Genomic DNA, 72,089 nt, shown 5'->3' on the forward strand with positions numbered 1-72,089 from the left:
ATAAAGGGGTCAATTCTCTAAGAAGACATAAAAATCCTTATTCTGTATGTGCCTAACAGAGTATCAAAATACATGAGGCAAATGCTGATAGAATTGCAAGGAGAAATAGACAAATCCACTGTTACATTTGGGGACTTCAATACCACTCTGTCAGTAATTGATAGATCTAGCTGCAGAAAATCAGTAAGAATACAGTTGAACTGAACAGCCCCATAAATCAATTTGATCTAATTGACATCTATAGACTACTGCATCCAGTAATGACAGAATATATATTCTTCTCAAGTTCATATGGAACATTCACCAAGATAGACCACATTCTGGTGTGTAAAACATGCCTTCAAAATTAAAAGAATAAAAATAAAAGTATTTTCACAGACCACAATGAAATTAAATTAGAAATTTCTTTTAAAAAAACAGAAATATAGATCGAAAATCCCCCCAAATATTTAGAGATTAAACAACACACTTCTAAATAAAACCTGTGTCAAAGGAGACATTTCAAGATATATTTAAAATATTTTGAACTAAAGGAAAAAAATAAAACTTATCAAAATTTATGAGATGTAGCAAAAGCAGTGGTGAAAGGGAGACATATACCAGCAATGAATGATGGGAATTTGAAATTAAAAGCACAATGCCATTTACATCAGCCCCGAAAAGCAAAACATTTAGGTATAAGTCTGACAAAATATATATGGGTCCTATATGAGGAAAAGTATAAAACCTTGATGAAAAAAAATTAAAGATCTAAACAAATGGAGAGATCTTCCATGTTCATGGATATAAAGACTGAATATTGTTAAGATGTCACTTCTTCCTAACTTGATCTATAGATTCAGTTCTATTCCAATCAAAATACCAGCAAGTTATTTAGTGAACATTGACAAACTGACTGTAAAGTTTATATGGAAAAACAAAAACCCCAGAATAGCCAACACAATATTGAAGAACAAAGTTGGAAGACAGACACTATCTGACTTGAAGACTTATTATAAAGCTACAATAGTCAAGACAGTGTGGTATTGATGAAAGAAGAGACAAATACACTTGTCACTCAGTATCCACAGAGGATTGATTCCAGCACCCCCACCCTGCCAAAGAAACCAAAATCCGAAGGGGCTCAAGTCCCTTATATAAAGTGGCATCATATTTGCATATACCTTAAGCACACCCTACTGTATGCTTTAGATCATCTCTAGATCACTATAGTAATTATATCTAATACTATATAGTTTGTTTTTTTTTTTTTTTTTTCCGATACAGAGTCTCGCTTAGTTCCCCGGGCTAGAGTGAGTGCTGTGGCATCAGCCTAGCTCACAGCAACCTCAAACTCCTGGGCTCAAGCGATCCTACTGCCTCAGCCTCCCGAGTAGCTGGGACTACAGGCATGCGCCACCATGCCCGGCTAATTTTTTCTATGTATATTTTAGTTGACCAGATAATTTCTTTCTCGCTCTTGCTCTGGCTGGTCTCGAACTCCTGACCTTGAACAAATCCACCCGCCTCGGCCTCCCAGAGTGCTAGGATTACAGGCGTGAGCCACCGTGCCCGGCCTACTATATAAATAGTTATACTGTATTTTTATTTTTTATTCTATTGTTATTGTTGTGTTGTTGTTTGGGAGTTGGGTTTTTCTTTTCTTTTTTTTTTTTTAGAATGCTTTTGGGTGGAGGGGGGCGAGAAAAAAAAATAGAATGCTTTTGATCTGAGGTTGTTTGAGCCTGCAGATCTGGAACCCATGAATACAGAGGGCTGACTGTAGAGCAATGGAACAAAAGAGAGGCCAGAATTAGACCCATACAAATACAGGGAACTGATCATTGACAAAGGAGCAAAGACAATTCAATGGAGAAATGTCTTTTCAGCAAATAATGCTGTGATAACTTAATGTCCATATGCAAAAAATTTAGACACGTACCTTATATCTTTCATAAAAATTTTCTCGAAATAGATCCTAGACCTAAATGTAAAACACAAAACTATAAAACTTCTGGAAGATAACAGGAGAAAATCCAGCTAACTTGGGTTTTGTGGTGGCTTTTTGGATACAATGCTGAAAGCATGATACATGAAAGAAAAAATTAGTAAGTTGAAATTTTTTGTAAATTAAAAAAATTCTCCTCTGTGAAAGACATTGTTAAATACATGAAAAGACAAACCATAGACTGGGAGAAAATATTTGCAAAACACGTATCTGATAAAGGGATGGTATCTAAAACACACAAAGAACTCAAAACTCATCAATAATAAAGCAATCCTATTTAAATATGGGCAAAAGATCTGAACAGACACCTTATCAAAGAAGACATACAGATGGCAAATAAGCATATAAAAAGACATCCAACATAATATGTCATTAGGGAATTACAAATTAAAACAATGAGATTCTACTACACACCTATTAGAATAGCCAAAATTCAAAACACTGGCAATATCAAACACTGGCAAGGATGTGGAGCAACAGGAACTCTCATTCATTGCTGGTGAAATGCAAAATAGTATAGCCACTTTGGAATACAATTTGTCTGTTTCTTACAAAGCCAAACATAGTGTTACCATATTATCCAGAAATTGTGCCCCTTGATATTTACCCAGGTGAGTTTAAAACATGTCCTCACAAAAACCTGCACAAGAAACTTTACAATAGCTTTACTTGTAATTAAAAAAAAACCTGGAAACAACCAAGATGACTTTCAACAGGTAAATGAATAGACAGTGGTATATCCATAAAATAGAATAGTATTCCATGATAAAAAGAAAAAGGCCATCAAGCCATGAAAAGACATACAGGAATCTTGAATGCACATTGCTAAGTGAAAAAAAGAACAGTATGAAAAGACTACATACTATATGATTCCAACTATACAACATTCTGGAAAAGGCAAAACTATACAGATGATAAAAAGGTCAGTGACTGCCAATGGTTGGGGGTAAAGCAGATGAATAGGTGGAACATAGGGAATTTTTAGTGCAATGTAAATACTTTGTATCACACTGCAATGGTAGATACATTATGCATTTGTTGAAACCCACAGAACTGTACAACACAAAAAGTGATCCTTAATGTAAACCATAGACTTTAGTTAATAATATGTCAGTTGTAATAAAGGTACCATATTAATGCAAGATGTTAATAATAGGGAAAACTGCAGGGGGGAGGGGAGGTTAGAGGAATATATGGGAACTCTATCCACCATATGCTTAATATTTCCATAAATCTAAAACTGTTCTAAGAAATAAAGTCTTTTAACTAAATTTTTTTCTTTCTATTTTTTTATTTTTATTAAAAATTCTATTTCTATTACAGGTATGTATGTATAATTTTTTTTTCTAATAAAAAAGGTGAGGTCAAGGTGAGGTGAAATTAGAAGAAAAAATATTATGAAAGAAGTGAGACTTTTGCTGGGTCCTGAAAGGTACATAGGATTTCTAGAGTTGGAAAGGGCAGAAGACGTTCGAGATTGAGACACGAAAAAGACTCAGAAGGCTCAAATTGCGAAGGAGCAGGAAATGACACAGAATAAATCAATGCAAAGACAACAGGCAGTAATTGAATGGAAGCCAGGGGCCAAGGCAGGGCTAGAAAGACTGAAACATTATTTTAATATCAGATAAACATAGGCATGGGAGCCAACTTGACCTCAGCCGGGTCCTCAACATGTATTCATTCATTCATTTACTCAATATTTAGTAAACATCTACTATGTTCCAGACAATAGGGTAAGCTCTGGGAATGAGAAGTGAATAAAACAAATGAAAATCTCTGTTCTCACTGTGCTTACATTTTAGTAAGGGGACACTGACAGAACCTGCCTGGTATTTTCAAGAAACATCAAAAAACAAAAAAAAGAAAAAACAGAAAACATTATGGCTGGAATTGAGTGAAGGGGGTAGGTAGAAGGTGAGATAGAGAAGATAACAAAAGCCAGAGTTATAGGGCCCTGGGGCCAGAAAAAATAAGGACTCTGGCTTTTACTCTCAGAGGTTTAGGTTTTGAGTGGCAGAGTAACTTAAGTGACACCTGAACAGGGTCATTCTGTCTTCTGTGCTGGGGGTTGGCAGAGAGGACAAGAGTGGCTCCAGGGAAACCAGTGAAGAAGTTGTTGCCATAATCCAGGCAAGAGAGGATGGTAGCTTGGAACATGGTTTTAGCAGCGTAAGTTGTAAGATATAGATTCTGGACTCAGCTGATGGATTAGATGTGTGAGAGAAATACAGAGTCAAAATGACTCAGTTTTAGTCCTGAGCAACTAACTTGAAGGTAAGGGTTTCCAGTAACAGAGAGAGAGAGAGAAAAATATAGCAAGAGCAGGCTTTTGAGCAGGACTGAGCTCAGTGTCTGATTTCAGGTAAGGTATCTTGAAAGAGAGAGATGAGAGTGAGGCTGAAATGCAAAGTCAGGCAGGCAAGATTAAGTGACAGTATGTACCAGTAGTGAGGATAAGCACTTATTCATTCATTAAACAAATCTTGAAATCAACCTTTTTAATGTTATAGGGACACAAAGAAAAATAAGACATCCTCCCTGTCTGAAAGGAACTAAGAGTCCAATGGGGGAAACAGAAATATAAATAATTAATTCTAGTACATTAAGCATCATATTTGAAGTATTTAACATTTATTGAGTCCCTGCTATATTCCAAGCAGTGAGAAGAGGAAGTAAGAGGTATTCATGAAGTTCTATAGGAGCACAAGAGAAATTCTTGCAAAGGCTGGTAAAGACATTCTCAAGGGTTTTTACCACAGTATGACATCAGGGAGTTGGCAGTAACCTAGATTCCCCATCACTAGGGATATGTGTCATTAAAATCTATGAAATATTCAGCAGCAGCTAGAAACAACAAACTAGATGTATACACAACATTGTGGAAATAGCTCAAAAACATAGTATTGAGTAAAATAGCGGGAAACAGATTTACAGTCCAGTACGATCTCTGTAAATGTAAAATGCATACAAAAAACACTACCTGTCTTAAATTGTCAAGGATCTATATCAAACATATTGTAGTTTGTGTCCAGAAGAAAGAGAGGGGGGATTGATAAAGATGAGAAAAACTAATATAAACAATATAAAATAAGACAAACAAGAGAAGGGCCTTATAGGGACTGATGATGAAAATGTGCTGAGAATTGAGGAGCAAAGTTAACTCAACTCTCTGCACCTGAGGTAAAATAACTAGCTAATAGGAATCCGGCTGATAACCCTAAGGGGAAGGGCATCTCTGGCGCCCAAGAAGCACGTGCAGAGACATGAAGGCATGAAAGTGCATCATTTGGTTCAAGGAACAGTACCAGGTTGAAAGTGGTTTGTAATAAAAGTGGTTGTGAAGAGTTGACATACTTGAAAGTCCTGGGTAAATTGCACAACACCTTACACGTGGAAGGTATAATCATTCTAATCAATATGACCCCTTTTACTACATTGGGGTTAAAGATGATGCTCTGCTCCCATTCAGCCTATGGTGGAAAGACCCTATTAGGGTCTTTGCCTCTTGTGACTACTCCAAAGACCCTAGTCCAATGGGTCACTCCTGTTTACTATGACCTCAAGGAATGTGACCCTTGTAAAGCTGGAATTCCACCAGCTGCAACGTTGCTTCTCTGCCTGGGAGTGGGGTGGGCAGGGAATTGGAAGCCCAACAATGCGTCTCATTCAGGGGTACCTGCTGTGAGCAGTTCACTCCACCTTTGCCAACTCAGTGCTGCCAGTTAACGCTCACCTGTCACCTTCCAGTTGGAATCATTTCCCCTTGTCTGACTACTCCTCCTCCACCCCAGATTGGGTCATGTTCCACTATCATATGTATCTATTCTTCACAGTTAGCACAGTTGCAACTCCACATTTACTTTTCTAATAATTTATGCCCATCTACTCACATAGGTTCCAAGTTCAGTGCTGGTAGTCTTTTCTTTTTTGCTTACCAATGTCTGACTAGCACTTAGCACAGTGCCTGGCAGATGGTAGGTGCTTGAGAAACTTCTCAGTTGGATACAAGCATTCCAGGTAATGGGAACATGGATCCAGGTGGATACAAACACGGTGCAAAGGCAGGAGTAAGAAAGGTAGGATTTGTTCTACAAGAGACGGTAACAAATTGCAAGGTGCACAGGTCCCAGACACAGGTTGTGTGAGTGCTACACGTCTGCCCCACCCTCTGGTACAGGGTGGGCATAAAAGTAGGGGCAGAAATGCACTTTAAAGAAATTAGCAAGTGCTTAACACATTCCTCTTTAACGGATGTCAAGTATGAAACTGAATTGAGGAAAAGGGAGTATGTGGGTCCGTGCTGGGTCTGAGGAACGGCTAACATTTCCAGAGGTCCTGACGCAATGCATTGACCCTGAAAGGGCACTGGATGTCTACACAGAACACCCCAAAAATCCCTTGGTGGGGAGGGCGTGACTTTCTGCCCACTGCCTCTAAGGGTCACACAAGCCTGGGTCACCGTGGTTGCCACCGTTACTAACTCAAAGTCTTCTCCAATCTAATTCTTCACCGTCCTCCACTCCACCTCCAGCTCAACCATGCTCTATGCTACTTTGAAAAAACCAAACCAAATATCCCCCTCCAATCCTAGCAAGGTTGAACCCACATAACCGGATGACGTTGATCTCCAAGGGAGGCGCTTTCCCACACCTCCACTTGCACCTCAACGTAAATGTGCATTCTGGCCCTCGCCAGGCGACGCGAGACAGTGGAACCGGTCGCCTCCCTTCTCGCCTTCCCGCTCTTCGCGGAGCCCGCGCACGCCCACCCCGGGCGCCTTACGTCGGGCCGGCACTCTGGTCGGCTCCCAGCAGCGCGCACGCGCGTGCGCCCGGTCCGCTAGGAAAGAGAGGGCGGGGCCGAGGGGCCGGGCCCACGGGGGGAGGGACGGCGTCGGTCACATGACACGGTTTGACTGTTTACACGCGCAGCGGGCCGAGCGTTCGGCCTCAGTCAGGCGCTCGGCTCCGTTTCTGTTTCACTTCCGGTGAAGGGCCGCCTCTGAGCGGGCGGCGGGCAGACGGCGAGCGCGGGCGGCGGCGGTGACGGCGGCGCCGCTGCCAGGGGGCGTGCGGCAGCGCGGCGGCGGCGGCGGCGGCGGCGGCGGCGGCTGGGCCTCGAGCGCCTGCAGCCCACCTCTCGGAGGCGGGCTCCCGGCTGGAGCAGGGCTGTCGAGAAGATGGAGGAGCTGGTGGTGGAAGTGCGGGGCTCCAATGGCGCTTTCTACAAGGTACTTGACTCCAGGGCAGGCCCCATCCTCGCCCTCCCTGCCCTCCCTTTTCTTTTCAGCGTCGGCGGGAGACAGGCCTGGGGCCCTGTTTCCGAGTGCCGTTCCTGGGTGCTGGGGCGCGTTCGCCGGGATGTTGTTTGGGAGGGAAGGACCGGACTTGGGGCCTGTAGGAAGCCCCTGGAGCCACGCTCGGTCTCCGACGAGAGGCCCCAGCGCCTATGGGAATGAGAAACGGGCGAGAAGAGGAGGGCGCCGTTTCCAGGCCAAGCCCAGCCAGGGAGAACTGCGGATGGGCGAGGGCGGGCGGCAGGTAAAAGATCCCGGCGGGAAGGGCCAGAATCGGCTCCAAGTGATGGCTTAGTCGTCCTTTCCTAAATATCCTCTCCCAGTGAGATCCGGGCCTGACGTGTGGGTAGTTGTGGAGGAGCCGGGGGCGCTTCAGTCGGGCCGCCTCCGGCCGCGCCAAGAGGATTTAAGGTCTCCGTTGGCTTTGCTTTTCTGGTCCAGCCTTGGGACTTCGGAGAGCTCCTCAGTTCTGGGCGAGGGGTGTGGAGAAAGAGTAGTAACAGTAGTTAGCACCAAACCACAATGGCAGCTGATTTTCAGCAGCTTCTCTTTGTGGATTTCAGAGGAGATTTTAGACCCAAAAGTTTCAGGAAGACCCCAACATATCCGAGCAGTTCATTAAAGAAGTTGGTCATCATGAATATTCGTTGCACCCCTCTTTATAAATAGGGGTAAATTCAGGAATACAGATATTAGGGTGTTTAAAAACGTTATCAGCTCTGCCACTTAAAAATTTTCTGTGTGTGTCTGAGTCTCCGAAGACCTGAATATTTGCCACGAAACTTCAGAAATTAACTGAAAGTATATTATAAATCGGAATTTTAAAACCTGAGTATTTGGAAATATTTGCTTTGTGCTCTTAAGAACTTGACAATATTCCCTTTGACTTTGTAGTGTTGCAGTGGAATGGATTGTTGCGGTTTTAAATAGGCACTCATGGTTTCCTTGTGCTTTTTAAAGTTACACTGTTGCAGAGGAACTAATATCTTACATTTTTAAAAGGAACATTAAAAAACATTTTAATGCTGCAGTGCGTTGCTTGGTAGGTACCTACTGTAGAACTAGTAATCTATAAATTCTTGTTTCCTCTTGAATGTCTGTAACTTCTGTAATATCCCCCCCTTCAGTATTTTGTCAATAGAAGGTGCACGTGGAAGGAAGCATGGGAAATAGTTATTACCATTGTCCACAATTGTTAAATTTGTTATAGGATTACTTGAATGTTTCAAATGGGACATATTTGGCTGTAGGAAAATAAACAGTTGACTTTATTTGACATACATGTTTACCAATTTTGTGGAGACATTTGGAGATTAATACATTTCATAAATGAGTAAAGTATGTAAACTGTTTCATACTTGTAGCAGAAAGATAAAACCTTTTTCCGTAAAAGGAAGCAAAAAGTAACCCAGCATTTGTGTTCATAATAGTCTTACCAATGTCAAACTGTTTTAGTCAGCTCTGCAGTCAAAATTTCAGCTGCATTTATTTCATTGATCCATAATTTCTACTGGTTAGTTTGTGTAGAATAGTTTTGGGTCAGGATTGGTAGTTTTGGTCACTAGATTGGTGGTGCTAACTATAACATGTATATGAGTAGGGCCCAAAGGTTAGGCAGTATTCGAATTGATCTGTGATGTCAGCTTAGAGTGGACACCACTGAAGTTTGCTTCCTGGTGTGGAAGGATTTATTGTTCTCTTCTAGCAACCTATGATTTGCTCCTGTGATTTTGCTTGCAAACTGACTGGAATATAAGAAATGCCCTCTATTGCTGTTAATCCCCCCTTTTTGGTTTTGTTTTTTTAAAAAAGTTGCTTAATTTGAAGGTGAATAAAAAAGAACAGGTTGTCCTTTAGTTCTGTAAAGAGAGTGATACTTGAACAAATGTGTGCAGAGAAATTATCGTTATCTTTGTTTAAGGTGGATTTCTAAGAAAAACTCAAATGATCTGTATTGACGGAAAAACAGTTTCTATAATGAAAACGGTTGAAATTTTTACGTGACTTGTAATATTGATCTGAGTTATAAAAGTAAAGCAAAAGTAAACTGAGTTGCTTGTCCAATGGGATGGACAGGAAAGACAGGAAATAAAGACCAGTGAAAAATAAACTACTGTGGAGAAGTTTTACATTTATGGAAGAAGAAATAGGAACCTTGTTCATCAAATTGATAGAAAAGCTTTAAAAACTAAACAAATCAAATGACTTTAGTATAATCAAATTCAGACTTTGATTTGCTTAACTGAGCCACCATATTCCTTTTTTTTGTCTTTTTTTCCTTTTTTGTTTTTTATATTGCTTCTCAAAACTGTTGCATAAACCACCATATTCCTAAGGACAATTCTCCATTGTCTGAGCATGTTGTCCAAGTTTGCAGTATAAACTGGATAGATTATATGCTGGGAACTGTTCAATTCTTTCTTTTAAAAAAATAGCTCAGGCTCAGGATTCAGAATTAACAAAACCATGAAACCTAAACCCTAAGATTGTAACAACTCTCCTCTACTTTTTTCCCGCTGGTGTTTATTCTTAAAAACCTAAAAGATTTAATAATCACCAGCACCACTACTTTCATGCTTAGGTATTCTTTGACTTAGAAAAAGTTGGTCACGTGTACCACTTCTAGAGCCCTTATTTTTTAAACTGTGAAGCTATTTTTCATAAAATCTCTACAAACATCTTCTAGATGAATAATGTCAAAATAAGGTCTACATTCTAGGGGCATCTGCTCCAAATAATGCAGTTTTCTTTGGTCTAGGAGTTATAATGTGTTGAGAATGGTAATGAATTAACTCCATTTTAGATATAGAATGCCTATCATTCCAGTACAAATGCATTAATAAATCCTAAGATTTGTAGGCTTTATGTGCTAGCATGAAAATTACTAAAGAAGGATAAATCATATGTTGGAGATGTAAGATAAAAACCTTTTTGTTTTCTGAAAATACAGTGGCTCATAGCAGATTCATTATTGTGATAGTGTGTAATTATGCTAAATGGCAATTTTATTGTTAGATTATAATTTAATCTTATTAAGTTTAGTATCTGAAGACAGACATTCATTTGATGACTATTCTTATGGCAGCTAAAAGCTAAATATGATAAAATGTACAAACAAGAGGAATTTTTTTTTAAATGAAGACATTATTAGTGGCCTAACATGCCATTTAAGCAACATAGCCTGCTAGAAATTACAGTTTTACTACAAATAAGCTTGCACAGGGTTTGTAAATGTATAAGTTTATAAATAAACTTTCATAAAATGCAAATAAACTTGCATTCATGTTTTCTCTGAAGTCTCTTGAGCTAACTTTGCATAAAGGTGTTATTCTGTACTTCCAGGAAGTGAATTATTCAGGTCAGCCACATTTTTTTCTTCCCAGAGTCTAAATACCCTTTTTAGTGTTTAATATCTTTGTGGATGCATCCTTTTTTCCCCCTTTTGTCTTTTTTTAACTTTTTTCCTTTTTCTTTCTCCACATATTCTTTTTTTTATTATTTTTATATGGAACGCTTCACGGATTTGCATGTCATCCTTGTGCAAGGGCCATGCTAATCTTCTCTGTATCATTCCAATTTTAGTATATGTGCTGCCGAAGCGAGCACATCTCCACATGTTCTAAATCCCCTTTTTAACAGTGCATTTTCCAACTCCATACTCAAGTATTCTCGTAACCTCCAAATGATTAATTGAATGCAAAATTCAGTGGTATAGTACTTGGGTTTCTGATTCTTGCCCACTGTAGGAATGTGCTTCTTGCAATGATTAGAATCATGATTATGGTAATAGCTAACAGGTGCTGAGTGCTTTCTAGGTGCCAGGCACTGTTCTGGGTGCTTTATCTCTGTTATTTAATCCTCCTCCACAAATTTGAGATACCGTTATTCCCATTTTTTTTAGATGAGGATGTAGATATACAGAGAGATTATGGCAACTGTCTTACTACTAAGAGGCAGAGCTATTAAGGGTGGGATCTAGGATTACAAATCAGGCATCTCACTTCTGAAGTGATGAAATTTAGCTTGAAGAAATTAATTTGATTTCCTGCTCAATTTTCAATTTCATTGTGGTCTTTGATTGTGTATTTGTTGCTCCAACACTGCCTTAGCATCCTCTAACTATAATTGAAAGGTTATGTTAACCAATTTTTGCTGTTGATACAAAGATGTCATTAAATATTCAGTTTGTGTATGAGCTTTCTTTTTTATTAACTCTTGCATCTTGACATATATCGCTGTAATTCTTCATGTGGATGCCTATTAAGGAAAGATAAAGTTAGAAATCTTTGATTCTGCTAATAAGCTTGTTTTTGTTACATTGGGAGTATTTCAGAAATACTGAAATTAGAATACATACACACGAGGAAAATTAATAACTCATTAATATTGTTTGCTCTCTACATGTCTGTGTTGTCTTTTGGTCAGGATGAGCCAGAAAGAATTGTATTTCTTTATGATTTGTAGTAAATACCTTTATGAAATGAAGTGTTCCGGACATATGCTATGGTTGGAAGGACTGTTGATGAGGTTTATTGTTTCTGTTTGTTCATTCCCTTACATTGTCAGTGCCCATATACAAGGGGGACAAAGTGATAACTCACTTTATGTATGAAGCCTTGGATTTCAGTCGAATTTTATCACATTTCATATGTCCCTATCCTCTCCTGCAGGTTTTCCTTAGAGAAGAATATTTTACAGTGTTGTAAGTTTTTTCTAATGAAAATTATTGTAGCACTACATGTTCTGTCTTCAGTAAGTGGTAGAAGCCTACTGATACTGTAGTATTTGTATTCAGTGGTGTTGGGGGCTTACACTGAAACTTCTACACTGGGTAACTTTTCCTCTCACCAATGTCTTCTGTTTGTAGGGTAGCTTAATAAGCTCTAAGGGGTGTAAGGCGTAGTAGAGGAATAAGAGTTTACCCAAATAGGGATGGACTTTCTTTATTTCATTAGTCCTGGTAATGTAATGTTTGATTTGTATTGCTCTAGTCATTACATACTTTGGTTAAGTATGATTTTTGTGATTGTCTCTTTGGCCCAGTAGCCAGTAAATTGGGGATTTTTAAAAATTTAGTATTTATTTCCCCCAATGGAGAACCTATATCTGTCTTTAACTGTACTTTGTTTTTCACCTTTCTCAAGTCCTAAATAGTTTTCATCACATTTTTTATTCCCAGTGTCTAAGTAACCTTTTAGTATTTAATATCTTTGTGGCAGCATCTTTTTCTTTCTTATCACAATTTTTAAAGCTTTTAAGTGTGCTTCTTGTTGGGATCTAACTCTTCCAAATGCAAGAGGATTTATGGTTCTGCATCTTTTATAAAATATGTTCTCTACTTTATCTCTCATTTATGTAGTGCCAGCTATGTGTGTAATTTTATTACAACCACCTTAGGAGGCTGATCCAGTTCCTTATATGCAGACAAAGAGTCTGAGGTCCAGAGATCACTTCTTGGAGAGTCCCACAGCTGTTATGTGGTAGAGCCAAGATTTTGAACCTAGGTCTGATTCACAACTCTTAACCACTAAGCTCACTGACTCCAATAAGAGCCCTAGCTCTCATCTCGTACAGTGTAGTTCCTTTTGTGCATTCATTTAAATTCATTCAATTTACTGTCCTTGGAAACCTCTCAGGAATCTCCTCAACCTATTTTCTCCACAAACAGCCAACTTTGCTTGATAGATAGGGATCACAACAAAAGGTAGTTTTCCAAGTTGGTGATGGGTGGGGTGATAGTGCTCTGGAAGTAGCCAGAGAAGCAGGGTATGGGGGCGGGGGGTAAGGGAAGGGTCAAAAGGAGGGTTACTGGAGAAAGTTTGATGAGAAACAGAAAAAGGAACCCTTGTTGGAGTGAAGGTTTAATAAAAGGCCTTAGAAGTCACAGGAGGAGGTGTTTGTCCTTGGTGTGAGTGCAGACCAGAGGCAACGTATGAGTTTCTTTTATTCTACTTATTAAAGCAGCAACCAGAAGGTATCACATGCCTTCTGCCTTCACTTAATATGCAAACAAGGTGACTAAAAATGACTGATTTTGAAACAATCATGCAAACATTCATATTCGGAAAGCAGTGGCCCTGTTAGGCTATGATGATTACTCCAACAGTTTCTGATACTACATCCGGAATTGCATTCAGAGCCTGCAAAATCTTCTAATTTCTTTTTGAATAGTCACAACACTTGCAGATCTTCCTCTTTTGGGGGAATGTTTGATTTTAGGAAATAAGCAAATGTGGCGAATAACTATGATTAAACTGGGCAGTAATTTTTAGGCAAATAGAAAAAAATAAAAATATAGCAATGTAGTAATAAGGCTGACGTTAGAGTGCTTTTATGATGGGTCTGAAAACACTGCCCAACATTTGTAAATGTTTTACGTCAACGCTGTCTGCTGTTAAGCCGTATGTGGCTTCTGAGTACTTGAAATGTGTCAAGAGTGAATGGGAGACTGATTTTAATTTTATTTAATTTTAATTAATTTAAATGTAAATTTACAGCCACACATGACCAGTAGCTTACCATGGTGGACAGCATGGGTTGGAAAGATGTTTGATTTACTGAGAACAGTTCTTCACCTAGCTGTAATAAGGTTCTGTTAGCTGACTAAAGTACTTAACATTTTTAGCATATAATATACAGTGGGGAACTAATGTTAGTTACTCCCAAGACCGGTAAACATTATAAAACTTTAGATAAGGATGAAGACAGAAGCAATGGCCCTTCTTTGTAAATAAGGAATCGATCAATCACCTCCTAATAAGAGTCTTGATTTTAATTCATAATATAATACCACCCCAAAAAGCAGATTGTTAATTTGTTATTAGCCATCATGTAAAGACAAAGGAGAAATGGGGGCCAGGGAAGTTCCCATTCTCCATAGTTTTTATGATTTAGATTATAAAACTAAGAGCCTAACAGTGACCAGTTCCTGCCAGTTTAACTCAAAATCTGGCTTCTCTGTTGCTGAAGTAATAGTGTGAGGCAAGCAGCCTGGTAGAGCACTGGGGGCATGCACCGTTTTGAAATCTAGTATATTCTAAAATCATGGTCAATATTAAAGTAGAGTTCTCAAAATATGCTGTAGAAATAATAATTTAGCCACTTTGTGTATAATAGAACACGTGGGTGCGCCATTATAGTCCACATTGATCTTACAAGGGAACTTTAATCTTTTAGCATAGCTTTACTTTTAGTCATTTAAGCTTTATTTCAGAAATTTGGTATCTCTAAGTTGCTTCCATGTCAGTGTTTTCCAGGGCCCTGCCTCAGCTTCCATAGTTTTTCTTAGGAGCAACTAATTAATATTTGACTCCATATGCTTTAATTTGATATTTTGGGAAGTTCTGTTTTTTTAAAAGCATCCTTTTATGTCAGGCCTTTGAAGACATATTTGCTTACCAAGACGTTTGCATTGAATCATATGTTTAAAATATTTATTGGGCACCCATTATATGCCACAAATTGTACCAGTTACTGAGGACACAGAAGTTAAAAAATGGTCTTAATCTGAACTAGTTACCTTCTCAATATCCAATATGGATATCAATATCCAAAGTCACAAGGATTTACTACAATGTTTTCTCCCAAGAATTTTATAGTTTTAGCTCTTACAATTAGGTTACTGATGCATTTTCATTGATTTTTGTATATGGTAGGAGGTAAAGGTCAAAATTTAAAATATATTCTTTTTGTATGTGGATGTCCAATTGTCCCAGGTCCATTCGTTGAAAGCACTATTTTTCGCCATTGAATTGTCTTGACTTCTTTGTTGACAAAGGATTTATTTCTGTCATACGCAAGCTGTTTCTCAATGTCTAAGCCTTTGTGCCTGCTGCCCCTTAGACCTAGTGAAATGCCTCTCCATCTTCCACTCCCTTTTGTTTGGTTAATTCTTCCTTATCCTTTAAGGTTCAGTAGGAACCTCAGCATCTTCAGTATGTCTTCCCTTATCAACCTACTGCTACCACCCACGCACATACCTTTTCTCCAAGTCTGAGAGAGGAACCTCTTAGGCAATGATCCATTTAACATTAATAGCTATTCATTGTGTTCATACTAGGCACATTGAAATACAACTGAATAAGACCTGATATTACCCTCAGGAAGCTTATTGCTAGTGAGAAAATGGGCTATAATAACAGAATGGGGTAAGTTTATAGTAGGGATAGTCATAGGTTGCTATGAGACTGCAAAGAACAGGAATTTAACCTACTCTTTAACCTACTCTTCTGGGTTTTCCCATTGAAGGTGACCTCCGAATTGAAACATAGATGACTGATAGGAGATACCTAAGTAAAAAGAGGGGAAGGACAATAGGAAAGAAAGAAGAGAGAGGCCCAGAAACTTCAAAGTATGGCACAAGTAGTTTAGCATTGCTGGATCACAAACTCAAAGGATGTGAAAGATGAAGCTTGAGGGGTAGGGGCAGATCATGACAGCAAGCCTTTTACAGCCAGAGGAGTTTGGCCATGATCCTACAGGCAGGGAGAAACCACTGAAAGAAATATATACAGAACAAATCTGGGTAAGAAGCTTAAATCTCTCCAAGCCATTTAAAAATGAATTGATATAAAGCCCTTTGCATTTCTTTATGCTTTATCCTATTCTTCTAATTGTCAAAAAACAAACAAACCCAAACCCTCCTTTTCTGTACCTACTAAAAACTTCATATTATAGAATTACAGCAGCATGCTGGTTAAAGAATTCTTGATAATTAGTTAGCTGTTACTTTAGTTCTGTCTGTCTGCAGATTGCTAGCCATTGTGTCATCAGATATAAAAGATTTAAAGCTCTGGATTTTATATTTTTCTCCAAGCCCTGTGAGACTGATAATTTAATTAAACTGTCTGTAGCAATTGGACTTTTTTTAGTGGCGTTTGCAGCATATGGTTGTTATATTTAATCATTTACTGTTGTATTCTAAAATTTTATTAAGGAGAAAAAGATAGGTTACAACAGGTCTATACTGCCTAACATATGGCTCTGGAACAATTTTCTTAGTTTTCAATAATTCTAGCCTAAAGTGTATGTCGAGCTTTGCACTCACCACCACATTGTAGTTTTCAGTATGTTTGTCTCTCTTCTGAGATGCGGAACTCTTTGGAGCAATGTTTTTTTTTTTTAATTTAGTATTTTAACTAGCACATAGTAGGTGGCAGTATAGATGTGATTAATGAATGGTCCTCAAAAACTGACCCTCATTTGAAGCTCCATTTTATTCTTAAAAACATAAAAAACAAAAGTGATTTTTAAACTTAAATTAACTGGTGTTTTTCTTACAGGCATTTGTAAAGGATGTTCATGAAGATTCAATAACAGTTGCCTTTGAAAACAAGTAAGTCTCTTGATACAGAATTTTAATGTTCAGGTGCTTTAATATTTTATGCTAATTCCTTTTATACTCTTCATTTTTTAAATTCAAGTTTAGTTTGAGTGTTTTTCAGGAATGGATCATTATGTTACTGACCAAGATCTTTCTGAACAACCTAATATTAAACCAGTGGAATGGTCCTTAGCAGTCGTTCCTGCTAATGACCTCAGAGGTCCCTAATTGTATAATATTGATCCTTACATCTCAGTTCCCTTGAATGTGAAGAAAGAAACCAGATTCTTCTATATTAGTAACTGAGAGCTTGGATAGGATTATTTGTGATTTTTAAAAGATGGAGATGAAGGGATTCATGAGTATTGGTTTAAAAAAAAAAACTCCATGTGAGTTTGGTAACATAACATCTAAAGCTGATAGCTTTAGTTATCTAGTATATTTTTAGAAAATTTTTCCTCACAACACATAAGGAGCAACAGTCTAGTATGTTTTATCAGAAACAATCATTTACCCAGTAACTTATTTTTTGTTTCATATGTTTATAATCAGTAATAGCAGTAGCTAATCTTTTCTGCTTCCTTTTACTCAATGAGAAAATCAAAATACTTATATGCCTAGGAATGTTAGCTGTGTGAAACCATCAATAGTGTAGGTGTTAATATTTTACTGGGGGAGACAAGCCTCTTGACTAAATTGTTTGAATGGTAATCAAAGCTATTTTTCATGGTAGTGGGCAAGATTCTAAAGTACATATAATCTACTTAACCAAAGTGTAGATACGGGCCATGATCTTGGGATTTTACTGAACTCTGATGAATACTAGACAGTTATGACATTTTGGCTTTTATGTACTGAGAGAATTAATGGTATATCAAAATGAGACCACAAATCTATGGAGACAGAAAGTAGATTAATGGTTGCTTAGTGCTTTGCTGGGGCGGGGTGGGGAGTGGGGATGATGAGGGAGAAAGCCATAGCTAAAGAGTACAGGATTTCTTTTTGAGATGATGAAAATGTTCTAAAATGGACTGTTAATGATTTCACATATCTGTGAGTATGCTAAAAACCATTGAATTGTACATTTAAGTTGATGAATTATATGGTATGTGAGTTGTATCCCAATAAATCTGCTAAAATGTAATATGTGATCCAGACATGTTAAGCAATAAATAAAAAGCATCTTCTGAAATAATGTAAAAGCAGGCCTGCATTTCAGCATCTAGAAAATAAATTTTGTAATTAGACTGTTTGCAGATTGTTTTGGCTAGCAACAGGACAAAGTAGAATCTTTAGATGCCTGATACACATTTAGGGGGCCAGAGAAAATGATTTAGAGTGTCCAACCCTGTTTGTACCTCTAGACTAATAATCTCAGTTCAAAACATAAGTTTGAATAATGGAATAACTTTCTTTAAATACATAAAGCCAAAAGTTTCAGAATTTGCCTCTTTGCTGTTTCATTAACCCGTGGTTATATAATAGACGACAGCTTCACACCTCTAATGGAGGAATCTTTGATTACCGGGAGAGTAATGTCTTTCTTGTAATTATACTCTTTATCTACTTAACTTACTCCCATCACTAGGAAAACACTCTTTCCTATAAATGGATTGTTATCTTTATTTGCCACTCTTAGTTTCTCCTGTAGGCTATAATCTGATATGTTAAGCAAACACTAATTTCCTCTATGCATTTAAGAATTTGTCTAGTTTATACATTGATTTATCAGATTTAGTTCTTTTTGGTTTTCAATCAGATTTTTACCATAAGCTTAAAATTATTCCATCTTTGGATCTTCTAATTATTTATCTCCTGTACTGTGTCTGCATTAAAGCTTCTCTTCAAGCCCTTTGGCATCCGGGGAATTTGAAATAGATTATCTGTTTTTTGTTTTTCCCTGTGTTCATGAACTATGTTTAAAATACAAAACTGAGTTTGAGGCCATCATGAGGGTTTAATAGATCCCTACCAAAGTAGTCTTTTACCCCTTGTGTGTTTCCTTTTTGTTTTTCTGTTAAAAACAGAATAACAAAGTGTTTTATAGAACTTCAGATTATATTTACCTTTTCTTTCAATCATGAAGAAACTCTTGTTACTATGATAACAGGTTATTTCAGGTGCTTGGTTTTTATTAATAGGTGCTTCCTAAAGATTTCATAAAGCATAAAGGTGTTTCTATAAACATTTTTGAATAACGAATTTAAATTTTTATCTTTATACACTTAAGACTTAAAATCTTCCTTCTTTGAAACCAAGAAAATTATACATATTGTATGATTTACAAGTAAAATTGAGCAATGAATTAGCATTATAATATGTTGAGTCACTAACTTTCAATAAGTATAAAAAGCCTTTTCTGAAGTAAAGACAATTTTTTTTTAAGTTTTATAGTTTTCAAAACAGTTTCCTCTGTATAATAATTCAGGGGAAAGGTTCAGTCTAAATTAGGCCCTAATCACATTTTCACAAATTCTAACTTAATTATTTACTCTCTTATATAATAGCTCTTTTTAAAAAAATAAAAACAGCACTTTTGTCAATAGAATTTCACTAAGAAAGCCCTTTAGCAAAACATTGACGTAATACATAGAACAGATCTCAGTATTTGCTAATGAAATACCCCAAATAGAATCCAGAAGTGACTACTCCAGCAGTTGAATTTTCAGTGTTGTTGCAAAGTCTGCCTTTTAATATTTTATATCGTGGGGATAAAAGAATAATTTGGTATCTTTCAAAATTGTTCCATATCATTTTAAATTTAAAAAACATAGGCAACTTAATCGAACTCCTATAGGCTGTCTCCATCGGGTTTCTATGGTTTAGGAGACCCCACCATCCCAGTGCATGCTGATAACATCATGCTGATCAGCACCCATGACAAGGATTGACCACCTCGTGGGATCTAAAATTTAAAGGGGGACAAGTGAGTTGCGAATTGCTAACGTGCTGACTGTCCCAGTTTGCTTGGAAATTAGCAGGCAGTTACTATGGTCTTTGGAATGTGGTTAAATTCCTTTGCAAGTGAAAGTATGTTGATATTACTAACAATTAATGATACTAACATTTCATTTAAATATCAAAGGAAATTTCTGTTGTGGTGTTTTAAAATTCTGAGAAGTTGAAGTTACTGGAAAAAAGACTTGAAAATCATGGTGGTGTTCTATTACGTTTAGAGAAATATTCCAAATAGAAGTACAAGGCTGCTGTGCTGCATGTAGACTTTGTTGAAATGTTCCTATGTTGCCATTACACTGCACTCAACAAAAACTGACCCATTTTAAAGCATTTGCTTCTTTAAACTAGAAAAAGACGGTCACGGTTACCCAAAAGTTGATGGCAGAGTGGTCATTGTTTTCAGTTAAACATGAAAAGCATGCTAAATAATTGTATGTTTGCTTATTTGCAGTTGGCAGCCAGAGAGGCAGATTCCATTCCATGATGTCAGATTTCCACCTCCTGTAGGTTATAATAAAGATATAAATGAAAGTGATGAAGTTGAGGTGAGTTCCCCTGCTGTAGAGAGTTATTAAGCACTGAAGGAGTTGGGATATTTAATTCGCCTGTGCTTTTTTTTTATACCTTGTCTTTAACACTATTTAAATTACTTTGAAAATTATAGCTGAGATGGACATGTGCTTTTGACTAACCCATCTTAATAATGATTTGAAATGATATGTGGTGCTTAAATTTGGCTATATGAGCAGCAGTCAATACATACATTTGAAAGTCATTACCCAAAGTTCCTTTGCCCACTAGTACTTCTTTTCCCCTTTTCCTCAATCTTGGAATCTTTGTTTGAATGATGTATTGTTCATTTATAACTGTGTCCCCATTTTAAGCAAAATGCATTAGGAAATTAATTTTACAAAGGAAAGAAATCGTGCTTTATTATAGAGCAGTTTCCTAAAATTTCTGTACATAGCAGTGAATCTTCCTGGTATGTATTTTTAAAACAACCTGTAAGCTTTAATTTATACGTGTAGGCAAAACCTCATTTTTGCAGGGCATACTGTGAACCACCTCATCTGCCATCGAGCTCTTTGACTGAAAGGTGCTATTAGAGATCTAACACATGAGCAAAAACATTGTGATTTCTCTCTCCATTGGAAATTGGTTTTGCATTTAAGGCACTTACAGTATTTTGTATACCTTTTGTAGTATTCTCCCTTCTTCCTACCCTTTCACACACATTTTGAGCTGCTTCTCTTCTTTCTCCACAAAATTAAACATAATGCCTGTTAATAGTTGAAACTTCATGAATATTTGCAATATGAAGAAGGAAGCAGCTAAGTAGACATTTGTATAGGTAAGGCAAAATGGTTCTAGGTCTTTGAGTTCTTTTTTGCTGCACTAGGCGCTAAAGGTGCAATGAAACAGGACAGAGGTCTGTACCGTTTATTTATTGATTGATTGATTGTCTTTTTTTTTTCTGGATATCATTTATTTGACAGAGTCCTTGGCCTTTGAGGTCACATTCCAGTGAGGATAACTAATATGACAGGTGTGAGTAAGTCATATGAAGAAAAGAGCAAGAGAGTGGAAGGTGATATAGGGGCAAGAGTGCTATTTTTGAAAGTGGTCAGGGGAGATCTCTGATTGTCCAGGCCTGTGTTCTTCTCTCGACAGTTTTAAAGTGGAAATAGGTAAAGTGTTATTTATTTACCAAAAGGTACTGAATACCTAGTACATGTAGGCAACTGGGTGTAGTTTTGTAACAGATCCTAGTAGGGAACAGAAACACTGTCTGTACTTAGCTGCCTACTTCCTCAGTAGAGTTCAAGCTCTCTGAAGGCAAGGACTAGGTCTTTTGGGCTGTCTGTATCCGGAGTACTCATAGTAGTGTTTGATGGAGGAACAAAAGGGACTTTTCCCCAATTTAGTCACATGACAAGTGGGGACCAATGAGACACTTGCTAGGATGACCTCACTGTATTACATAACAGTTAGTTTAGGTTATTTCTCTGGCTAGAGCAGAGTTGAGAAAGTGATGGAGGCAAGTGGGAAAGGTAGGTTAAATTGTATTTAGTTATTATATTGTATGACCATTAACTTCACTTGTAAAGGGAGACAAGAGTTTGAGCCTTGACTTGCTTGTCAGCCTTAGACTCTGTACTTCTCTCTACTGTTGGGCCTCTCCTCTCCAACCTCTTTGTCCTCTCTGCTTCTGAGTAATTCTGCCTGCCTCTCCATGTATACTGTATTGTCTCTTTTCCTATTAACCTTGATTTGCTAGTGTCTTCACAAAAGGTTCCATGCTGCACATCGTAAGTAAACTTTGAAATGGTCACCAGAGAGATTGGTTAGAAGAACTGATCCACAGTGTGCGAGGGAGCAGGAAGGTGATATCGGAGGATTGCCAGTGTGGAGTTGTCCTGTATAGTGGAGAGGAAGTAGGAGACCAGAGAATGACCTAGGATCTGTCCATTTAGTTAGTCCCCAGGAGACATGAATGCCAGCATGGTATACTTAGTGGGCTGAGTGGTCAGTAGTCTTACTCATATAGTGACCAGGCAGTAGGCCAGGGTAAGTAACTCCCAGTTTTTGCTTATCAGAATAAAACAAAAGTAAGTTTTAGATACATTAAAGTAATTTTTAGGTACATTTTTATAGCTAACTATCCAATGAAAGTATGCCTATGTTTATGAATGGTCAGCTTTTCTTTAGCATCTATGTTCAAAGTACTAATTATTATTGAAGTAGAACAGAGAAATAGGAAGATTGTTTTTTACAGGGAGCTCCCAGGCAATCTCAGGTCATTTCTGATTATGTATCTCTGGCTAGTTCAGGGTACATAAGGGTACAATTTGGTTGAAGGTATATGGCATATGATTTGAAGATACCTAGGGGCATTTTAAGAAAATTTCCTCGATGTCTAATTATGTATGGATTTGAAAATTATGTTAATCATGAAATATTCTGTGTTGTGATTTTTGTATAGGTTTATTCCAGAGCAAATGAAAAAGAGCCTTGCTGTTGGTGGTTAGCTAAAGTGAGGATGATAAAGGGTGAGGTAGGAAAATGTTTATTTAAGTTTCTTTTCTTATACTATTTCCCTTTTCTAAACCCAGATTCTGCATTTCAGTCTGGATTTCTATTCTGAAATAATATCTCATTTTGAGTCATTTTATTAAAATATTTTCACTATGTGATATGTTTCATGTGTTTCGGTTGATTAAATTTTTCCCCCTCTAGAAAATTTATTTTAAAATAACTGAATTAGGGATAGCTTGTTGCTCTTACTATAAAAACTGTGACTGGGAATGACTTGTATTTATTTCTCTCAGTTTTATGTGATAGAATATGCAGCATGTGATGCTACATACAATGAGATTGTCACAATTGAACGTCTAAGATCAGTTAATCCCAACAAACCTGCCACAAAAGATACTTTCCATAAGATCAAACTGGACGTGCCAGAAGACTTACGACAAATGTAAGTTGGTACACATGAAATGGTGAGAATTTACAGGTAATGTGTAATTAATTTAAGAAAATATACATTTAAAAATAGTAGAAATTGAATTTTAAATTTAGTGAACTTTGGCAAAAATGGTTTGGCTTGCAAAAGTAGTGGGAAAAAATTTATTTAGCTTTTCCTAGTTATATAATCAAGCCAGCCTTGTACTTGTTTAAACTTACTTGGCTAGGTACATGGCTGATGTACACTATGTATATTTGTTTTCTAGGGTTTAATTAGCTTTGTTTACAAATTTTAAGATTTTGAAATGAATAAAACAGATGCAATTATTCTGTCATACATAAGTCACAAATCAAATTCTAGGCTATAAAGATTTTGCCAGGTCTTTTTCCTTTTAGCTAAAATGTCTTCAGATAAATATGTAATTAGTAGAGCTAAGAAGCTTCAAAAGATCATCTCAGTCTTACAATCCTTGATCTGAAATAATGTTAAAGACTTTAGATAAGAGATTCCTTGTTGAAGATTTCATCAAGAGGATGTGGTGAGTTTGATTTGGATGTGTTATGCCTCAGATGATAAACATTAAATTGCAGTTCAGAATACATAGAAATCCTTTTTGATTCTAGAGATTGTGTATGTGTATAAATATTTGTGCCTTCTCATTTTTATACATTTCCTTCTCTCAAATTGGTCAGCAGTTTTTCTTTGAAAAAGAAACAACAAAACAGAATCAGATAGCTTGTAGCTATCCCCAAAAGCTTTCTAACAGCTGGCACAAGAAAACTACTGACTTACATGTATTTGAAATCAGGAAACCTGCAGAGTAGAGTGGTTCTTTAAATATGTCTCCTTGGTGATCTAAGTCCACCAGTAATCCCTTAAGAGCATAACTTCTTTTTTTTTTTCCTTTTTCTATATCAAATGCTTGGATTGGCTGAGTATTTCAGAGATGTACAGCAAGGGAACTAAACTTTTAAATGGATATAGCATATTTTACATAAATCAAATTTAATATGAATCCATGATTTGTCTTTATTTTTATTATGTTTTTAAATTTTAGAATATTGTGGGAGTACAAATGTTTTGTTTACATGAATTGGTTTTGTACAGTTTGAATCCAAGTTTTAAGTGTGTTGTCCATCACCCTGATAGTGTACATTCTACCCATTAGGTGTGAATTTACCCATCCCCTCCTCCCCTCTCCCACCTTCATTTACTTGAATTTTACTACCATATGTGCACATGAGTGTGGATCTATTAGTTCCAATTTAGTAGTGAATACATGTGGCGTTTGTTCTTCCATTCTTGCAGTACTTCACTTAAAAGGATGGTCTCCACTTCCTTCCATCCAGGTTGTTACACAAGGTATTAGTTCACCATTTTTTTATGGCTGAGTAGTGCTCCATGGTATACCTATATACCCCATTGTATTAATCCACTCATGAATTGATGGGCAAATGGGTTGTTTCCACATCTTTGCAATTATGAATTGTGCTGCTATAAACATTCAAGTGCAAGTGTCTTTTTAATAAAATGTCTTTTTTTCCTTTGGGTAAATACCAGTAGTGGGATTGCCGGATCAAATGATAGGTCTACTTTTAGTTCTTGGAGGCATCTCTACACTACTTTCCATAGAGGTTGAACTAGTTTGCAGTCCCACCAACAGTGTACAAAGTGTTCCTTTCTCTCTGCAGCCATGCCAGTGTCTGTTGTTTTGGGACTTGCCGGTATCTGGAAGAGTTTTTCCAACCTCTTCTAGAATTCCTATAATTTCATGCCTTAGGTTTAAGTCTGTTATCCTTCGTGAATTAATTTTTGTGAGTGGTGAGAGGTGCGGATCCTCTTTAAATCATCTACATGTGGCTATCCAATTTTCTCAGCACCATTTATTGAACAGGGATTGTTTTCCCCAGTGTATGTTTTAGTCAGCGTTGTCAAAGGTCAGATGGCAATATGAGGATGGTTTATATCTGGATTCTCTGTTCTGAGCCATTGGTCTATGTCTCTGTTCTTGTGCCAGTACCAGGCTGTTTTGGTTATTATACCCTTCCTCATAGTATAGCTTGAAGCCCGGTAAATTGATGCCTCCCGAATTGTTCATTTTGCTTAAAGTTGTTTTGGCTATTTGGGGTCTTTTCTGGTTCCATATGAAGCATAGAATTATTTTTTCTAGATCTGTGAAAAATGACATTGGTATTTTAATGGAGATTGAATCTGTAAGTCACTTTGGGTAGTATAGACATTTTAATGATGTTGATTCTGCAAACCCACGAGCACTATGTTTTTCCATTTGTTTACATCTTCTGCAATTTCTTTCCTCAGTGTTTCTTAGTTCTCCCTGTGGAGGCCTTTCACCTCCTTGGTTAAATATATTCCTAGGTATTTTATTTTCTTTGTTGCTATTGTGAAAGGTATTAAGTCTTAGATTTGATTCTTACCTTCACTGTTGTTGGTGTAGAGGAATGCTACTGATTGATATGCATTGATTTTGTAACCGAGACTTTGCTGAATTTATTTATCGGTTCCAGGAGTCTCTTGGCAGAATATTTGGGCTTTTCTAGATATAATAGCATATCATCAGCAAAGAGTGATAGTTGGACCTCTTCTTTCCTGATTTGGATACCCTTGATTTCCTTCTCTTGTCTGATTGCTCTGGCTAGGACTTCTAGTACTATGTTTAACAGAAGTGGCGACAGTGGGCAGCCTTGTCTGGTTCCAGTTCTGAGTGGGAATGCTTTCAGTTTTTCCCCATTCAGTATGATGGTGGCTGTGGGTTTGTCATATATGGCTTTTATCATATTGAGGTATGCTCCATCTATGCCTATTTGGTTAAGAGTTCTTATAAAAAGGTGCTGAATTTTGTTAAATGCTTTTTCTATGTCTGTTGAGAGGATCATGTGGTCTTTGTTTTTGCTTCTGTTTATGTGGTGAATCACATTTATAGATATATGTATGTTGAGCCATCCTTGCATCTTTTGGATGAAGCCCACTTGATCATGGCAGATTATTTTTTTGATATACAGCTGAATTTGGTTTGCTAGGATTTAATTGAGAATTTTTCCACTATATTCACCAGAGATATTGGTCTGTAGTTTTTGTTGTTGTTGTATCCTTTCCTGGCTTTGGTATCAAGGTGATTTTGGCTTTGTATTAGAATGAGTTGGGTTGGGGAGGATTCCTTCCTTCTTTATGCTCTGAAATGATTTCTGCACTATAGCTACTAGTTCTTTGTAGGTCTGGTAAAATTCGGCTGTGAAACCATCTGGTACAGGCCTTTTGTTGTTGTTGTTGTTGGGACATTTTTTATTGCTGCTTCAGTTTTGTTAACTTGATATTGGTCTGTTCAGGAGTTATATTTCTTCCTGATTAAGCTTAGGGAGGTTGTGTGTTTCTGAGAATTTATCCATTTCCTCCACATTTTGAAGTTTATGTCCATAGGGATTTGTATAGTATTCAGAGATGGTATTTTGTATTTCCATGGTATCGGTTGCAGTATCTCCTTTTTCATTTCTGATTGAACTCATTAGGGTCCTTTCTTTTCTGTTTCTGGTTAATCTAGTGAGATGCCTGTCTATTTTGTTTATCTTTTCAAACAATGATATTGTTTCATTATTTTTGTGTATAATTCTTTTGTTACTGATTTCATTTAGTTCTGCTCTGATCTTAGTATTTCCTTCTACTGGGTTTCGGATTGTTTTGCTCTTTTCTACTTCTTTGAGACAATTAATTAGATTGTTCGTTTGTGATCTGTCTTTTGGATGTAGGCATTTATGGCTATGAATTTTACTCTTACGACTGCTTTTGCTGAATTCCACAGATTTTGATAAGTTATGTCTCCTTTGTCCTTTAGTTCTAAGACTCTTGTGATTTTCTTCTTAATTTGCTCCTTGACCCAAGAATCATTCAGCAGTAGGTTGTTTAATTTCTGTGACTTTGTGTAGATTTGAGTCGTTCTGTTGGAATTGATTTCTAATTTTATTCCACTGTCATCTGAGAAGATACATGGTATAAGTTTTATTTTTTTTAATTTGTTGAGACATGTTTTGTGGCCTAAGATATGATCAGTCTTAAAGAATGTTCCATGAGCTGATGAGAAGAATGTATATTTAGTGGTTTTGGGGTAGAATGTTCTATAAATGTGTATTAGGCTCATTTGTTATAGAGTTCCATTTAAGCCCATCGTTTCCTTAATTAGTTTCTTCTTGGAGAATTTGTCCTGTCAGTGGGGTATTGAAGTCCCCAATTATTACGATGATGTTGTTTATCATTTTGTTTACATAAAGTAGGGTTAGCTTTATGAATCTGGTCATACTTGTGTTAGGTGCATAAATATTTACTGTTGCTGATTTGAAGTCTATGTTATCTGATGAGAATGGCTACACCAGCTTTCTTTTGGTTTTCATTTGCATGGAATATAGTTTTCCATCCCTTCACCTTGAGTCTGCATGAGTCCTTGGGTTAGATGTGTTTCCTGGAGATAGAAGATACTTGGCTTGTATTTTTTTTATCCACTCAGCCAGCCTGTGTCTCTTGAGTGGGGAGTTCAAGCCATTCACATTTATTGAAAGAATTGATAAGTGGGGTGGATTTCTGTTCATCCTGTTGAGTAGAACTTTATTGCCTTTTTTTTTTTTTTTAAACACTTGAGCCATTATGGTATATGGGCTCTGAGCTTTAGCTTTTGGGTGATTTTACACTGGCGGGTATCTATTGTGCTGATCTACGTATAATGTAGTTCTAAGTATTTCCTGCAGGTCTGGTCTGGTCTTGACAAATTCCCTCAGTCTTTGCTTGTCTGAGAAAGTCTTTATTTCACCCTCATATAATAGACTTACTTTTGCGGGATACAGAATTCTAGTCTGACCATTATTCTGTTTGGGAAGACTGAGAATGGGGCCCAAGTCCCTTCCGGCTTAAAAGGTCTGTGTTGAGAAGTATGCAGTTAGTCTGATGGGTTTTTCCTTTGTAAGTTACCTGTTGCTTTTGCCTATGGCTGGTAGGAGTGCCTCTTTCGTGTTTACTTTGGCCAGTCTGATGACTGTGTGTCATGGTGATTGCCTCTTCATCATGAATCTCCCAGGGGTCCTTTGAGCTGATTGTACCTGGATATCTAGATTTCCTTCTTGCTTGACTCTAAGCCTCTCGAGGGTTGATCTTTGCTGGCACCTTGCTCTTTCTTGTTCTGCTCCTCCCTTTCTTCCCATGGAGTCTCCTGAAGATTCTGGCACCCTTTCTTCAACCCCGCATCTGATCTACATTTGTTTGGTCATTTTTTTCTCTTTCATCTGCAACTTCTTACTGAGACACTCTGGCAGGTCATGTGTCTGGTTAGCCATTTTGGAAAAAGTCCATGATTCTTATAAGTATAAATCTGTCTGCATGTATTTATGCTAATAGTTGGCAATTATTCACCTTAATGATGGATATTCTTTTTATTTCTAGGTGTGCCAAAGAATCGGCACATAAGGACTTCAAAAAGGCAGTTGGTGCCTTTTCTGTAACTTATGATCCAGAAAATTATCAGCTTGTCATTTTGGTGAGCGTTTTTGAGTTGTCTATTTTTGATTTATTTTATTTGGGGCATTTGCTTTGATGATAATGTTGTCAATTTAAATAATTTAGTCCATCAGTGAAGTCACCTCAAAGCGAGCACATATGCTGATTGACATGCACTTTCGGAGTCTGCGTACTAAATTGTCTCTGATACTGAGAAATGAAGAAGCCAGTAAACAGCTGGAGGTATGTCACTTTCCCTAGCATTGCTTGTAAGGTTGTCTAGAAATAATAAGTGTACAGTTCCAAAACTTGAATATGGGCAGCTTGTCATTTATTTACTGTTTCTTAACGATTCCTATATTCCATAGTTTGGAAAATTAAATTGTACAAAGCATAATCATACTAAGGTTTTCATGCCTGAGGTTCTAAAATTAAGCAGCAGTTTGTGTATATTAAGGGACTTCTGGTCAGTTCACTTCTATTAGAAGTTCGTCAAAGCTGCTAATAAAATGAGGCAATGCTTCTTCCATATAACATGTTATCATTAAAGTACTACAGCATATTTAAATATCTAATCATATTCCTTTCATTATGTATGTTTATCTCTGTTTACAAGGGTATAGAACTTCTTCATTCTAATTGGTTGTCACTCTTTAAAACTCCTGTCTTCAGATTCCTGCCAGAGGCTATTTCCCTAACTTACTATTTCGTCTCTTAAGGTGCATTTTATCTACTTTTATTAATCCTCCAGTAATTTCCATTACCATACATTTATTTTCATTGATAACTATCTAGTACTTCCATCCATTACCATAGAAACTCAATGGATTTTAGTGTAATGCGCCAACTGAAGTATATTACCATCAAATTCCAGAGTTCCTCATCATTATTCATTTCATTAGAGGGTAAACACTGTGGAGTTGAAATAGTAAAGAAAAAGGAGTTCCAAACAGCATTTTAAGAGACAAGGCAGCCAAGGCTATATTCTTGTAAAACCTTGCAAAATTTGCCACCTTCCAACTTGATGTGCAATTGCTGAACTCTTTTTGCTACTTTGTTTTTCTTATGGCCATGGAGGTCTGTTTAATTGTGTTTTGTTCTCATTCTTTCTTTATGTCCCTGTGTTCACAATTTTGTGGTTTCTTTAGCAATTCTCTTATAACTTTTAGGCCAGAGCAGCCTCCTTGCTTTCATTGTGAGTATTATGGAAATATACTCATATGCCTCTTAAACATCTAATTCTTCTTAAATGATCTGTTATACTTTTGGCTTACCATTTGTCAATGAATTAATTATCAGTGAAAAAGAATGAATCAGGTTAATGAACCAGGACTCAAAAAGCATGACTTCCTGAAAAGTCCTAGGAACATTTTGTGCAGTTTATTACTATAGTCTTAAAAAAAACAATGGATATTCTACTTTTAAAAATGTTTATACTAGTTAAATTCATTCATTCAAATGATCTGGTGTGTTGAATAATGAGAAATTAGTGTGCATGCACTACTAATATAAAGAGATTCACATATTCCTATAAGAAATTACCATTTTCAACATGAGCCACTAATATGTTTGGTTTTCATTAATGGCATGCTAGAACTAAACATTAAATTTTGATAATGCTATTTAAAGACAGTGATTATCCACAAGTTTGGAGTGTTGGTGTAACTTTTGGAGTCACTGAATATTTGAAAGAACTCATCATACTTGTGGATCCAGATCACAAGGTCTTACAGACTCTGATCTCATTTTAGGTTTCAGATACATATTTAAGATAAGTTTTAAATCTTTGACATTCTGTGATCATTTAGTTTTAACTACTGAACCAATGGTTTTTTTTATTCCTTTCCTTAGGTTCTGGGGAAGGAGAGTGTATTTTTAATGTCATCAATTCAGCAGATATGTTTAGACCATAGTACCTAGTGAAAAATTATAAAAATGGCACTGTTTTTAGAGGAAATATAAATACTGATAATCCTTTAATAAAAATGAAGTGAATGAAGTTTTCTGCAGAGATGGTGTTTTAAAACATTTTTACATAAATAAATAACATTGAGTCTGTCAGACCCAGTGAACTGGTTTTTACTTGGGAACATTTGATCAGCTTCTTAATTACTACATTGTTGATGTTATTTTTTAACTAAGGCAGCCTTGCATATAGGTTTTCAAAAGTTACCTTGGAAAATTGTCAACAAGCTCTTTCCTGTTAACAAAAATGTATAAAATGGCATAGACCTTCCGTAACCTAAAAAGCACTTATGCTGTGGGAGATAGTTCCTAAAATCTACTAGTTTTCAACCGAAACTAATTTATAGGCCCCCTATGTACAGGGTCAAGATAATTTACATGGCTGACCTAGATAGAGTTGTTGTAATAGTTGATAAAGTATATTCATCAGACATGCATTTCTCTTCAGAGTTCAAGGCAGCTTGCCTCGAGGTTTCATGAACAGTTTATCGTACGAGAGGATTTGATGGGTCTAGCCATTGGTACTCATGGTGCTAATATTCAGCAAGCTAGAAAAGTTCCTGGGGTCACTGCTATTGATCTAGATGAAGATACGTGCACATTTCATATTTATGGAGAGGTAAATATTTTTATTAAATAGTTTTTTTCCCCAAAAAATCAGTATTTCAGCTTGCTAATCTTTTGTCTTAAAACTTTTCCCCTTTTTAAATTAGGATCAGGATGCAGTGAAAAAGGCTAGAAGCTTTCTTGAGTTTGCTGAAGATGTCATACAAGTTCCAAGGAATTTAGTAGGTGAGTCAGAAATAAATAGTTGTTGACATACATTACAAAAACAAAATTTATGTAAACTATTTATACTGATAGAATTCCATTTTTTCTCATTGGAGGGTATCATTTAATTGAAATATAATCTTTGAAATATGGTCTGTTACTACAGCAAAGAGAAATATTTGGTGCAAGTACGATACTCAAAGATTACATTTTCTGAAGATATGCAAAGGAGATTGCTTTACTAGTTCAAACCTACTAGTGCCTGGAAGGATAAATTTTGCCCAGCCTCCTTTTCATATATTTTTTATATCTTAAAATTGAGTGTATTTTTCAAAATAATAATTTGAGAGCTTTATAATTTAGAGTAAATTGGTATTTGATCTTCCTAATGGGACTATAAAATGATAGCATTCATTTTAATTATCTCAGAGTTGAAGATCTGAACATAGGTTGCTTAAATCTAATAAGTTCTAAAGCAAGAAGAAACTCCATATGTCTCTGTGACTTTCTGCAAGGTCAATGGTAATTCTTCATTTTAAGTTGAATACTGTTGTTTCATGACCATCAACCATGATTAATATCACCAAATACCTAGGAACTCTTCACCAATACACTCAAATGCTATAGATATCTATAGTAGGACATCAAAACTAGGGGCAATTTTATCAAGAAAACTGTATATGTTTTTAATTTATAAGTAAAATTGGGAAATCCTGCCTATACATGTTATCTTTTAAACTTGAGATCATGAATATTTATAAAAAGTAATACATGTTCTTTGGAAAGTTTAAAGAAGAAAAAAAAGGACTTCTCATGCATTTTGTTTACACAGTTTCAATATTACAAGCCTGCTTTTTTGTCAGCATACAATCATAAACATCTTCCTATGTCATTAAAAAACCCTAGGAGTGATAATTTTTCTCCCAAAGATTAGCTTGAAAATAAAGTACAAATACTAGTGAAATAATGGAGAATCATTAGTTCAACTGTACACTGCAGACAACTAGAGAACATGACTGTGTAATGTTATTGGGGTAACTCAAACACCAGTAGTTTGTGCACAATGTATGCATAACACCAAATGAAGTGATCTTGGGACAATGGAGTGATGAATGATATTTATTTTCTTTATAGTTTATCAAACAATTACATACATTTTGTAGTTAATTTGTTATAAATTTAGGAATTCTTATGAGATTATAGTCAATAGTTTTTTTAATACCAAATAGAGACTTATTTGTCAGATTCATTAGTTTGTTTTGGAGATGGCAGGATGGTAGAAGAAAGTGTTTAGTCATTGGAGTTGGATCTAGCTTTCAGTCCTATTTCATTCTTTGATAGCTGTGTGACCTTGGGCAACTGATGTAGCCCCCAAGTCTTCTTTTTCTCCCCTATCAAATAAATGTATCCACCTAACAGAGTTGTTATGACAATTAAATGAGATATATATATATGTAGATAGATAGATAGATTTTTTTTTTTTTACCTAGCATAGTTCTCTTTCCTTCACTTTATTCAAAACAACTCCATTTCAGTAGATCAAAATTGTAGTAAACTGTCCCTTGGAATTTGGAAATGATGGTATAATGTAGAATTGGATTGTTTGCTGTTAAATATTAAAAGTAGATTCTACCTGTAGTCTTACCTGGGAAGAAGATCCCAGAAGTAACCAGAAAGCCTGCTGAAGTAAATTAGCCTGGTTTTTGTTTTGTTCCTAGTTAGTAAAAAGAGGCAATTCTTTTTCAGAGATGGTCTGCTGCAACACTGGGAATGTTAGGAATTTTCAGAAAGTGTTTTTGTGTAAGATTTAATGAGGCAGATCTTTAGGGAAATGTCATAATCAGTAGTGCATGAATTTTGTTTGAGTCTCCCGATAATGTTTTATGATCTCTATTTTTTTCACTCTCTTCAGTATGTACACTGACTTATCTTCCTTTTCTTAAAATTTGCTTGTTCTTCACCTACTTTGACAGTGAATTTGTTTAACTAGTCCATCAGCTGTAGTTAATACATAGTACTTAGGATAGTTAAGATATTATCTTAACAGAAACATACCAAAATCTCCTTTTTCTTTTTGCTGACTCATTTAAATCTTTTTAAAAATCTGCACTAATTCATGAAAATGTAAGTGTTTGAACAGAAACTGTGGGAAGACAACAGGTAGTTCTTTCCCTCCACCTTTTTCCTTTTCATTTGAAGAGCAGAAGAGCAGAAATAATTGACAAAAGGAATAATGGTATCAGTTCTGTTCCCTAACCACTGACCAGTCAAAAGAGGTTATGGGGTGAGTGAGTGAGCTACACACAGCGGGCCAACCAAGACTGTGCTCTGATTACAGGAGCCCCAAGACCCTGTTGTGAGGCCTTTCAGTGGGTTCTTATCTAGAATTGGCTTAAAGCAAATTTTGGCTTCCTCTTTCTCCAACTCTGCCTTAGATGAGATGATGGGGGCAAGCACACAATGGAGATGGCCAATTTGAGGGTACTTAGGTACCTTAGATGTAGTTCAGATGTAGATTTCAGAATCAGATATAGTTCACATGTAGATATCTAGAATTAATAGTTCTTAACATTTGTAATGTCTTGGTGTGATGATGACTATGATGAAAGCAGTCATTTCCTAATTATGTATGATTTTATAAAATGAGGGAAAGAATCAAGTACCTATTCACTACTGGTACTTGAAGTCTTTGGAGTTTTAATAGATGTTATTGAAGAATACTTAAACTGCTTTTAAGCTTTTTCATTGTGGTTTTGAGTTACCTTAAAGTGAGTTTTCTTAATCTTTGACTAATCACGTCACCTTTTAATGTACTGCTATGATTTGTGAGTAATGCATAGGAGTAATAGTCTCTTAATACATTGGCCTGAAGAGTTTGTATTCCTTTTACATGTATATATAAATGCTTAAGGCACTTTTAAACTTGAGTATCTTATCAATCTGCCATAAAGAATTCTAAAAATATTTACAATGGGCAAAGACACAGATTTAAATCAGGTTCAGATAAAGTCTGAAATTGTCATATACACCTATAGCCAGGACTCAAGCATTACAAAAGTGATCTATGTAAGGTAAAACATTTGTATCCCCTTCATATTTTGAAATAAAAGTTATTTAAGAAAGAAATTGTCAAATACACAGATGTATTCGCTGTTATCTATTCTTCTTTTCCTTAATTCTTTTTATCATATTTTTCAGAGTGATACATAACCACACTACCAGTAGGTTTAAATTGTAGCCTTTTACGCAAAATAAGAGGCTCTTTGAACTGCCTTAAAAATTCAAAGTTACCTAATGAGTTTGCAGCATTAATCAACTTTAGTACTTGACCAAAGGAGCTTAAGCAATGATACCCTAATTAAACAGAAAACTAGTTTAACTTCTTGAAGTGTCTCTACTTTGGTTTCAAAATCTTATAATTCAATACACATACATACATATATATACATGTGCTTACTGGTTTGAGGTATGCGTTTTTAAAACCAAACATGAATTATTCATCTCTTAGGCAAAGTAATAGGAAAAAATGGAAAACTGATTCAGGAGATTGTCGACAAGTCAGGAGTTGTAAGGGTGAGAATTGAGGCTGAAAATGAAAAAAACGTCCCACAAGAAGAGGTATGTTACAGTGCGAATGTTTTGGTTTGTATTAAAAAGTAAATTTTTTTATTGTTTTATTTGACTTGTTAATTTAGAGACCTTTATAATATGCACGTAAAGTGAATACAAATATTCTGATTAGCAAGCATACCTGATATAATTAATGTTATATTTAAAGATAATGGCCTCTAGCTGTTCTCTATTGGTATGACTTTGGATTAGTCATTTTAACCTATTTAACTCTTAGTTCCTGATCTTTAAAATGAGTAATCATAAATTTTAAAATACGAAACATACATCACTGGGCCAGGTGTTAATGATAACTTAATGAAATAATATATGTGGAAATGCTTTGTTTATAAAGCACTTTTCAAATGTTAATGTTGCTGACAAAGACAATTGAAACAGGTTTTCTGGCTTTCATCTTTTGGTTTTTTTAGTTTGGGGATTGTGTGGTTATGTGTTTATTCCATGTACCTTCAATTTTTTCATGGGCATAATATTTCTTCCCCATTGTTCTCACCTTTAAATTTTATAATTTAATTCACTTTTATCTTCATGAATATATGCTTTTGGGTAGCAGCTATTAAAGTATCTGTATGGAGTGGGGAAGTGAGGATGTGCCCTTCTGTGCAGTAGTACTCTTGTTTAATGTACTATCCCCTCAAAATGCCATAATTTTCACATTATCTAGCCTTTTTTTTTTTTTTTTTTTTTTTTTAGACAGAGTCTCACTCTGTTGATGGGGCTAGAGTGCCGTGGCATCAGCCTAGCTCACAGCAACCTCAAACTCCCAGGATCACACAGTCCTCCTTCCTCAGCCTCCCGAGTAACTGGGACTATAGGTGCACGCTACCATGCCCAGCTAATTTTTTCTATTTTTAATAGAGACGGGGTCTTGCTCTTGCTCTTGCTCAGGCTAGTCTCAAACTCCTGACCTCGAGCGATGCTCCGGCCTCAACCTCCCAGAGTACTAGGATTATAGGCGTGAGCCACCACACCCGGCCTATCTAGCCTTCTTTTACAAAAGGTTCTTTCAGCTGAAGTTAAATCCTTTGGACATTTACTGCACAATTTTTGCATTCTTTAATTTTATATGTCTAAACTGTTTGTAGGGCCGGGCACGGTGGCTCACGCCTGTAATCCTAGCACTCTGGGAGGCCGTGGCTCACGCCTGTAATCCTAGCACTCTGGGAGGCCGAGGCGGGTAGATCGCTCGAGGTGAGGAGTTCGAGACCAGCCTGAGCAAGAGCAAGACCCCCGTCTTTACTAAAAATAGAAAGAAATTATCTGGCCAACTAAAAATATATGTAGAAAAAATTAGCTGGGCGTGGTGGCACATGCCTATAGTCCCAGCTACTCGGGAGGCTGAGGCAGGAGGATCGCTTAAGCCCAGGAGTTTGAGGTTGCTGTGAGCTAGGCTGACACCAGGGCACTCACTCTAGCCCAGGCAACAGAGCGAGACTCTGTCTCAAAAAAAAAAAAAAACTGTAATAATTTACATTTGGAAAGCATGATCATTGATATAGAGCTAATAGAGCTAAATAAAGTCTTAAAAATTGGTCCTTCTTTCCCTTTGTATTTTGTGTTTTTTACCAAGGAAATTATGCCACCAAATTCCCTGCCTTCCAATAATTCAAGGGTTGGACCTAATCCCTCGGAAGAAAAAAAACATTTAGATATAAAGGAAAACAGCGCCCATTTTTCTCAACCTAACAGTACAAAAGTCCAGAGGGTAAGACTTATTTGTCACTTTGAATTACACTAAAAGTAATTTCGTTGACTCAGATGTCACAATTGGTGTTTTGAGTGTTTTCTGTTAGATTTGTAGGCTGCTCATGTTCTAGTTTTTCAAATGTGATTGCCAACTTAGGAAATATTACAAACCGAAGTGTTACAGACTTTTCAATTTATTTACAGTGACCATTCTTATGTTATAAACATAAAATAATGGGGTTGCATTTCATGGTCACATTTTTCTTTTGAGGGTTCACTTTTTTCCCATGCTTTATCACTTTAAATTGTGTAGGTGTCATGGTTCAAAATGTACTTTCTGTTAGATGCATTAGTTACTACTTAAAGCCATGTTTTAGAAACTGGATTTCACTATTGGAACTAACCTAACTATTTAGAAATGGGTTTAAAAGTCCTGCAGTGAAAGTTCTGTGTTCAGGCTTCTGTGTATTAATTGTTATAGTTAATGGCGTCACTTACATTCTTTATACTGCTTTAGCTGTTAGTGGTTTCATCAATTGTAGTAGGGGAATCCCAGAAGCTTGAGCTCAAGACTTGGCAGATAGGAAAACATTCCTCGTAAATTACATTTTCAGCTCATATTTTAATGTTTATTCTCCTTGTTAAGAAAGACTACAAATGGTCGTCAGGGTTGGGGGCTGGTGGAGGAGTGTTCATAGGTATGTGGCTCCATTGCCCTGGGAATAAATCTCAAATGCTTTCATACCACTTATATATAAGGCTTTTCCCAGTTACTTGTCTAGTGTCATCTCTCACTAGTAGTCTTCCCTTTTGCACTAAAGAAGCTTAAGCTATGCTGAAGAACTTCTAGTTCTCCAGACATTATCATACTCTCTGTTGCTTCTAGACATATGCACAGGTTTATTCTTCCTGGAGCACTCTTTCTCCTCCACTTTCCACCTCTCTTTGACCCTACTCCTTGTAAAGCTTTCCTTGTGTACTTACCACAGGTCTCCACCCTTGAATGGGTCAAGAGCCTCCCCCTTCCCTGCTCTAGTGTGCTCACCCTAGCATAGCGCTTACACATAGATGTTTACTTAATTGATCCACTCAACCGCACTCTGGTTCCTTGAGGGCAAGGAGAACCCATTAGAACTGTTTATGGAAAAGATGCTGTGACTCACAAGAGATAAAAAGAGAAGATGCCATTTTAAAAAGAGGACTGTAACTCCAAGTAGATTGGATATCCCTCTCTGCAGGGCAGCCCAGTTCTTATCCCAGGACAGGGAATCATGTTTTCCTGGTGTTCATATTGATGGCCACCATTCTACTCTCGACTTTCTTCATTTTAATTTACTATTCAGATCCACTGACAAGGTGCATAACTTAGAGTGGCCCTTGGGCATTCCAACAGTTTGGACACGTTGCAAGAGAAAAACGTTTTTGTTTTTTTTTTTTTTTGATACAGGATCTTGCTCTGTCATCTAGGATGGAGTACAGTGAGATTATAGCTCATTGCAGCCTCCAACTCTTGTACTCAAGCTATCCTCTCACCTCAGCCTCCAGAGTAGCTGAGGCTACAGGCATGCACCACCATGCCCTGCTAATATTTAACATTTTTTGTACAGCTGTGTTGCCCAGTCTGGTCTTGAACTCCTGGCCTCAAGTGATCTTCCTGCCTCAGCCTCCCAAAGTGCTGGGATTACAGGCATGAGCCACTCTGCCCAGCCTAAATATTTTTAAATGATTTGTTCCAAAGTCAATCTATTAATAACTAAATCTGTAACATAGGATTTTAAAGCTTATTTTGGTGATACTTGACCCAGAGAGAGGGGTATAGCATTCCATCATATGGTATTTTGGGAAATATTAATAATATGGTTAACAGATTTGTAAGGCATAAAGTTAATTGGGGAAAACCTCAACACCCAAAAATGTTATTTTGAGAAAAGAGATCTGATTTATCAGCTGTATCAGTAAGAGAGAAAATAAAACAAAAAAAGAAAAAAAAGAGATCTGATTTATAACCCTAATTATTTCCATAATTCATATATTATTTGATGCAAGAAAGAAATATATATGAAGCCCATGGGTTTTGAAAGGCACCTGATTTTTCAGGTGATCATTGCTACGAGAAGGTAATGCCTTGCCTGCTGGATGATCAGTCTGCAAGCAGTATTTCCTAATTATTCGGTTTTGTTCTCCATCAATAGCCACGTTCATGTGGAGGGTACAAGAAAAACCTGTCCAGCCCCCACACACCTTTAAGATGCTGTATACTGAATGCAAGCAAGCAAAAACAGCCCAGCAGTAGCCACACCTATCAAATGCATACTCTTTAGAAAAGAGTGGTACTTTGCTCAAGGGACAGCTTCTTGGCTTCTCATACCTTTTAACTTTGTATAGAAAATGAGTTATAATCCGCATCAAAGTTACTTTATGCTTTTTGTTAGTCATTTGTGAATATCAGTAAGCATGTGTATTTCTTTAATAGCAAAATGTTGAACTATTCTCAACTTTGAATGTTTGTCATAATTGCCAGCTATTAGTTTGCACAACTGTGACTAGGCTTCCCTATAACTTGTGACAAGAAATAGGTTTTTTTTTTCCTCCTAGTAAACATAGGGGAGTAAGAGGTATAAATTTTTAGTATATAGGTTTTAAAAATCTATCGTTATATTAAGTAATATCCATAGAAGATCAAACTTTGTTATTCAGCCTCTTAAACTTTTCAGACTTTATTAAAATGTATATGGGCTTATTAAATTTTATGCTCATAGATACGCCTAGATATTTTTTGTCTCACAGATTAATCAGTGCATTTTTATGCATCCTTTCTTTTTGTGTTTTGTTTATATTCTATTGACTTAGAAAAATTGATTTTTTTTTTACTCTTTTAGCCCTGGTTTCCAATTTTTAATTTTTTTTCAGAATTTGATCTAAGTAAAGCCTATAGTAAATGAAGTAGGACATTTTAAACTATTCATTTTGTTTATGCATCTCATGTTAAAGCTTGCATATAATTTGTGATTTTGGCAACACTTAATAGTTGTCTTTATAATAATCTGATGCATTTAAGGGGTTGTGCTATTGATCTGTTCTTATCTACTGTAGATGCGTAAAGTATATCAACTACTTTTGTCTTGATAAAATATAGATTTATATTTTCAACAGACATTTGTGTGCCTGCTGTTCTCCAGATCTTGTGCTAGAGATCTAGTCTTTTGCATTTTTCAGATTAATCCGTCATTAATTTTATGGGATCATTGTTGCAATTTTTTTCAGGGTATGGTACCATTTGTTTTTGTGGGAACAAAGGACAGCATCGCCAACGCCACTGTTCTTTTGGATTATCACCTGAACTATTTAAAGGTGAGAACAGAAAGAACTTTAAATTCTAATCCTTTTGCACTAAAATATAAAAACTTTACAGTAAATTTTTTCAGTAGTTAAGATTCATTCTAGCCTGTGAATAATAATGTATGACCTATAAAAGATAATAGAGAAAATACTGATACTGTGTAGCTTATATTCCTTCTAAAAACACACATCATTTTTTCATTATAAATTTAAGGAACAATGTACTAGTTCTCAACAAATTCCATATTTCCCCTTATTCTTCTGTTAAACCCTTATACTCAATTTCGGTAATTCTATACATAGCCTTTTAATCCAGTTGATCCTCTCTAGCTTTTGTGGGTTTTTTTCCAGGCCAAAATTTATGTCTATAGCACTTGCCTTTGTTGTCCCTTTTATGTCATTTATGAAGGAAATCTCAGTATTTCACGAAGTCCTCTGTTTAAATGTTTGCCCTTTGTATTTTTCTCTATACTGTTATTCAAAATATAAACTATTTGTGTCTTCTTGTAAATGCCCATTTTAGTTAGCGTTTGTACAGTTATGCCTCCTCTAGATTGCAAACTGTACAGTAGGAACCAGGAGGGTTACAGAATGTAGTGGAAAGAGCACTGGATTGGCAATCCAGTGATTTTCTTTTATAGTATCTCTTCAAGACAAGCTAGCTATGTGAATTGAGGCAAGTCACTTTCCTAAACTAAATGCTTTTTGAAATTTCTAGCCAAAATGTTCTGTGATTTAGTCAAATGGAATCTTATCCTCTTAGGTTTTATGATTTCTTCTTTGTATCTATGCATACCAAAACTATAACATAGCTGGTATTAAATAGTCTTGAAAAATTAATTCAACTCTATTTATGGTGCTATTTTAGGAATTGTTTCCTAATTTCTTGACAGAAATAAAAATTAAATGATTTCTCTTTATGTGTAAATAAAAGTGAAAGGGAGAAACAGTGCAATAGCTGGGCATATCATTCATTCTTACGGTTGTCAGTTAATAATTAAAAGTGGGAAGGTTTCATCCAGCAAGGTTTGCATGGGTAGGATACCTCTTTGATTTGCTTATTTGTTTTTGTTTTTACAGTGTGTTTTATGTGTTATCTGTTGTATGTGTTTTTCTTCATATTCTTAGCTTAAATAATTACGAAGACCTGGAGAGTTAGGATTGCATTGTATCCAATCCCTTGTTCTTTTGACGAATGTTCTTTCTTAGATCTTTTGATGTATTCTTCACAATTGAATATCTTTTTTGGTTATCAGCAGCTATCCTGTTGCCATTCTTTCCATCACCACTTCCCTTGTTTGGGCCTGGCATCTCTCACCGAAAGGTGACTGCTTTGCCCCAGTGTGATAACCTGGACTACCATTCTGTTTTGCAAAATACACCCATTCCACGAGCTATTACTATACCTGTGGAGGTAGCCACTCACTCAGCCGCAGTCTCTGCTTTGCTCAAGTCCTGTGTAAAACAGATTCTGGTTCAGAGCACAGATAAAACTCACCGAGATCCTTACCTGACCTTTCTTTTTCAGAAGCTGCCACAATCAAATTTTAGAAATTTAGCTTTACAGGGGTTTCTCCAATGAATGACTATTCACATAGACAGTCTCTGCGAAGATCTCTACTTGACACCTAGTACTATTATAGTTATGGATCTGATTCCTTGTAGTCAGGAAATGAGATGTTTACGGGTAGATTGGAAGGAGAAGGGTTAGAAATGAGGTTTTATCTGGATTTAACAGGACCCAACATATTGGAAGCACTGTGTGTAAGGGTAAGGGTAAGGGTCTGTCAGTGGACCCCAGGTGTTTATTTTGATCAACTGAATGTATATTGTTTGTCATACTTGTTCTAGCAGAGTTGTAGTCCTTAAGTGGTTTTCAAGGCATGATGTAAGACCTAGCTGTTATGGTCAGCTACTAAATAGGTTCTTTTTTTCTTCGTGTAAGGAATATCAGCATTTTTAGTTCATGAAAAATAATTGTTCCTTATCATACTCAGATACCTACCATAGTGTATGTTCTTTTAAAACAAAACGTGGCCCAAATTCAGTGCTTTGTAAATTAAGATATTAACTGGCAAATCAATTTTAATTAAGATTATTTACTATGTGTCATTTTTAAGGTTAGCTGGTTAAACCTTAAATGTCATTTGTCTTCATGCATTTTAGCATTGTTTTATTCAATATCCTATCATCAAGAAGTCCCTAAACTAGCATATCTGTGCCTTAGTAGTAGTATAATAGTGCCAAATCAAACAACCTTAAATTTTATTCAGTATAATCTTTAATAAGCTGAGTATTTTGGTTTTATCTCTAATTCTGAAAATCTATAATCTGTTATCTGTAGTAATTTTCTTTTTAAGGAGATGATTCAATTTCCTGATAATTCTGTGTAACAGTGTTTAACTGTAAATTTAGAACTGAAATTGAAGTATTTCCAGTATACTTTTTATCTGATGAAAAGGAGAAAGGTTTTATTAAGTAAAATGTCAAATTATTTTTACTGTTATCTTGTATATTTTAAATAGGAAGTAGACCAGTTGCGTTTGGAGAGATTACAAATTGATGAGCAGTTGCGACAGATTGGAGCTAGTTCTAGACCACCACCAAATCGTACAGATAAGGAAAAAGGCTATGTGACTGATGATGGTCAAGGAATGGGTCGAGGTAGTAGACCTTACAGAAATAGGGGGCACGGCAGACGCGGTCCTGGATATACTTCAGGTACAAACTAAGCATTTTACTCAGTAACTTTATCTGTTCCTAGACTTAATAGCTGCTAATCTCTAATATTCATTAGAACCCCATTATAACAATTTCTCACTACATGGTTTCCGATTCACAGTGGGTCAAATTGTGTTGCAAGAGACACATAGAGTAAAAACCTGATAATAACACATAGAGTTCACAGGGCAGGTGTGAGTTCTGTCCATGTTCTGATTGGGGATAAATCTGCTTAAGCCCTTGTGTGTTGATTACTTTCTTAAGGCCTCTCCTGATTTTATTACTGTATAGCCAAAACTTTTTTCATTTGTGTACTGTGGCTCATTTTTTGTCAGGCATGTGCTGGTCATACTTGCTGGATGGACTGTGTAAATCAGGGGTCTGCATCCTATGGCTCATGAGGTGATTTTGAGTGGCATGGCCAAAGTCAGCCCTAGGCACAGTCAAGAAGTAGGCGAAGTTTCTCTTTGCCGTTCCAGCTCTTCTGTCGGTGCTTCTTTCTTCTCTCCCAATACCTTTCAGTGAACCCGGTCCCCACCTGCCAGTGCCTACTGTCTTTCTTGCTCAACGGTGTCTCTGCTATGTAACTTGCTAATGATGGTATAAGGTATAATCCATCTCACAAATATTTGCATTTCAAAAAGGAACTCTTTAAGATGGAAAAGCCTTCAAGATCCACAGGAATGAAGCTATAATGGTGAAGCTATAATTGGTCATTAGCTCCAACAGAGGAAGAGAGAGAGGTAGTAGAGTTCAATACACTGGAGACGGGGAGAAACACCTACTCCAGGCCAACCTTGAACCTAACCCCTAACCCCTCTCCCAACAGTCAGTTCTTTTACCAATGGATTTCCACCTCACTGTGGAGCTGTTTCCCCCCACACCAGTCGTCTAAGAGTCCTTAACCCCCTTAGGCATAAAGAGTTTATTATTGTAATGCTTTATTAATGATCAATTACCCAGTGGGAGTGGGGGGAAGGTTGTAGACCAAGCATCAGGCAAGCATTCTCCCTTCAGCTAGATCCAATCCCTGACCCCACAAGAGACCCTTTACTGAGACAGTTGCCATGGTGGCCTTCTTTGCTACCCTTTCAAAAATTATCAAAATGTGTGCATTCCCCTCTGTTCCTGGGCCAAATCTTGTTAAAAAGCTCTCTTTATAGAGGTTTATTTATCAAGGCATTACGTTTAACTGTTTTAGACAACTTTTCCTCCAGAGAGCACAGATGTTTAAAGGAGCACAGATGTTTAATAATGTGCCACACTCAGGTTTGAACTTAGGTGGCTAATAAAATACCTTTCTTTTTTTTAAATGAGAACCAAAAATTTTTATAAGCAAAATTACCTCAAATATTGAAAAGCCCTTCATTTTCAATTTAAAATCATTTGTTTTACAAATTGGAAGGTGATAATACTCTTTGGTGGGCTTATAAATTGGGAAGAGTATTGGATTATCCCTGAAACGTCTCTGGAAGCTTCTGTTAACCTCTTTTTTTTTTTTTAAGTTGGACAATGGTATATAACTTTTAACTCTCGATAGGAACTAATTCTGAAGCATCAAATGCTTCTGAAACAGAATCTGACCACAGAGACGAACTCAGTGATTGGTCATTAGCTCCAACAGAGGAAGAGAGGGAGAGCTTCCTGCGCAGAGGAGACGGACGACGACGTGGAGCAGGAGGAAGAGGACAGGGAGGAAGAGGACGTGGAGGAGGCTTCAAAGGTACAAAAGTCTTCATTGTTAAGAAATCAAGGTGAATTGTAACAGCTGTCTGAAGTTCCAAGAAAAATCCTAGTGATGCAGTGAAGTATTACCAAGATCCCATCTCTCCTGTTTTGGGCTGATCATCATAGGAAAGGATCAACCTTTCATTTGTGTAGTAAGTAACAGAGTATTAGGCAGCCTTCCTTATGGTTCATGTAGAATATATGAATAAACATTGATAACTAGTTCAGCTTTGAGGATTCTAAACAGGACCCGATTAACTCAGATTTACCTATAATGCAATCTGTTGCTTGGTAGTAGGGTAGATTATTAGCCATTATGTAACTGGAATCACTAGATTATTGATTACATTTCAGATTCTGTGGTTGGTCTGAATAGACGATGTGGGAATAAAGAACTTCCAATAAGCATTTCAGAATCAGTAACTGTTGAACCTTTTAAAAATATACCTGTAGGAAACGACGATCACTCCCGAACAGATAATCGTCCGCGTAATCCAAGAGAGGCTAAAGGAAGAACAGCTGATGGATCCCTTCAGGTAAAACCTGTGTGCCTCTTTTCATCTAAATTGTTTGAATGTGGTAGTTTGAGATTTATAACTTTATTTTACTTTATTTTTAAACATGTTCAACGACCACAAATTTGGTGTATGTGAAATATTTTCCCTTCACCATTACAATTGTAGGCAATCTTAGTCCTTCGTAACAAGTATACAAATAAAAGGATTTTTGTAGAGAATATGCAGGTCTAAGTAAGTATTTGTGAAGACCTTCACAGCCACATTATGATTTTAATATCACATTGGTGGACCCCCCCTTCCAATTCTCCAAGAAAAGGGACATCCTGGAGTCTACTAAGAGACCTGAGCAAGTCTGATGAGTCCTTTCTCCCCTAAGTTGCAGGGATAGGGTGTTCTCTTTGAGTAGAAAGTAAGGAAGGTGTCTCTCTCACCTTCTTGATTAGTTAATAATCACGATAGAGGTGATGATATTCAGCCAGTATCCATGCTAAATCAGCCAGCTGCTTATTTACAGCCAGAGGTCTATTCTGAGGGTCCCTTCTCAGTCAATCATCACTAGTGCTAAAACCCATTCTTAAATAATTTTAAAATTATCCCTGAGCACATCCAGGCACCTTTGCTAAGTGCTTTGTGTATATTTTATCTCATTTAATCTTACAGCATCCCGTTGAGGTAAGTAGTTTTATTATTCCATTTCATGGATGAGTAAAGTGAAGGTTCAGTCCTTTGCCCACATAGCTAGCATATGGCTGAGTGATATTCAGACCCTGGTGTCTGGTTTCTCAGGATCCATGTTGTCATCTTCTGTAACTTTAAATTCTTAAGCCAAGTAGTTAAGGTTCCTTCCTGAATATGGATTGGTTTAGGACCAATGCCCAAGATTAGTGAGAAATAACTTTAAGAACAAAAACTTTATGATGGCATATTCTTTAGAATTCATAGCAGCTCTAAGTAGGTATTAACTATTGGTGGGTTCTTAAAGACCAGCATAGAAAGGCCCTTGGAACTTGATAAAAAGATTAGCAAATTAATGTACATACATCTCTTTTACAAAGAAAGATAGAAGGTATTTATGTACCAGTTTTGTAATTCTCCACTTAAACTGACATGCTTAATGATCTTGGCAGCCAAGTCTGACCATATTGGTTAAAAGGATGAATATTTATAATTAAAATGGGACACTCAACAAAAAGGTGATGTTGTCTGTAGTAAGTGTGAAAGTAGATACAAATCAAAGTACTGAATCCTTGGCAACCAAACATTTAAAACACTACCTGTGCCCAACACTTAAACATACTTTGAAATTACACCCATTTTGGGATATTTTTAGCATGTGTACTTGGACCTGATCAATATTTATAGTTGTTTTATGCCCATTGGTCACTATTATCTTACTTTTGTACAGCATCTGGAATTACCTTAACAGTGTTCAGCATTGGCACTTAAAATATTTTGTGACTTTTAGAAATTATTTTAAATTTGCATTAATCTCTATATTCTCCTAGGATTCCAGTCCTTCCACAAATTATCTTTAGATTTCTTTATACTATTATATTCTTCAGACTAAGTTGTAGGATCATCTGAATTGTCTTAATGAGATACAAGCTATTAGAAACCAATGCTCATATTCTACTCTTAAGATGATGAGAGCTCTCAGTATAGAGAAACTTGATCATGCCTGTGGTAGATACAAAGGAGTAAACTAAAGCCTAGATAATAGGTGAGTTAGTTGAGTTCTTATCCTGGTGAAGTCAGAATAGGAAGACATTATTTTGTGTCTTTCCTGGGTTTCATAATCTCTGGAGAATAACTTGTTCCTTCTGAACTCTAGTGTTAGAGTCATGTATATCTTTTGGTAATCAGTAATAGTAATTCATTTTAACTGTTTGTTTCTTACTGTTTTATTCTGCTTAGAAGAAGACACAGTAGGGCGATGGGTTTTTCTCTAACTTTGGACACAGTAAGATGACCAGTGTGTTCCAGTTAAAGAAGAGTGTTTTAAAAATCCCAAACCAGATAAAGATACTACCTTACATTAATTTCTCACACTTCTATTCTCATCTCCATTTCCCTTTTTAACATGTGTAATTTACACTTCAGGTTTAAATTTCTTGTCAGGCCAATTACAGATTTCAATAGGATATGGTCTATATATATAACAACTATGACTTGTTTTAGATCAGAGTTGACTGCAATAATGAAAGGAGTGTCCACACTAAAACATTACAGAATACCTCCAGTGAAGGTAATCGGCTGCGCACGGGTAAAGATCGTAACCAGAAGAAGGAAAAGCCAGACAGCGTGGATGGTCAACAACCACTCGTGAATGGAGTACCCTAAACTGCATAATTCTGAAGTTATATTTCTTATACCATTTCCATAATTCTTATTCCATATTAGAAAACTTTGTTAGGCCAAAGACAAATAGTAGGCAAGATGGCACAGGGCATGAAATGAACACAAATTCTGCTAAGAATTTTATTTTATTATTATTATTATTATTTTTGGTATTGGCCATATGCAACAACTTTCAAATTTGCACAAAAAGATATCTTGAAATTTGAAACGTTGCTTTTAAGTATACTTAGCACTTCAGGGCAGGATTTCAGTTTTATTTTTTAAAGTACTGAGCAGTGATTTTCTTTGTTAATTTGGACCATTTTCCTGCATTGGGTTATAACTCACCCGTATATTTTCAGTTTTTCTCAATAAATAGCACTTATGGTAATCATATTTGACTTCTGTTTTCAATCTAATATAGAGGTCTCTATGAAATGCTATGTCATTTCATGTCCTGTGTCAGTTTATGTTTTGGTCCACTTTTCCAGTATTTTAGTGGACCCTGAAATGTGTGTGATGTGACATTTGTCATTTTCATTAGCAAAAAAAAGTTGTATGATCTGTGCCTTTTTTATATCTTGGCAGGTAGGAATATTATATTTGGATGCAGAGTTCAGGGAAGATAAGTCGGAAACACTAAATGTTAAAGATGTAGCAAACCCTGTCAAACATTAGTACTTTATAGAAGAATGCATGCTTTCCATATTTTTTTCCTTACATAAACATCAGGTTAGGCAGTATAAAGAATAGCACTTGTTTTTGTTTTTCTTTCGTTGCACTGAAGTTTGACCAATAGTGTTATTGAGAGGGATGTGTAATTTTTCTATATAGACAGGAGAAGAAATAACTATCTTTTCATTTGAGAGAGGCTAAACTGTTTTCAGCTAGGAAATCTTCCTGGTCGAAAGTTAGTAGGATATGCCTGCTCTTTGGCCTGATGACCAATTTTAACTTAGACCCTTTTTTATTTTGTCCTCCCCAAGTTTTGTGAAGTTTTCCATATTTTAATTTCAAACTTATTTTGGTGAGATAGGAAGGTCATTTCCATGTATGCATAATAATCCTATGAAGTACAGGTACTTTGTCTAAGAAATGTTGGAAACAGGTTAAGCGTTTTTGTAAACTTTAAAATATAAGGTTTAATGTATAAGCAGAATTGGAAAACAGACTAGGATTGGTTAACATTTTTTTATTATTTTCCTTTTATTTTTTGATGTGTTGGGTTTTGTTTTTGTTTTTGAGTCTTTTTTTTAGATGAATGAAATTTACTGAGGAAAAATATGTGAAGGACCTTCACTCTAAGATGTTATATTTTTCTTATAAAGTAACTCCAATAGGGGTACCACTGAATCTGTACAGAGCCGTACAAACCGAAGTTCTGCCTCTGATGTATTTTGTGAGTTTGTTTCTTTGAATTTTCATTTTATAGTTACTTTTCCTTGCATACAAATAAGCATATAAAATGGCAACAAACTGCACATGATTTCACGAATATTAAAAAGTCTTTTAAAAAGTATTGCCAAACATTAATGTTGATTTCTAGTTATTTATTCTGGGAATGTATAGTATTTGAAAACAGAAATTGGTACCTTGCACACATCATCTGTAAGTTGTTTGGTTTAAAATACTGTAGATAATTAACCAAGGTAGAATGACCTTGTAATGTAACTGCTCCTGGGCAATATTCTCTGTACATATTAGCGACAACAGATTGGATTTTATGTTGACATTTGTTTGGTTATAGTGCAATATATTTTGTATGCAAGCAGTTTCAATAAAGTTTGATCTTCCTCTGATAAATTGATGTTGATGCAATCCTTACAAATGATTGCTTTTAAAATTTTAAGATAAGAAAAGAAATCTGTAGGAAGTGTTCTGTTACAAAATGTAACTGTTACCATTGGAAATTTCATGTCATAGGAAGTTAGCCGTTATCTACCAACTTTCAAGAACTTAATCTTTAATAAAGTTAAAAAATCAACAAAATGGTACAAAAACACAATGTACCATTACAATATGCACTAAGTCTATTTTTTACAAAGGCTGAAGTCAGCAAGGCGCTAACTTGCTTAAATGTGAATTACTAACTTCTAAAACTGTAATTTGATTCACATGTTTTCAAATGGAGTTGGAGTTGATTCATATTACAATATTTGTGTGCTAAATGTGTATGTTTTTCAGTTCAAAGTCATGTTTTTAAAATCTTATTAAAGTTTCAAAAATCTGAAGATTGTTTATCTAGATGTAAATTTTTATTAAAAAGTTGCACTTATGAAAAAGCAAAAAATTAGTCTGACAGATGTTTGCTCCTGGTTTTAAATTTCTGAATATGACAAAAATTAATGATATGTGGGGGGGGAGTTATCACGCAAAGCAAATGTGCGTTGCTAATAATTTTTACATGCCCTTAAAAGGGAAAAATGAAAATATTTGAAAAGAATTCTTCATATTCCCAGATAAGATTTCAAACATTAATTACATAGGCTGCTGCTAAATCATATTAAACACATACTCCTGTTTGTAAACACATAAATATACCCTGCCTTTTGGAAAATACTAAGTGTCTTATGTAGTGCAAAAATAACTTGATGTCAACATCTCAGTAATAAAAGATTTGTGGGTAGAACGTGCCTAGTAATTGGCTGTTGTTGTCATGTCAGGAAACTCTAGCATAACCTATAAAAGGGGTACATATGGAGAGATGACAGTGTCAACATTCTACCCAGTGTTAGAATCCAAAACAATGCAGGACAGTCTCCTCTACATTGATTTCTTTGTTTTCTGCTTTTCTAGTTTTTCACTCTAATACTTTTCTGGTCCTCTACAACCAATTCTGCCTAGCTGGGCACAGTCCATTAGTGGTGGGTAGGTAGAAACTATCCTCAAGTAACTTGATTGGATTTTCCTTGTTTGGCAATAGTTTTCAGCACTGCAAATGAACAGCCTTTTGGCAGCAGCCAGCTTAGCACTCAACTTGGCTCACTGGAAGGCATTTATCTCATCTGATCATCATCTTAGAGCTCCTGGTAGTTTGGAATATAATGACTTTTAGAGTCAATATACTGGTTCTGATCCCTTTTGAGCCACTTTCTGTTTCATGTCCATGAACTGCCTTGTGAGCTTCAGATGCTTCTAATAACCAGTTATTCAGACGTAGCCATTACCAGGTGCTAGTGTGGATTGTTCAGAAGGCTTATCAAGTACCAGCATTGAAATCTTGAGCATCTTTTCCTCTGTGTGTTTATCTGAGGCCATTTAAAAAGCTTTCTTTTAGTTTCTCAGAACTTTCTATACAGAAACAGGGAAACACTTTTTTTTTCTTTGCTAAGAAGTTTTATGTTAGCGGGAGAGGCTTGCTCTATGCAAAGATAAGACTCAAAGGGGAGAAATATCTGTCCCATGGAATACAGACCCAAGGTATAGTAAATAGTGCCCTGGCCTTTGCACAACAGAATGGTATCCAGTGCCTCTTCTTGGTGACCCTTTGCTGATAGGTTTCCCTCATTAAAACCATTTTCTTCTGTATGGCTTTGTGTGGTGCGCCTTAGTCCACCACTTTCAGATGGTACCCAACACAAGGCAAACTTCATTTATGCCACCACTGGCCTTTTGGAAACTGCAAAAGGGATCAACTGAGCCATACTAGGAGTGGACGGCATTCTTCCTGGGGCTGGTGGTGGGAAACCTGGCTAAGCTAAAATCACTGGCAGACATGTTATCACAGTGCTTACTTATGTCTCTGTGCCACAAAGGTCCTGGAAAGTCTATGACATGAGGCAGATTGAGACAGTTTGATCTTTTGGCAGTCCCTTACACGTCTGCCAGCCATTGTGAGCATTAAGGAAAAAGATCGGGAGAATAGAGTCCTTGGTCCCTAAGTGCCATTGGAACAGTTGATTCAACTGTTAGATTTGAGACCTGTCATTGTGCATTGTGCCACCCAGGGATCGATGGGGCTTCAATACACTAACAGGAAATTGAACTCCTAGCAGTAGTCACAGTAGTGAGTCCCTTAAAGCTTTAATTTCTTACATGATTAAGAGGCTACACCCAGGAAGTAAGTCAAGCTGAATGGGGTTTACTGTGGGATTCTCTTCGTGAATGAATTGGTTAGACTGACACATGGGGAGGGAGCAAATGGGCCTGCCCTGTTCTTGAATTTGATGTTCAGGGACAACAGATTCACATAACTACCAAGAGGAGATTGCATAAGGCACTGAATGCATAGTGGAACAACCCTACTGAGGTTAGAGCTGCCTTGAGACACCTTAGCATGATTGTATGAAAATCCTGTGGGCGTCTGGGATAACTTGTGCCCAAATTACCTTGATTCAAAGATTGCTGGAAAAGTTGATGAGATCGTACACAAGGACTTCCCTAACTTTGCTCCTGCCAGGGTGTAAAGGGATGAGATAATGCTCTGGGGCTAATTTATGTTCTACCCAAAAGGGGACAATGATACAAGGGGCCCTGGAAAGATGACCCACCTCTCAGCTTCCCTGAAAACAGGGAAGAGCACCACTCCACACTTCGTTCTGAGGCTCCGTCAGGCACTGCATTCTGGCTCTTGGTCTTGAACAAAGGGAGCAACCCAAATCACTCCAAGGGTATTCCAGAGAGAAGGTGAGTGCAGGTAACAAAAGCCCCTGATTTTAGAGTAGGAATTAAGGAGCTCCTTATGGAAAGCTGATGCAAGGAGGTCCTGGGTGGGGAGGGTTCCCTTTGGAGATGGAAGCAGTTATCTTTCCCCACTGCCTGGCCAGAAAGGTCGTAAAGCTGCCTGTGTCCTTGGAGAAGGGTCTAGAAAAGGAAGCTAAGCAGTTAGCCACATCTTAATTGTTGAAACAAGACTCTTAGATACTCCCCGCCCCCACAGGCCTTCTTGTCACCTGAGAGACTGATTTTCTAGTCTGAATGCCAGAGGACTTTTCAATAGATTTGAGTACATTTAAACCAAAAGCATACTTGACCCAGGGTCTGATCCTCTGCCCTCTTCAAGGGGATGCTAACTTTATGCCCTAGTCCATGTAGCCTAGAACCTAAGTGGGAGAAAGACTCAATAGACCTAGACTTACCAAGCACTGGAGCTCAAGAAGCTGTCATTCTTGGACTTCATCAAGTCCTCGGTAAATTTCCCTGGTAGGATTTTGGACTCATTTTACTTACAGCCAAGAGACTCAGCACAATTACTCCAAATGCTGTTGGTTCCTTTGATGAGACTTTTCACAATCAGACTGCATGATTGATATGGGCATGCTGGGTCCCCTCAACCCAGCCTAATACACTGAGCTACTGGGTGGGTGCAGGGATAGCAGTCTCTACTGATGAATGCTACAAATTAGTCCTACTAAGTCTACAGAGCCTCCTGTACTTCCAAAGCCTGCCAGGATTATGCAATTAAAGCAGTGTTAACATACCACAAGGTGAGAAAGAAAACGTTCCTCCATACAAGGTTTATTGCCGTTGCCAGAAGGGAGTGGTAGGCCATACTACTTTCCGGTTCCACAGCCATGTTTAGCCAGTGAACAGACCCAGTGTCCTTGGCTCCTGATGATGGATCATTGTGATTTTAATAGTGGCCACCATGTGCCTGATATACCAACAGATGACTGAGTTGGTCACAGCCATTACAGGCATGTGGCATGTCCTAGAGAGATGCACTGTCCAGTTTACTCAGCCACTAGCCACATATGGCTATTGAGCGCTTGAAACATGGCTGGTCAGAATTAAGATGTACTGAAAGTGTAGAACACACAACAGATTTTGAAGACTTAGTTTGGAAAAAAGAATGAAAAACATCTCACTGTTATTTATATGTAGCTGTTGAAAATATTTTGGATCTATTGGGTTGGTTAACTATATTGTTAAAATTAATTGTACCTATGTCTTTTAAACTTTTTTGAAAGTGACTAATAGATAATTTCAAATTACATATCTGGCTCACATATTTCAGTTGGACAGAATTGCCCTAATGACTAATGTGCTCTTCGGAATTCTCTAGGAAGAAAAAATATTTTGTTTTCACCTGGAAGAACATGAAATTCACCTCTACTTTCCTGCCTTGGGGATTTTGCACTCCCCCAGCAATACTTAATAACTGCAATACATTGTAATGAGTTGTGCAAGCCCATTCCATTATATTTTTGACACTTTGGTAGTTACCCTCACAGAGGAAACTGTTCTTACTGTAATGCGTGCTCTCTAAGGACAGCTGTACACAGGTGGCTGGGCCATGAATGAGGATAGAGACCAGGACCAGGCCACATAAGTGCGTATCTTTGCAGCTGAAACTTGTTTTGTGACTGAACATACGATCTGTCTTTGAGAATGTTCCATGTGCTGATAAGAAGAACGTATATTCTGCAGTTTTTAAATAGAATGTTCTGTAAATGTCCATTAGGTCCATTTGTTCTAGAGTCCCATTTAAGTCCAGTGTTTTTTGTTGTTGTTGTTGTTGTTCATTTTCTGCCTTGATGATCTGTCTAGTTCTGTCAGTTGTGTATTGAAACCCCCCACTATTTTTCTGTTGCTGTTTATTTGATTTCTTAGGTCTAGTAGTATTTGTTTTATAAATCTGGGAGCCCCAGTGTTAGGTGTATATATATTTAGGATTGTTATATATTGTTGACTTGATCCCTCTATAATTATCTAATAACCATCTTTATCTTTTTTTCACTGTTGTTGATTTAAAGTCTGTTTTCTCTGATGTTAGAATAGCTAGTCCTGCTCAGTTTTGGTTTCCATTTGCATGGAATATTTTTTTCACCCCTTTACCTTGAATTTATGAGAATCTTTACAAGTTAAATGGGTTTCTTGGAGACAGCAAATATTTGGTATTTTTAAAAATCCATTCCAACAGTCTATATCTTTTAAGTAGGTCATTTAGACCCTTTACAATCAATTTTAATACTGATATATGAGATACCGTTCCAGATTGTCACCTAGTTGCTTATTATTCTCCCTGTGTTAATCTTTCATAAAAGCTGGTAGTTTTTACTTTTGAATGTTTTTACACTTGTGAGTATTGACTTTTCTTTTTCACATTTAGAATTTTTTTGATCATTTCTTGTAGGGCCAGTCAAGTGGTGACAAATTCCCAGTCTTTGCTTGTCTGGGAAAGACTTTATATCTCCTTCATTTTAAGAAGACTAAAGATAGGACCCTAATCTCTTCTGGCTCATAAAGTTTCCCCTGAGAATTCTTTTGTTAGTCTGATGGGTCTTCCTTTGTAACTTACTTGATGCTTTCATCTCACAGCTTGTAGGATTTTCTCCTTTACTTTGACTTTGGCCAGTCTGATGACTATGTGCCTTGGAGATGTCTTGTTTGCAGTGAATTTGATGGCCCTCTTTTATCTGGATGTCTAAAGCTCTAGCAAGACCAGGGACGTTTTCCTTCTCCATTATTCCCGCAAGTAGGTTTTCTGTGCTTTTTGGCTTTTATTTTTCTCCCTCAGAGATACCTATAATTCTTTGTTCAATCATCTTACATAGTTCTATAATTCTTGAAGACTTTGTTTGTTCTTCTTGATTCTTTTTCTTCATTTTTGACTAACTGGTTTAATTCAAAAGTCTTGTCTTCAAGCTCTGATTTTTTTTTAATGCTTGGTCTGATATATTCTTAAAATTTTCCACTGTATTTTGTATTTCTTTAAATGCTTCTTTCATTTGCAGAAGTTCTATTATGATTTTTTAAAACTACTTGTCCCTTTAGTGAATTTTTCATTCATGTCCTGAATTATTTTTTGTTTCTTTGTGTTAGTTTTCAACTTTCTCAATGATCCCTTTGAGCTTGTTTGTAATCTATATTTTGAATTCCATATCTGATCTGACATTTCAGAAATTTTCTTTTGGAGAGCTAGTGTGATCCATTGGGGGTGTCAAAAGAGCCTGTTTTTTCATATTTCGAGAGTTCTTATGCTGGTTCCTTCTCATCTGGAACCTCTTTGCTCAGCTCAAAACAGATAGTGTTGCAGTTTACCTGTTCTACTCTGTTGGGAATTCTGCTGCTCAGTGTAGAGAGGGAGAGAAGTTTGTGCAGGTAGGTACCCACTATGATGTTGCTGGCAATTTAGGTTGGTTGGACCTCAGATCCCTGGGAGAGTGTTCAGGCGCCAGCAGTAGTGGACTAGGTTAGGTAATACCCAGTTCCTTGGCCCTTGGATGGCCTACTTGTGTCCTGGGGGGACCATATGGAGACCAGGCTGGCTAACTTTCCCTCAAGCCTCCCTTATTCAAGAACTCTCTGTGTGAGTGAAAGGTGGGGAGATCTCCTGCTATAGAAAAATGCTCAGGTAGGATAAGGGCAGATGCACTGGGAGCCTGGGACAGGAGATGCGGGTCTCTTGTGATGAGATTAGTATTGGCAGGCAGCTGTGGGACACATAAGCCACTCACCTCCTCTCTCAGCAGTGGCAGAGGTCTCTGTCCTCTGGGGCTACAAGAGTGTCCAGATTCCCATCCCCAACCATGACCTAGCTGAAGCAGAGGTGATGGAGCCAGCTCAACCCACTGTGTGCAGGGCTACCAGACTGGCTGTGGGCTGTGCGTGATATGCTCCAGTCGGAAAGGTATGGTTGTGTCCGGGACTTGACTCCAGGGAGGGTAACCTCCTCCCAGAAGAGAGAGGAGCTCAGGACTGCTAGCCCTGCCCTCCCTCAGGGAAGGTAGTAGCTTTTGTCCTTAGGGCACACAAAAGCACTTGTTATGGCTTTTTAGAGGGAAATGAGTGAGCCCCAAGCTCTGTGGAATTCAGGGTGTCATAGGAGATTTGTTGGAGTAAGGCAGCAGCTTACAAGTGCCTTTGCTTAATCTTCCCCTGTGGAACCTTTACCCATTCCAGATGGAAACAGCCACAGCTGCCTCTGCAGCAGTAGGTGTGGGAGGTGAGGAGGATAAGGCTCCAAATGGTAGGGAGCTTGTGCCCTGGTCCTCATTGTCCTATGGGAACCTCTGGTGTGCTACACTGTCCTCTCAGCTGGAAGCAGCCTGCCCTAATGCCTATGCTCTGGGAGACCCTCAGTTCCTCCATGACCCACTGGTCCCCCAAGGCTACTGCAGTCTGTATGGGTGATGAGGGGCATTGGCTGTATATTCAGTGGGGTAGAGACCCAGGCGCTGATATTCTTCCATCGAGCCAGGTGCTAAAACACTGCCTGTCTGTGAAGAGAAGGAAATGAGCCGCACCCTTCGTGCGGAACTCGAACACAGTGAGCAGAGTACTATTGGGGGTGTATTGCCCTAGAAGCCTAGAACTGGCTGTCCTGCAGTTCACTCACTCCCAGAGCTCATGCTTGGGAGTGGAGGCAGCTATGTCCACAGCATTGGGAGGCTGGAGGATGGGAGGTCCCAGTCTCTACGTCCCTTCCTGGGCTTTCCAGCTTTAAACTCCCAAAGTGGCACTTTGGGTCTCTGACCCAAGAGGGTGGGGCCTGTTCCAAGCAAACAGCATGGACAAGATGCTGCATGGAGTGCTGTCCACTCCCGTCTCAGCCTCACTGCGGCTTGTAGGAGGGCAGTGGGAATTGTCCTAGGAGTAGATAGGAGAGCTTGGGCTCCTATGTCCCAACTTAGGTGGGTGGGGCTGCAGCTCAGCAAGAGGCAGGGCGCTGCCAAGCTTTAGACTCCCAAACTAACACCTTGGGCCTGTGACCAGAGAGCATGGGGCCCCTTCCAGGAAAACAGTGTATGCAAGATGCAAGGGGGAGTGCAGTCCACTCACAACTTGTTTCCACAGCAGTTTGTAGCAGGGCAGTGGGAGTTGTCCTTGCTGTGTCTAGGAGATCTTGGGCTCCACTGTCCCTCAGCTGGGTGGGAGTATGTTAGCCTGAATTCAGCCCAAGGATGGGACACCACCTATCTTCAAACTCCCAAAATGGCACCCTTGGCCTATGACCAGGGAGGGAAGGGTCCTGCCGGGTGTTCGCAACTCCCCAAACAAATTGGGCCCCAGGCAGGAACGTCACAAGATATTGGAAATAACAGAGACAGAGACAAAGTATAGATTAAAGTGATGGGGGAATCAGGGGTCCTCCAGCATTCTCATTCCCATGGCAGGAGACCACAAGTGGAGTCCTGCATCAATATTTATTCTTTCAGCAAACAATTATCATCAGTCACCAATTTACATGTATTTATCATGAGTTTAAGTTTCAAGGTCTCCCAAAGTAACAATAAACTAGCTAAGTATACACAAGTTAAAGATAAAATCGTGAGTCAGCAGTAAAGCATATAATCCAAATGGGAACAAAGGGACCACGTACTTTTTTGTACTTTATCTAGTTCCTCATTTACTGCTACATGAACTCAGGAGAGAGATAGGAACATTGTCTCAGGCTTAGAATAGCAAACTGCTCTTATTTCTGAGCTGACATCCTTTGATCATTCTCTCCACCTTCAGATTACAAACCTGGGTCTGTTTGCCGACATCCAGGCTATGGCCCTCAGACTTCACAGTGGGGTCCATTTGAAGACATGCCTGATCAGTGGAATGTCTCCCTCAAGGTCGAGCAGCTTTTGCTCAGTGAACTGACACGCCCACAGGTTGTTCTTTGGCAAAGTCCTGTCCCACTCCTGGGGTTCTCATGTCTCGACCCTAACTCTCAACAGAGTTATTCTCAGGTGGGCTGTGCTGGCAGGAAACTGTGAAGTGCAGTTTGCACAAGACTCGGTTCTATAGAAGTCAGCTGTAGGATAGTGGGCACTGTCCCAGATGGAGGCTGCAGCCACGTCAAGTCCAAAACCCAGCCCAAGGGTAGGACACATCCCAGTGTCAAACCCTCGAAATGATGCCTTGGGACTGCAACAGGAAAGGCTGGAGTCCCACCCAGGCAGTCATCATGGGTGAGAAACTTTGAAAACGCTGTCTGTCCATGTCTCAGTCTCAAAAGCAGCTCGTAGCAGGGTGGTGAAAACCTTCCCAGGGGTGCTTAGGAGTGCCTGGGCTCCTCCATCCCTCCTGAGAGCCACGTACTAGCTGCAGGCATGGCATGGTTGCCCAGTATCTAGGCTCTCAGAATGGCACCTGGCTAAAGCCGCCCTAGGCTCAGATGCCTGTGGGATTCCATGTGAATTCTCTTTCTGGAAAAATGTCTCTTTGCAGTCTCCAAGCAGCTCCCTATGTTAAGCCCAAGACCTGCATGGGTAGGGGTTCTCTTGAAGCCAAGATCATAAAAGTTCATCTTTGGCTTCTCTCTTACTGTTCCACTACATCCAGGAGCTTCTCCTGGCTGGGCAAGTTACCTTGAACCCTCTCCTTACTCATTTTTGGTGTTTCTCATTGCTTACCTGGTGAATCCTAGCTTCTATCCTAGATGATGTTCAAAATGTGAGAATTTGCTAAGTATTCTGTTTTTTTCTGTGAAGGAGGCACATACTACCTGTGTCTAGTTGGCCATCTCGATCCCATTTCTGGTACATGTATTTTAAATGACAATTATTGTCCCATTATAAAGCCCTGGCAGGGATAGATTGTCTCAGTGAAGGAAAAAGTGACTCTCAGATCCAACGTTCTCATCCTGCAATGGGCTTACTAAACCAAATTTCATAAGATGAGTCTATCAAAAAGAGTCCAGTCAAAAACAACAGAAATCACACCAATAATTTTAACAGATATTAAAGGTCTGCAAATGTAGAACAGGAACATTAAGGTAGTAGAGGTGGGGTCTACAGGAAGCATCTACCATCCTGAGGCATAGGGGAACAAAGGGATGAGGCTGGGATGATGAGAACCCAAAAGCTCAAAGTGGGGAGGCTGAGAATTAAGACCTTTAAGGAAAGGGACACTATTTTGTTGATACTGGTATTTTGATAACTTGGAGGCAGACCCCCATGGGACTGGAACTTGGACCACTGAAGACAGGGTGCCAGCCAACTGGCTTATGCTGGTGCAGAGAGTGTAGGGAAAAAATCTGAAAACTGGATTCAACTACTACTACTTAAATAAACTGTTCCTACTGGAGTGAAGAACCATTGTCTTCTAGTCTCTTTCTAGAGAATCTTATTGGCAGAACCTAATAGGGAGCAGCTAATAAAGGAGGAATGTGATGTGCAGAGTCCCAGCCCCAGCATCACAGAGCAGAGTATAGAAGGATGATTTGGAACTGAGAACCAATAGCTTAATAATTGTCAGAGTGAAACAAACTGGAGAAATGTGAAATGGAAATGGTGCATCCAACTGGAAGTCAAGCCAACTACAAGGATAGGTGGTTGCCCATCCAGTAGGTACTGAGATGGCTCCACTGCCTGCTTTGCCTGAGCAACTGGCTCAATGGGGGCCTCAATTTCAAGACTTGGTACCATAAAAGAAAGCCTGTTTCAATGGGATAACCTTTCTCCATGGTGAACAAGTTCAATAGAATACTAAACCATCTATTATAATGATGGTAAGAGTTGACAGCCTGTGGCATTGGCTGCTCTGCATAATGGGTGGAACTTCAGGTGATGCTTTTAGCAATAAAGCATTCTGTTCCTCAGTGAATGAAATATACCTTTACATGGACTCATGGGCTGCTATTAATGGCCTCACTTTTTGGTCAGGCAGTTAGGCCACCCAAGATGAGACTATTAAAATCATATACATATGGTGCCCCCTATGGAAACAGATACAACTCACACATAGGCTCAAATAAGGAATCACATGTTATTGTCTCCTAGAAAGGACCACATCCTAACAAAAGCAAAGCATCTGGAATAAGAGAGTCATTTGAGCCTGTGAGCCATTCTATTCATGGTGACCTACTAGATCTGTGTTTAGACCCACCACACTAATTAAACCATCCTGAAGGGCTGTCATTTGACATGTAAAGAAGTTACTGAAACCCTCAAAGTCTGTATTCCTTGGCAACTTCACAAGTAGGTAATTCAGGGTGAACTTGACATAGCACAAAAGTCAGGACTAGCTCATACTGGTAAATTTACTTATAGGCTCCCTGCTCCTCCAAAAGAGCCATACAGTGGGGCCTGACTTTGGACACACTCTCTAGGTATGGGGTTGCTCTCCATCTCCCCCAATCAGCACACATAGATTTAAGGCTCTGACCGACTACCTTTGCCATGTGTTGAGATTTCCTTACATGATACAAATGACAACTGAATTCATTTATGGCCACTGTCAAACAACAATGGGCCAATGAGCCTGTCAGCATGGAATTCACTGGCACTCCCATGCTCCTTTCCACTCTCACTCAGCAGGTATAATTAAGTCCTAGAATAACCAGCTGAAGGAACAACTGGCCTCTTCAACAACAAACTCTGTAAGGCTGACTAGCACAACTCTTCTCAGCTGTGTATAGTGCCATATCCCATGTGTTAGTTCAGGCCCTCTGGGAAGCAGATGCCAAAGCAGGATTAGATGTGCAAGAGATTTGGGGGGATAAACACCTATGAAGTGTAAAGGGGAGGGAAACAGAGAAGGTCAAGAGAGACTTCAGACTGTGATACAGATTTGACATCGATGAAGGAAAGAGAAGGAAGGAGGATTGAGTAGGAAGAGCCTCAACTATAGTGCGGTTCCAAGGAAGTTTCAACCAAGCTGATGAGATATTCTAGAGCCAAAGTCATCTTTAAAGGAGTTCTACTTGCAAGAATGGTTCTGCATTGGTACCCCAACTCTGCTCAAATATTGGCTGAAAGTAGCCTGCAGGAAGCATGACCTTGGTGCCAACCCAGTGGTGGATCCAGAAAGATAGCAGCTGGGGCTGTCAGTCAATTATGTGCTCTACAACACTAGATTGGAGTGGCACATGTTCACGGCCACCACACTATAATAATAATTTCCCTCATTTTTCAGACCCACACTGACCATGATGAGTAGCTAGGATGTTTTTACTGTGTGGATCCCAGAAATGTGGATGAACACAAATTTGGAGGCTTTTTTCTTGTTTCTTTTTGCCCTTGGGATGGCATCTAGTGTTCCTTCCCATTAGGCAGACAACCTTGACACTGGGTTTGCCACACACACACACCCTGCAAATTGAGGACACTGCTGTGATTCTTATGCTCATATAATAAGTCACCTCTCCACTATAGCCATTTTGCTCGATCTCAAGGGGTTGCCTTTGGTGAAGGGATTGTTATCCCTGGGTCTCTGCAGAGCTTTTCATTCCAGGAAATAAAAGAAGGACTGGTTCTTTCCTGAAGGGAGCTGATAGACCCCAACTGGTTGAGTATAGAAAGATCCAACCCTGGGAAGCAAGTAGGACCAAGGGGCAAATAATGTCTCTATTTTCCTATTCCAGATATGGACCAACTATACCCATCTGAGGCAGTGAGTCATGGTGCCAACTGTTACCCCAACTTGATTTGGCTGTGAGGGATCTTATCACTATCAAACAATGTCTCCAATGTTGCTCCTATAGGCAGATGCCCCAGCTACCATTTTCCTTAGCCTTTTACACTCATGTGTCTATCCCCTGTGATGTCCATGCCAAATGGATGCAGAGGACCACCTTGGACCCAAATCAAAGCAGCACTTGTGCACTCCCCACTCATTGTTAGGGACTAGTTTTTCCATGGGCTTAAGACAGCTTCCCTTGCCTGCCCTGCCTCCCCCTTCACATGGTTACTGACTTTCAGAAGGTAGCCATACAACTCTTCAAAAATCAAAGAACTAATGGGCATAGGCTACATCCCCAGCTTCTGGCACCATCAGAAAGACCTCCCTGGGGGCATTAGGGACACAATTTATCATTATTTTACATGGGTTTTTCTCCCATCAAGAGATATTCCTAAGGCTCACCTGGGGATATTATGAAGGAGCTATCTGGGGGTCTCACTACCAAAGATGTTAGTGACTCATGTCTTAGTCTGTTTGTGTTGCTGTAAAGGAATATCTGAGGCTGAGTAATTTATAAAGAAAAGAAGTTTATTTGGCTCACAGTTCTACAGGTTGTATGAGAAGCATGGCACCAGTATCTGGGTGAGGTTTTAGGTGGCTTCCACTCATGGTGGAAGGCAAAGGGGAGCCAGCATGTGCAGATCACATGGCAAGAGAGCAAGAGAGAGAGGAGGAGGTGCCAGGCTCTTTTCAACAACCATCTCTTGCAAGAACTAAAAGTGAGAACGCACTCACTCCAGGGAGAATGGCACCAAGCCATTCATGAAGGATCCGCCCCCACAGTTGAAACACCTCCCACCAGGTTCCACCTCCAACATTTGGGATCACATTTCAACATGAGACTTGGCAGGGCTAAACAAACTATATCCAAACCATAGCAACTCCCTACCTCAGATTATGTTGGATACCTGCATAAGTCAACTATTTACTGACTAGGCAGTGTGCACTGTGGGAAACCTGATTCTGAGTAAATATTTCACCACAAGTGGAGCAATCTGTCAGCAACTGTTGGAGCTAGCCACATGGCTCCAAACTACCCCAATCTCAGTCTTGGGACATTTTTTTCTTATGGCTTGACTCGGGCTCCATGACTAGAGGTCTCAGGGAACTCTACAAGTTTTCATGATGAATTTTACACTATTATTTAGGACCTTCCTCATTTTACAAGGTTTCCTTTGGCATAGTCACAAACTCTAGAAACCCCATTGAAAAATCCACTCAATTTCTAGTCCCAGTTGGCAGGCATGTCTCACAACAGAACAGGAAACCATGTGCTTCATCTTGCTAACACTTTGACTTTGTAAGTTACCCCAATTAACATATTAACTGCCATGTGAGTTGTATTTACCTCACGCTAATTTTGAGCCCTGGGCCTCGTGAAGCAAAACCTGGGCAAAACCCTACAGTTGGTTCATGAAAGTCTTACTTGTTGATGTTCTTATTGTTACAATTAGTATTGACAATTTAAGTCTAAAAACATGGATTAAATGAATACAAGTCAATAAATTTCACTTTTCTATTTGTGTTTACCTTTAAATTACACTTAAGCCTGACATGCCAAGAACACTTTACCCTTATGAACTATTTTTCAAGTTTTCACATTACTTTTTACATAACTAATTCTCATGTTTTTATATTACTTTTTTATTGAAAAAACACAGAAAACATAAAAATAAAATTTTCATTAAATTAGAAAGGATTGTTTTGTTTTTGAAGTTTTCATTCTATTTTTGTAATAAAATGCCATGGCCCCAAGGAGAAAACATTTTTTTTTTTCTAGCGTAGCAGTAAATGTGTTAAACTTATTCTTATGCCCATTTTACATGACATACTGGTGTTTTCTTTCACTCACTTTCCAAAGATAGGTTAAAGAGGGCAAAATTAGAATCAGGAAGGCCAGGTCATTGGAATTATGAGCCAACGAAAGAGTAGTGAGAATGGAGAAGAATTTTAGTATTCCTATAATATTTAGGAGATAGGATCAGTGGGACTTGGTGATAATTACAAGGGAGGAAGGGGGAGGGAAGAAACTAAGGTTATGATTTACAGATTTTTGGCTTGAGTAATTGTTTTGTTTTGGAGGAAGGGAAATGTATTCATTCAACTGATGTTTATTGAATGTATACCATGAGTCAGGCAGCGTGTATGATGCTAGGGATACAGAAGAGAAAGACACTGGGAGACAAAAATTACATAAAACAAAAGATAATTACAGGAACAAATAGATATCATGTGCCACCTCTTATGATGTGCTGAAAAGGGCACAACCTCACTTTTGTAGTGTTTCTGTATTTAATGATGTGGAAGCATCAGACAAGCCCAAATTGATGAACATTATACAAAATAAATTGTTTTCACTCTTCACAATTATTAAGATCATAAGAGACAAATACTGAAGAACTGTTTTAGATCAAAGGATACTAAAAAGGCATGACAGTTAAATGCAACATGTGATCATGGATTAGATCTTGAAGCAGAAAATATTGTTGTATTTTGTTATAAAGGACATTATTGGAACAATTGGCTAAATACGAATAAGATCTGTAGATTACATAATGGGACAAATCTAATTTTCTAATTTTGATAATTGTACTGTGGTTATCTGGGAGAATGTTCTCGTTTTTAGGACATAGACACACTAAAGTATTTAGAAGGCAAGGGCTGAGATATGAGCTGGAAGAAGGTGCAAGCAGCAGCAGAGTAGCTAAGCACACTTAGGCTCTGGAGTGAGACTCCCTGAGTTCTAACCCCAGCAGTTATTTACTACCTATGAGATTTGGGGCAAGTTATTTAAACATTCTATAAATTAAATTTCCTCATCAGTAAAATAGATGATGCTAATAAAAGCCCCCACCCCATAGAGATGGTATAAAGGTGAAATTAGTGAGCATATGTGAGGCACTTAGACCTGTGCCTGGCACATATGTGTCATCAATATTGGCTGTATTTAAGCTATTCTGCCTCTATCCTGTGAATACGGAGAAAAATGGGACAGCCTCCTTCTGCAAGGAGCCGTAAAGTAGTGTAGTATAGTGGAAGTAATAACAAGGTTAACAGATAATAATAAAACCATGTGATAAGTACCCTGCTAGGAATTTGAGCCAAGTGCAACGAAGGCTGAAGCAATGATTTCTGTAGAGGGATGTCAAGAGGTGTTTCAGGGAGGGCTTATGTTTTGAATCGGATCATGAAGGGTGAACAGGAGTTTGCCAAAAATATACTCTTCCCACTTCTTCCAGGCCAAAATCATTATGCAAAACTCTGCAAAAACACAAAGTTCTGGAAGGGCATTGAGTACTATACTGTAGCACAGGCAATGGACCAGTGGTTGGCAGGAGGGCCAGCCAGACTCACCTACCAGGTGTATGTGTGGGCAGGGGGGAATTAATTGCCAGTCATTTGACACAGGTTCAGATCCCAACTTAAGTACACTTGTATCCTTAGGCAAGTCTTGCAACCTTTCTTAACCTGTTTCTCCTCCCAAATGAAGATATTAACATTTACCTCAGGGCTTCTGGGATGATTAATGTAAAGTGCTTAGCACGTGCCCAGCACGTGGCCTGGGCTCAATAAAGCAAGGCTATTAGTACTAATTCTGGTGTTGGACCTTTCTAGAGCTCCCAAAACTTCCTGGTTCTTCTTTCCTTCCAGCCACATGCCTCTGCTCTGTTGCCCTGGCTAGAGTGCTGTGGCATCCTCATAGCTCACTTGCAACCTCAAACTCCTGGGCTCAAGTGGTCCTCCTACCTCAGACTCCTGAGTATCTGGGACTACAGGAACATGCCACCACACTCAGCTAATTTTTATGGTTTTTTGTAGAGATGGGGTCTCACTATGTTGTCCAGGCTGGTCTTGAATTCATGGCCTGAAGTGATCTTCCCACCTTGGCCTCCCAAAGTGCTAGGATTACAGGTGTGAGCCACCATGCTTGGCACATGCCTCCCTTAAGTGAACATAGCCCTGCACCTTCCTTTGGCTAATGAAGTGGAAGCAGAAAGGATGTGTGTCCTTTCTGAGTAGAAGCATTGAAGAGCCAGGGTGGTTTGATTTTTCTACACTCTCTTCACCTGTTACAATGATTTGGAAGCTCAAGTCGGGCTGGCAGCACCATAAGACAGTGGTACCTCTGCCAGCCCAGATCTCAGGAACAATGAAGAACAGGATATTCCTGCCAACCTGTGTTGGGCATGGGGCATGAGCAAACCTTTGCTGTTTTAAGGCACTAAGATTTTGGCATTTTATCATCTTTAGCCACACTCATTAACCCTAAGAATTAAGGACTTTTCTAGACACATTGATGACCCACGCCCATCTCCAGATAGGGGAAAATGGGCATTTTTCGCCTCTCCCACATTGTCGATGGCATGATACAATTGGGTTCAAGGTTTGGAAGCATGTTTGTTTAACAGAGGAATCTCAACTAGATATAAACAAAAGAAAGCCACCAGGTAGATGTATGGCTACTTCAAGACATCGTGATTTGGAAAAGCTTCCAAACTGTGACTAGAAGAGGCCATAAACATTTGGCATATCTTTCCCTCTTTCTCTAAATTAACTGTGAATTATTTATTTTTTCATATTCAAGCACCATAGAATTAATGATTTGTAACCAAACCTTATGGGAAATTATAAGAGGGGAATTAAACCTGGTCTTGTGGTTATATTTAAATTGAAGCCTGAGCGAGGAGGAACTAGCTAGGTGAAAAGGAGAGGTAAGCATGTGCAAAGGCAGGAGACAGCATTAGGAGTCTGGGGAAGATTGGTATAACCAGAACATATGAGCGAGGGAGAGGGTGGTAAGAGCTGATGCTGGAGTGGCAAGCAAGGCACAGGGCAGGCTCACTCTCAGAAACCAGGGAAAGGAATTTGAATTGTCAGGGCAATCACCAGCTGTTGAAAGGTATTAAGCAAGAGAGTGACATGATCAGGTTTACATCTTTGCAAGTACACATAGTCACAGCGTGGTGAATGGATTGGAGTGTATAAGACCACAGGTAAGAGATGAGTTAAGAGACTGCTTTAGGAGTCCAGAGATAGTGAAGGAGGAGACAGTTCAAACACAGCTGTGGGTGGATTACAGGCATAGTGTACCAGTCAGAGTTCCCCAAAAGAACAAACTCAGTTATTTATTTTTATTTTAAGGAGTTGGTGTATGCAGTTGTGGAAGCTGATGCTGATGAGTTTGAAATTCATAGGGCAGACTGGCAAGCTGGAATCTCAGGCAGGAGTTGACGCTACAGTCCTGAGGCAGAATTTCATCTTCAGGGAAACCTCAGTTTTGCTTTTAACGTTTTCTAACTAATTGGATAAGACCAACCCAGATTATCAAGGGTAATATCTTTAACTTAAAGTCAACAGATTGTGGATGTTAAGCCCACCTACAAAATACCTTCAAGCAACACCTAGATTAGTGTTTGATTGAATAACTGGACATTATAACCTGGCCAACTTGACACATAAAAATAACCATCACAGGTAGTTTTGGAGCTAGAATAGAGAAGTTTTGTTGATTCAATGAACAGTGATAAAGAAATATGGAGGAATCAAGGAGGACTCAGATTTCTCATTTGAATAATTTGATATGAAATAGTGTCACTGATTAAGTTAGATAACAGTGGAGAAAATGCAGGTTTGCGGTGGACATTCAATTTTGGATGTGAGCAGTTTTAAGTACTTGAAACTTATCCAAGCAGGGATGCTTGCAAGTGATCCAAGCAGGGATGCTTAAGTGAGGGTCAGAAGAGAATTCTAACCTATAATTTTGTAAATCATCAGGATATAATGGCAAGTCAGACAGGGGAGTGCATAGGATCATTTGGGGAGATAATGTAGAATGAGGGAGGAAAGAGAAGAAGGCCTAGAAGAGAGCCCTCAGGAACCCTGACACTTAGATGCTGATTAGAAGTGAAGGATTCACCAAAGCAAATGAAAAACAGCAGCAGCCAGACATGTAGGAAAACCAGGAGGCAGAGATCTGAAAACACCAAAGAGAGAGAGAGACTGCTTTGTAAAGAAGGGAGCGATTTATCATCATAATTTTTCCTTTAGACTTCAAGAAGTCAGCATAAGTATTTAAGTAGGAAGAATCATTTGACTGCATTGAACAGGATAAATTAGAATTTTGAGACCCAATTGGTTGGGACGTCATTTAGGAAACTTTTCTTAGTTGATGGAATAAGTAACAATGCTCAGATCTAGGACTGTTGATGTAGGAACAGAAGGGAAGAATAGACTTGAGGAGTATTTTAAAGCAAAATCAACTGGCATCAAATTTGATATGAGTGATAAAAAATCCAAGATGACCCAGAGGTCTTGAGTGGAAGGAATCAGAAGGGTGATGAGATCCACAGGGAAAAGGAAGTCAGAAGGAGGTATTGGTTTGGGCGGAAAAGATTTAAAGGTCAGGTTTGGACATACTTTTGGGTGTGGCAGAATATTTATCCCTATTTCCCAAACGTATCAGACCCTTTCATTCCTCTAAGTCTCTCTTCAGCCTCCTCCGTGAAAAGCACCTTTGCCACTTTTTTTTGCCTGGAAGTTTTCTACTCAATCTTCAAAGCCTAAATTAAACATCATTTCTCAGTAGCTTTCACTGATAGCCCTAAACTGAATTAATTGCCCCCTCCTCTGTATTTCTCCAGTGCTGTGTTTATAGCATTGTTTTTAAGAACATTCATCACATTGTGCTAGAACTGTATTTTACATGCCTGCTTTCCACACTAGACTGGAACTCCCAGAACCCAAGGCCTCTGATTTAATCCATCTGGTTCCTCTAAAAGAAAGAACATTGAACTTGCTTAGTTGATCTCCAGCTTGGAGCTCAGGAAAGGGCTGAGGCTAGATATATGAAAATTAAAGTATCATTGACATAGAGGTGATCTCTGAAGAAGTGGAAGTAAATATATCATCTGGGGTGGGGGGACTAGAAAGCACAAAGGATAGGTGGCAGTCAGTTTAACCTTGGGGAATACCTACATTTAGCCAATGGGATGAGGATTAGGAGGACATGAGAATTGTGTGTTGTCTGGCAATTATCCATTAAAATGTATTTACTGGATAAATACTAAGTACCACTGAATATTTAGGCACTGAAAATACAGAAATAAATGAGGCATACAAGATCCCTTCTCTTGTATAGTTTATAGGTCAGTAGGGACAAATAGCTTCCCTAAGGGAAAGAGGGAAGTTAACCATTTAAAAGGCTGCAAAGAGTTTGAGAAAGACAAATTATTTCGGTGGCTTTCAAATTTGAAAATTGAAAGGCAAAAGAGCCATGTAGCCAGTTTGAGTCCAAGAAAAATGGCCAAGAGTTGTAATGGAAAGGAAATAAGAGATTTCAGTGTTAAAATAAAGAAGTAGGAAATAGAGAGTTTTTTTTTTTAATTTGAAATGCAAAAAATGGAGCAGGTAATATAATCAGATAATGTGAGCTCCAGAGAAAATTGACCACAATCATTGAAACCACGGTCTGGGGTAGCAAAGGGTTCTAAGGAATTTACTGACCCCTTCCTGTCCCGTGGAAGTATCCATGGAAGGGAGTTTCCATCATGATAATTAACCCAGGGAGGGTTAATCAGTAAGAAGCTAAACTTCAGCTAATTCAAGGGGAAGGAAAGCAGGGGAAAGGAAAAGTGTGAGGATTTAGAGTAGTTTCTTCACATTAGGATGAAGATTTTAAAAGGCATAGTGGACGAAACTGATAGAGTGACAGAAGCGGAGTGTGCTTGAGTGGTAGTAGCTCTGAAATGGGTGGACATGAGGCTACTGAAGGTGGTAGTGGCTTGCTCAACATCTATCCCAACCTGTTTGTGTATGCCTTCCTATACTGCAGAAGATAGAAAGCTAAAAGCTGCATTTTCCAGATTCCCATGCAGGCAGGGGTCTGGATGTGATTTAGGTACAACCAATCAGACACAATTACATTACTCTTGAATTCCAAACTGAGCCAAATGGGAAGGAAGAAGCATGCAAAGCATCCATTTTGCTGGTGAGGGTCTGGAGCCAACAGTTCTGGCAGGAGGTTCCTAATCCCCAGATCCCAACTAATGTACTGTTTTCCTAGAACAAACAGTTCTGGAAATAACTTCTTGAGCCCTGGCTTCCTGATACCCTAGCCTCTCAACTATAGCAAAGGTTGCAGGTCCTTTAATTGGATGCAAAGCATATTTCATACCAGATACACTGGAGTGGATCATTTTTAATGCCTCATTCCTCTATATGACACAATTATTTTCAATAATAATCATTGAATCAAATGGATAAAATAATGGTCATAAAAGAAATGCAGGCAATGTGAAGTTTTTCTTATATCAAACTTCATATATAAAATAATACCATAAAAATAAATAAACATTACAGCACAAAAGAAAAAAGAGAAAAGAAAAAAGCAATGGGCTAATCTTAATTACAATAATGATTTTTTGAATAAAAAGAGAACAAACATCTATACATTGTCTATTGCAATACTGAATAATAGCATTACAATTTAATAAAAATTAAATAACAAAAAAGAACAGCAGTGTACAATAATCAATCTCAGTTTTAAAGATTTTGGAATTCTGTAAAATAGTTCATGTGTGAAATATTAGTTCATGTATGAACCAACATTTGCACTTACCAAATAGCCACGTTATAACTCAAAGTTGACACTCTGCTTGACTATTGTAAATTTAAAACACAAATAAAAACTCCATTTTATGGTATCATAGAGTGACAGAACTGAAGAAACTCAAGTTAAGTGTCTTCATCTATACAATCACTCTCCTATCATTGTCTAAACACAGGAATGTATAGCGTCACAAATATTGGAGACATGAACTATACCTGAAGTGAGCTTGAATGATGTATACTGTGATGAACTTATTCTCAATACGGAAACTTGTAGTTGGGTCCACAAGTGCTGGAATCGCCTGTGTAACTGGAAGTTCTCCAAATTAACTTCCATGTAGAATAAAATATTGATGAAAGGATATGTAATTCAAATGTGCTTATTTGAAGTATACATATCAATTAATATCATTGCAACTCAACAGTAGTCTAATTTTGTTTAGAAGGTAGCCCAATAATTTTTTTTTCTGAGAAGAGTGTGTTCCCACTGACATTGTTTACAATTGTTGACACATGGTGATAACAACAAAGAAGGAAAAATTATAATTGGTTTTATTATTATTTTTACTTCTCCAGAGACAGTGCACCCTCTCATTACCTACACCCTCTCACTGTACTGGACATGGTATGCCACTTGTTCTCTCGGGGAGTCCGTTTTATAGGGTTGTTCTAGAAATCGTTCCTGGAAGCCCAGCTGAGCCTTCTTTTCCAGCCCTTCCTACAATTTTGTAATTACTTAATTCGCTATATTAAATCCCTTTTTGCTTAAACTAACTAGTTATATAGTCTCACTAACTATTCTGTTTATCTGAAACTGAACCCTGACTGATACAAATAGTAAAGAACAGAAATTTGTGCTTAGAGAAATAACTGTTGAAAACATTTATTTATTCCCTTGTTCATTCATTCATTCAACAAATACTTAATATGGATCTCTCTCTTTCTCAATATAGCTGTACCTATGTAGTATTCAAATTCTGGGGATTTTCTTACCTAGGAATATATTTAACCAAGGAGATGAAAGAAAGATCTCTACAAAGAGAACTACAATACACTGATGAAAGAAATCATAGATGACAAAACAAACGAAAAAACATTCCATGCTCATGAATTGGAAGAATCAACATTGTTAAAATGTCCATACTGCCCAGAGTGATTTACAGATTTAATGCAATTCCCATCAAAATACCAACATCGTATTTCACAGATCTAGAAAAAAAAAACCCTAAGTTTCATATGAAACAAAAAAAGAGTTCAAATAGCCAAGGCAATCTTAAGCAAAAAGAAAAAAATTTTGAGGGATCACATTACCTGACTTCAAATTATACTACAAGGCTATTGTAACCTAAACAGCATGGTACTGGTATAAAGGTAGAGATATAGACCAATGGAATAGAATACAGAACCCATAAATAAAACCATGTAGCTATGACCAACTGATTTTCAACAAAGCAGACAAAAACATACATTGGGGAAACAACACCCTATTTAATAAATGGTGCTGGGAAAATTGGATAGCCAAATGCAGAAGAATGAAGCAGTATTACTATCTCTTGCCATATACAAAAATTAACTCAAGATGGATTAAAGACATAAATATAAGAGCTGAAACCGTAAAAATTCTAGAAGAGAACATAAGAAAAACTCTTTTGGATGTTGGTCCTAACCAAAGAATTTATGAGTAAGATCCCAGAGACAAGTACAGTGACAACAAAAATAAATAAATGGGACTTCATTAAACTAAAAAGTTTCTTCACAGCAAGGGAAATAATCAACAGAATAGTCAACCTACAGAATGAGAGAAAATATTCAAAAACTAGACATCCAACAAAGGATTAATATCCAGAATCTACGAAGAACTCAAACAAAGCAGCAAGAAAAAAAAAACCAAATAACCCCATTAAAAAGTGGGCAAAAGACATGAA

General features: G+C 37.9%; 1 protein-coding gene and 1 non-coding gene across 9 annotated transcripts; one reads left to right on the forward strand and one right to left on the reverse strand.

Moving 5' to 3' along the window:
- Positions 1–7,002: 7,002 nt before the first annotated feature.
- On the forward strand, positions 7,003–49,510 carry FMR1 (FMRP translational regulator 1). 8 transcript variants are annotated; one of them, XM_045537717.1, is made up of 16 exons: positions 7,003–7,220; positions 16,568–16,620; positions 20,018–20,111; positions 22,550–22,621; positions 22,896–23,044; positions 28,472–28,565; positions 28,652–28,768; positions 30,939–31,109; positions 31,204–31,282; positions 34,770–34,879; positions 36,462–36,596; positions 39,842–39,928; positions 42,442–42,637; positions 44,178–44,360; positions 44,819–44,901; positions 47,062–49,510. In XM_045537717.1, exons 1-16 carry the CDS (start codon positions 7,170–7,172, stop codon positions 47,221–47,223), a joined length of 1,836 nt encoding a protein of 611 aa, XP_045393673.1. In that variant the 5' UTR covers positions 7,003–7,169; the 3' UTR covers positions 47,224–49,510. The 8 variants fall into 8 exon arrangements, with proteins under 8 accessions (XP_045393673.1, XP_045393681.1, XP_045393674.1 ...); XM_045537725.1 differs by having other exon boundaries at positions 47,113–49,510; XM_045537718.1 differs by having other exon boundaries at positions 7,094–7,220; positions 44,214–44,360.
- Positions 10,786–10,892, reverse strand: LOC123628936. The gene has a single exon (XR_006731816.1). It is a non-coding gene; the product is annotated as a U6 spliceosomal RNA (small nuclear RNA).
- Positions 49,511–72,089: the final 22,579 nt, after the last annotated feature.

This window comes from Lemur catta, chromosome X, assembly GCF_020740605.2.
Source record: "Lemur catta isolate mLemCat1 chromosome X, mLemCat1.pri, whole genome shotgun sequence".
Taxonomy (NCBI): Eukaryota; Metazoa; Chordata; class Mammalia; order Primates; family Lemuridae; genus Lemur; species Lemur catta.

What these genes read in the sequence shown, in the direction of transcription:
- FMR1 (XM_045537717.1), top strand. Translation starts at nt 7,170, where the DNA reads ATGGAGGAGCTGGTGGTGGAAGTGCGGGGCTCCAATGGCGCTTTCTAC. An exon ending in CATTTCATATTTATGGAGAG is followed by an intron (nt 31,110 to 31,203) that starts GTAAATATTTTT and finishes TTTTTAAATTAG; the next exon opens with GATCAGGATGCAGTGAAAAA. An exon ending in AAAACGTCCCACAAGAAGAG is followed by an intron (nt 34,880 to 36,461) that starts GTATGTTACAGT and finishes TTTTTTACCAAG; the next exon opens with GAAATTATGCCACCAAATTC.